Raw genomic sequence first — 72,089 nt, forward strand, 5'->3', positions numbered from 1 at the left:
TGGACAACATACACTTCCATTTCCTGATAATACTATACCTTCTTCTCTTCCTTTTCAACTTGTTCACATTGATATTTGGGGCCCTTACAACACTCAAACTTACAATGGCTTTAGGTATTTTTTAGCTCTAGTTAATGATTTCACTAGAGTTACATGGACTCATCTCCTTTCCTGCAAGAGCAATGCTCTTTCAATTCTCGAAGCTTTCATCCCAGTGGTAAGAGTACAGTTTCAATCTTCTGTCAAATGTTTTTGGTCTGATAATGCCTATGAACTAGGGGGTAGTTCTGAACTCCAACAATTCTTTGCTGACAATGGTATACTTCACCATACTACTGTCCCTCACACTCCTCAACAAAATGGTATTGTTGAAAGAAAACAGAAACACCTCTTAGAAATTTCTAGGGGTTCTTTATTCTAATCCAAACTCTCTCTTAAGTACTTGGGTGAATGTGTTCTCACTACTATACATCTCATCAATAGAATTTCCTCCATAGTTTTACACAACATCTCACCTTTTGAGAAACTGCATGGTCATGCTTCTTCTTAAGATCACTTGAAGTCCTTTGGTTGCCTTTGTCATGCAGCCAGTCCTAAGCTTGATAAGGATAAGTTTCAACCTAGGTCGATCTCTATTATTTTCTTGGGGTACCCTTGTGGGAAAAAAGGGTACAAATTACTTAACTTGTCATCCTTTTCTATCTTTTTCTCTAGAGATGTTGTCTTTTATGAACACATCTTCCCTTATCACTCTCCTTCTCCTTCTCCTTCTCTAACTTTCCCTCCTTATTCGGATTATGTTAAGGTCTCTCCTTCTCCTGTACCTTCTGCTGCACCTTCCGCCTCTCCTGCTTCTGCTTCCATCCCTCCTCCTCATCCTCCTCTTGTTTTAATTCCTGAACTTAGGAGGTCTGGCAGGCCTGTTCAGGTTCCTAAGTACATTAAAGATTTTGTTTGTAATTCTGTTGTTCCTTCTTCCTTTTCTGCTTCTGTGTCTCCTCACGTACCTAGTGTTAAACTACACATGCATGAGCCTCAATTTTACCAACATGTTATTTCTAATCCTGCTTGGTAAGAGGCCATGCTAAAGGAATTTCAAGAACTAGAAGCTAACCACACTTTGGACATTGTTCCCCTTACTTCTCATAAGAAGGCCATTCTATGCAAATGGGTGTATAAGATTAAACAAAAATTTGATGGTTCTATTGAGAGATACAAGGCTAGACTTGTCATAAGAGGGGACACGCAGAGGGAAGGTATTGATTATATAGAGACCTTTTCCCATGTTGTTAAACTCACTACCATCAGATGCCTTCTTACTCTAGCTATGAAGAGAGGTTTGACTATTTTCCAATCGGATGTCAACAATACTTTTTTGCATGGTGACCTCCATGAGGAAGTTAAAGATTCCCCCTTATTTGAAAGTGTCTCCATCTTCTTTTACCTCTCATCCTTTGGTGTGCAAGCTTTAGAAGTCACTCTATGGTCTTAAGCAAGTATTCAGACAATGGTTTGTAAAGCTGTCTGAATCCTTGTTGTCCAGAGGCTACATATCTAGCAAAAATGACTATTTCTCTATTTATCAGATCCTCTGGCGTTTCTTTGGTGGTTATGGCTGTCTATGTAGATGACATTTTATTAGCTGGTGATAATCATGATGAGTTGAATGCTTTGAAAGCTTTCCTGGATGCTCAATTCAAAATTAAGGACTTGGGATCTGTCCATTACTTTCTAGGTTTGGAAGTTACTCCTCATGACCCTGGTTATCTTATGACTCAACACAAGTACACTTCTGACTTACTTTCTGAGTTTCATTGTGACTACTTCTCCCCTATTACCACCCCTTTGGATCTTAGTGTGAAGCTGGTTTCTGACATGCATGCCCTCTTGCCTGATCGTACTATATTTATGAGGTTAGTTGGCAAGCTCAACTTCCTACAACACACAAGGCATGGTATATCTTTTTCAGTGAAATACCTCATTCAATTTTTACAATCCCCACATGTTCCCCATATGCTGGCAGCTTTACATGTCCTTAGGTATCTAATGAATGCCCCTGCTCAGGGTATTCTCCTTTCTGCTAACTCAGATCTTTCTCTTCTAGCATATTCAGACTCTATTGGGCTGCATATTCACGAAGGTTTGTGATTGGGTTTTACATTACTCTTGGGGGTAACCGAGTTTCTTGTAAGAGTAAGAAGCAATCCATTGTTTCTCTTTCTTCAGCTGAGGCTGAATATAAAGCATTGAGGATGGTTGTGGCTGAGGTTTCTTGGTTGGTTTGTTTGCTTGGTGATCTGGGCCTTCACATTTCTGCTCCTGTTTCTTTATTTTGTGATAGGCAGGCAGCTTTGTAGATTGCCAAGTACCCAGTGCTCCATGAACGCACCAAACATATTGAAGTTGATTGTCACAATGTTCAAGACAACCTGCATTCTGGTTTGATATCCCTTCGGTTTGTTTCCAGCTTTGCTCAGCTTGCTAATATGCTGACCAAAGCTCTGCCTAGCCCTTTTCATCATCAATATTTAGGCAAGCTTGGAGTGTCTACACCCTCCAGCTTGAGGGGAGGTATTATTGGGCCTCATTATTTTCTACTTAGTCTGGGCCTCCTTGTATATCCGTCCCAGTTTGCTTTTAGTCATTCATTAATTTCTATATACACTGATGATGAAACATTTCAGACATAATAAGAAATAAGAATTCATTTTCTCTCTCAGATGTTTGTTCTTCTCGTTTCTCTCTCTCTTCTCTTTATTAGCGTTTCAATCCTAAATCAATTTCTACGATTACACTAAGAACTAATGAACTAATATTACTCAATTCGTATACTAAGTGGTTCAATGACATTTTTCAACCAATCAAATAAGGTCCTATCACATTACGCAAAAAGATCCAATTTGATTGGTTAATAAATCAAATGAGTCGATCAAATTTAGCTAAGGACCTTATTTACCGCACTACTGGCTTTTCTACAACTGTGTATATATATATATATATATAGGTTGTTTTCTAGATCAAAGACACCAGGACATCTTTTCGATTTGAAGTGAGATTAAACGGGATCAATCTAAGCGCTCTAGCAAGGGTCAACAAACAACAACAACAACAACCCAGTAGAATCTCACTAGTGGGGTCTGAGGAGGGTAGTGTGTACAGACCTTACCTCTACCCTGGAGTAGAGAGGCTGTTTCCGATAGACCCTCGGCTCCCTCCCTCCAAGAACTCCCCACCTCGTTCTTGGGGTGACTCGAACTCACAACCTCTTGGTTGGAAGTGAAGGGTGCTTACCACTAGAGCAACCCCTCTCAAGAGAGAACATATTAATAGAACTTTTTTCTCAAGATCAAACTTAAGCATTGTTGGAATCTATTTCCTTGAAGATCAAATATCACATGACAGTTTGTATCATCATCTATTCGATGATTATATTAGTTTAGCCCTCAAATCAAAGGAGACAGGAATGAGATATCTAGATAAGAGCTTCAAAGTAAGTCTAAAGTGCTATCAAACTTTTCTTGATGACCGATTACACCATTAGGAAATCGTCGTCATTCTTCATTCGATAAATATGATACTTTTGCCATCAAATGAAAAAAAAGAAGATAATTATATTAAAGACAAGATCAATGGATACTCACAGTTGTACACTCATATTTATTAAGGAAGTAATTGCCTACATATGTTTCGTAATTCCAATTATTTTCTTCACGCGAAATTTGTTGTGTATATATAAACATGTAAATTGTTGTTAAGTTAATTAGAGTGTGTTTGGTATGGCGTAAGCCACTTCCCACGATACGTGCTTTTGGATGTTTGATTGGTAAGTGAAATATATTAGAGATAAATAATATTATTAGTAAATCCGAGCGTGTTATGATGCATTTTTTTAATATTATAGCCTAATGATAAAATATACTATGTATTAGTAGAAGCAAATAATATAAAAGGCCAAGATAGTTTGACGGAAACTAACATCTATACATAATTGAAGAAAGTCATTTTTCCCATTTTGATGGTAATCAAACATAAACAAAACAACTTCTTAATTAATAGTCCTTTGGACTTTTATATTTTTTACATTTTTCATTGGAATGGGCTCCTACCCTATCTTCTATGTAATAAATTATCAAAAAAAGAAGAAAAAGAGTACTATTAGTAAAACTTGTCCCGTGTCAATGATAGATCAAATAGCAACTCACTTTGACTCATATTAACAACATCACAGCACAAAATGTTAACCATAACAACAATAATAAACGCAATAACAAAGAAGTAATAGGAAAAAATCTCCTTTGACCCCCAACTCTTTATTCAGTCAATATGTTACACAAATAAAAATGAAATTTTACTAAAAGCAGTAACCACTTTTTTGCAAATGTAACTACAAAATTACCATCATAATCGCGAATATTATATTTTTGTACAAAATTGTACAAATACAAAGGGGATAATAAATAAATTTTAGTTAATTATAACCTCTAAGAGTCTTATTATGGAGGATACCTTTGTAAAGAGCTTGCCAATTCAAAGGCATGGATTCCAAGCTCTCATCATCAGATGATTCTCCATAATTAATCATATGCTTCCTTGAAATATGATCATCACCTTCTTCTTTATTATTTTCAGAGCCCAATTCCACAACTTTATTGGAGAAGATTACCTTCTTCTTTGTTTGATATTTATCTGATCACACAAGGTAATTATCACCAAATAAAATGTTAGTACTATTATTTTTTCTACATCGTGAATCCTTATTTAAATAGATTTTGTTTCGTGGGAGTTGAGGGCTAGCTAACTTGGTGAACTTCTAATCCTCCGCAGTTGGAGGTTCAAACCTCATCAGTAATATAACATTCCCTTTTCCTTTCTGGCAGAGACGGATCCATGATTTAAATTCTATGGGTTCAACTTTTAATATATATATATATATATATATATATATATTTCCCCCCTTCTTTTAAGCAAGAAAGTAATTCGAGTTCATAACTAGACATAAATGATCAAAAGTCAAATCTATCAAAACCTTAGATAAGAGGTATGAACACATGGAATATGGACAAATAAAAATAAGAACAAAAAGATACCATAAATATTTGCACCATCTAAAAGTCAACTTCTTTATACATAGCTAGATCTGCGAATTCATTTGACAAAAACTTTTTTTTGATGACTTACATTTCGTAGAACTGATCTAATAAGGTAAGTAGTAAAATATTCAAGAAATGGGTAGGCAAATAGTAGGGAAAACGTATCCACATTCATTGGGGGTAAATACTTTTAGTGTAAGTAAGTTTGCTTTATACAATCGGATAAAAGATTCTAGCGGTTTTAGCTTATATATAGGAGGGAGAAAAGCCTTATATTTATATATGAGGGATAATAAAGATTGTTTTTATAACAAATCCAAATTGGAAAAAAATTAAAGTTGGCAACTTTCTCAAAATTTTCAAATTTGATTATCACAAGCTCCAAAATATAAGGAGAGATGTCAAAATACCTATTTCAAGTTCCTGCAGCTTGTTCATGAAATCAGAAAGAAGGTGTTTATGCACTCTCATTGCAAGAAGGACAACACTTCCTGAAACTGCAAAAACAGCCACAAATGCAGATCCCAAAGATTTCTCCATTGATCTTTTTTTTCCTTTCAAATTTCCTCTATATCAATGGTTTTCTTTCCTTTTTTTTTTTTTTTTTCTAATTGGATATTTTTGGGGGGGAAAAATTAAAGGAAACTTTTATGAAAAACTACAAATGAAAACATTTTCTTGAGTTGGAAAATGAGAACATAATGAGAGAAGTTCATGGAATTAGATGGAACAATGGAACAGTTAACTTGCATTTAAATGGAATGGATCTGTCAAATAGACAATGAATTGTCAAAAAGTCTTTATTTTCATTTTCTGTCGAATGCCATCAGCACATATATCTGTGGCATTTGACTATTCTTGAAATTACCTAATCAGACAATATAGGTAGCCCTTTTATTTTATTTGGGATTCTGTACCTCCTAAATGTTAGTTGTATCTTAGAAAAATGAGGGGCCGTATAAATCGTAAATTCACACGGTAAAATTAATTATCAAAAATAAGAAAAATAAAAGGTTAGGTAAAAGTGGAAAATCAGAGAAAGAGAGAAAGGGAGTCAACTGTGTGGAGCTGCTTATAGTTATATACTTGCATGTGTTTGGTGTGGCGTATAATTATGGGAAATATATTTGGCACTTGTTTGGAGAACGGATCTCGTTATTTAATAATAAGGAATTCAAAATAATAATAATAATAAAGAATTCATATACCGGTAATTATATTTCAGATGTTAAAAAAAATTATATTTATTTGAATTGGAAAGTCAAGTTTAATCATCTTTACGTGTAATGGTTGCGTATTGATACCTTTAACAGTGTAAATGTGCAATGAATATTTATAGTAATAGTAATAGTATAGTATATATAGAAATTAGATCTACTCTCAAGTTGTCTTGTTCATAGTAGATTATATTGTACACCTGCCCCCATTTCAAAAAACTTAATTTGATCCGCAAAATGTGTTTAAAAAAACCACGCACAATGGTAACTGTTGGTTAAGAAGGAGGAGAAGCGGAAGTTTGCCCTATTCAACCTAAACTTTATATATTGTTTACCCGAAAACAGATATAGTTAAATTTGTACGTAGTTCTAAGGGTACGTGGTATAACTTGACACAAATCGTAAGAGTAAATAGGAATATCGAATATTGACTATAAAGAATGAAAATACAAACAAAGTTTAAGGGAGGATAATTTATGAACAAGCAAAATGAAATAATGTCTAAAGCTCAAAAATAATAATCTCTCAATGTGGGAGTGTATCAACAATATCTGAGTTATAGTATATTACTGCCTTCATGGATCATGCTTTACGGAGATAATAGCCACCTCTCTTATAATGGAGGATCCTACTTTAAATATAATTAAAAATACATAGTGGGAAACCTTGATAAATCAGCTTTTTCCTCTTTTTTCTGCCGAGATTCTCTCTCTTAGTGCGACCGTAACAGCTCTTGTCTATAGGCTCGATATTGACTCGAGCTCAGTACTGAATCGAGCTCGATATTGATTCGAGCTCGATTTTGACTCGGGGCCCGGTATTGATTCGGGCTCAGCTTTGGTCGGTCTTTGGCTCTCAAGCTCGATAAAGACTTCGAGTTTGGTAACCCGGCTTCGGATCTTATCCCGAAATTATGAAAACGCTTTTCGATTTATTATGTTCCCATCTCGACCAGTCGTACAAAGGTCGAAATCGATTTCGATATCGATATATTTTAAGTAGCACATATTATAGCGAATACCTAATGTAAATTTCAAGCTATTTACACTGCCTAAAATTTTAATGAGCAGAATTTGGGCTAGAAAAGTTGAAGTCGCATCGCAAATTTTTTTTGCAAAATATGACATTATTATAAGGCGTCTTGAATTCTTATAGGGAGAAATTCAAAAATAGCCAGATTTACAAGTGATAATTGAAAAATAGCCACAGTTTCAAAAGTAATCGAAATTAGCCACTTTTCATGTAAAGGTAAATATGAAGAAAACACTGTTCAAAATCCGAAAAATATTCCAGCATAATATACTGGAGTTCCAGTATAATATACCGATCCAGCATAATATGCTGGAAGTTCATACACAGGTGCTCCAATTTCCTCCCGTATATTATGCTGGAACTTTTCGTGTATTGGAGTTTCTGCATAATATGCTGAAAGTTCATACACAGGTGCATCAATCTCCAGTATATTATACTGGAGTGGTCCGTGTTGCAGCAAAATAGTGATTATTTTTTAATGGCTTTCCAAACAGTGACTATTTTTAAATTACTAGTCCGAAAACTGACTAACTCGTGCTATTTTTACATTTTTATCCCGCAGCCCCCTCCATATGGGGCAAGCGCGATCAAAAGCTCAAGACCACCTACTTCTAAGGTCATCTTATGCACGTTGCACATGGATGAACACAAATGATTTATCTTCTTTTTTTATTGATGAGATAAAGTTTGGTTTTACTTAACATTAATCAACCAATCAATTATGTTCCTAATCTTAAATTATTCAGGATCGATTGTACGAAAAATGCCTATAAGTTCTACTATATTTGGATTAATTTCATTTTAAAACTAGTAAAATTCCTTGCAATTTAAGCGCTCAAGAGAGTGACCTACCCAAACACAATGTCCTTATTTCACAATGTTTAACATTGTTAGAGTTTAACATTGTTAGGTTTACTCACAAAGTAGTCACCATATTGTTTCCCCTTTTACCTAAAAACAATCTCTATTCTAATATATGGTCAAAAGTCGTTAAGAATTTAAGATGTAAGTATTTTTCACATGGATTTGGATAAACTCATAAACTAGCATCATCGTCATGTTAGGAATAAGTTTTACCTTTTCCTTTTTCCAGTGGCAAACAATTTATAGTACTACAGACCTTTTCTAATCTCTTAATCTCTTTTTCTAGAGGAGCTTTTGTTTTCTTCACTGGTCCACATTATTCTCCAGTTGACATCAACTAACAGAAATTAATCATTGTTCATTATTATTAAGATGTCTTACAACTTTTCTGATCCATTATCTGATCTTGTTTACTAAATTAAATTGTAAAATTCTTTTTAAAACAAGTATAAATTCTATTTAACTCCTCTAATATTTTGAAGGAAACAATGTCATTCATTTTTAGCATGAAATAGAAAACTCATCTTCCCATGAAAAAAAAGCTGATCTGAGTTAATATTTTCCAGTGATGCTCAAACTTTTGAGATATATAGAATTATGATCATATCATTATAAACTATATTAACATTCAGCATTTTACTTTTCATTTTTATGAAATTATAAGGTGATAACTAATTCCCCATGTTTACCCGTAAAATGGTACAGTTGAATTTATACGTGGTTTCTAGACAAGTAAACTAATTTGATCCTGAAATAATACAATAATTGAATAAATATACAATACTTAGCCTTAAAATGTAGATAAACACCAGATATGACAGTTCCGGGAATAAGATTTCTGGTCACAACAATGATGAGATCAAAAAGCGGAAAAGTAAGATTGTATTAAGTTTTGTATAGAATGTAGTATAAGTTTAGCCATAAAATTCGTGTCCTTTACAATGATAACTGAGCTCACTATATATAGCTGTGTCTAGGGAAGGAGGTCTTAGGATCGTGTCCTCCTTTAATGTCAATTATGAGGGTCATTGATGAAGATGTAACGATGAACATAAATGCCAAATTCTCTGTAACGGGTCGTCGCTCTTAATGCTGCAGAATATTCCTTATTAAATGCTACCGGGCGCAAAGCATCTAATACACCTTTATGAACATTATCTCTTTCGGTGACAAGCGGAATGACTGCGTTCGGTCTTCGGTCATCCCCGTCTTGGGTTCCACGTGTCTTTCCCTTAGATGACCACGAGTCATATCATATTTCATCCTATACAGATAGTCCCTCTGCTTTTCGGTGACATAACTTTATGTTACCGGGAAGTTGGTAGAAACACATTTTTGGCGGGAATTACTATAACTCCCTCTGAAGACTTCTGATGGTTGATTAGACGCACGTCTCTCCGCATTTAATATCCCGAACACGCGTCATCCCACGATTCCGCATAATTTTTGCCGATTATCGAGGTAATCATAGCCATGAATTTAGCCGCCAAAATTTTACTTATACGCATCATTCTTTTCCTTTGCACTTCATAATTTCTCGAGCTTCTGATTTGCATCTTTGTTCTCCATCCTTTCTCTAATTCTCTTCAAACAAAAACCTTTTCCTTCTTATAATTCAATGGCTCTTCCTCCAAGCGTGTCGGTTCTTCAAAGAACAAGAACAAAGCCGAGGACTCTGTTAATCCAACGATGGGTTCCATCTTCCCAAGAAGACTCAATATTGTTTACCCGTAAAATGATACAGTTGAATTTGTACGTGATTTCTAGACAAGTGAACTAATTTGATCATGAAATAATGCAATAGTTGAAGAAATATACAATACGTAGCCTTAAAATATAGATGAAACAACAGAGATGACAGTTTTGGGAACAAGGTTTCCGGGCACAACAATGATGAGATCAAAAAGTAGAAAAGTAAGATTGTATTAATCTTTGTATAGAATGTAGTGGAAGTTTAGCCAGAAAATTTATGTCCTTTACAATAATAACTGGGCTCACTATTTATAGTTGTGTCTAGGGAAGGAGGTCCTAGGATCGTGTCCTCCTTTAATGTCAATCATGAGGATCATTGATGAAGATGTAACGGTGAACATAAATGCCAAATTCTCTGTAACGGGCCATCGTTCTTAATGCTGCAGAATATTCCTTATTAAATGCTACCGGCGCAGAGCATTTAATGCACCTTTATGAATGTTTTCCCTTTCGGTGACAAATGAAATGGATGCGTTCGGTCTTCAACCATCCCCGTCTTGGGTTCCACATGTGTTTCCTTTAGATGATCACGTGTCATATATCATATTTCACCATATACAGATAGTTCCCCTGCTTTCCGGTGACATAACTTTGTATTACCAGGAAGTTGGTAGAAATACTCTCTTGGCGGGAATTACTATAACTCCCTCTGAAGGCTTCTAATGTTTGATTAGATGCACATCTCTCCACATTTAATGCCCCGAACACGCGTCATCCCACGATTCAGCACAACTTTTGTCGATTATCGAGGTAATCATGGCCATGAATTTAGCCACCAAAATTTTACTTATACGCATCATTCTTTTCCTTTGCACTTCATAATTTCTTGAGCTTCTGATTTGCATCTTTGTTCTCCATCGTTTCTCTAATTCTCTTTAAAAAAAACCTTTTCCTTCTTCTTATTTAATGGATTCCTCCTCCAAGCGTGCCAGTTATTCAAAGAACAAGAATAAAGCCGAGGACTCTGCTCCTCCAACGGTGGGTTCCATCATCCCTAGAAGTCTTATTACCATAAAAGACTTTGAAGAGAAATTCTCTACTGCTAATTTTCGTACATGGGCCATTAGCAGGTATCCTTCTTCCATGCGTCCTTCGAGCATTCCTATTGTGAAGGAAGCCTGTCACTGCCATGACTTAGAAATTATCACTCCCGATATGTTGGAGCGAGTCACCCTTCCCAAGGAGGGTTTTACATATGCTTACACGTATCCCTTTACTTTTGGTGCATTTTCTTTAAGCAGGGAACTTGATTCCGTGATTACGAAGTTTTGCCTCCACTACCAAATGTGTTTGGCACAAGTAAGTTCTTCTGTGTGGAGGACGGTTGCTTTCCTTCGGCATTTGTTCTAGAAAACTGGAGATGAGCTAACCTTAGCTCATATGATGAATCTCTATTCTCCCAAAATATTCCACGGGGGAGAGATAAACCTCTGCAAGAGTGGCCACCATGCTTTACTTTCTAGCATGGATAATGACAACGACCGTGGGTGGATGGAATGATTCGTTGTAGTCACTACCAACGACATCATTCCAACAATGGCTTCATCCTTTTTGGCCGCTTGGAACCGCATTCATAAGCTCTTTGTTTAGTATTTATTTTTACTAAATATTTTTATATAGTCGTATTGATCCTCCATACTTCATTTCTATCAGCAACTCGATTGTTCCCACCGGTGAACGAAGGTTTGGAATGGTGGGTACAAAAGATCTTGGACGTTACGAGGTCCGAGACTCGCTTGTGTAAAGAACTGGCCCTTAAATATGGGTGGAAGGCCAAGAATCATGGTAAGTCAAACTCGCCTTGTTTGAATTTTTCATGTAAAGAACTTGATTGATCTCTTCTAACGTGTCTACAAAATTAGGTCTACCCGCATGCTCTATTGCCGTTACCTAGGAGGATGTCTTGGCTGATCCTGCTGATATAGCGAGGCTGCTTCAGGAGGCGCTTACTCAAACAGGTGGATCCGGGCCTGCTTCAAGAACAAATGCTTCTTTACGGAGTCCCCGGCTGGAGGACAAACAACCAAAGAGAAGACGCTCCTCTTCAGCCGGGGAAAAGAATAAGAGAAAGAGGATTGATTCCCCCGAGTCATCTCCGGTAGCAATGGTGATTGGCCCTCCTTCTGGGCCGGTCATAGACACTATGACGATTGACGATGATGAAGAAGCTAGTGATGAGGGAGCTTCTTTACATAGAAGACAACGATCCTCATCATCTCAACAGGATGCTCGACTTGTTGAGAGAGTTACACCAACCGAGGACGATGCCTTGGCACTTTGAGGAGAGTATGACTTGGTAGATAATGTCAACTCCCATTTTCAGGCTCCAATTGCTGTGTCCGATACTGCGGGGCTGAGTACCGGATCCTTGCCGTCTTTGGTTGGCGAGCATCCATCCACCAGCACTGCATTTGATGCAACTGCTTCTCACCCTTCGACTCCATCAACTTCATCTCCACCTTCACCAACACCAGGAATTGTTACATCATTTCTACCTTCATCCACTCTTCCACCATCAACTACTATATCATCTCCGCCGGCTGCACCTAACCATGGCGAGGGTGTTCCTCTTCCCCAGTCCCCAGTTCATGAATTTGGGGCAAATTTATGCTGCCCCTTCTGAAGATCCACAACGGAGGAGGAACATTACTCTTTTGGTCTCTACTTGATGCAACTTGATATCCCGGCCGATGGAGCTTGCTAATTATCTAAAGCCTTTGGCTTCAGAGAAAGATTGAGAAAAAATTCAAGCATTCTCGGGGGAGTGTTTGTTGAACAATGCCATGCACAATACCGCAGCAGTGCGTTCCTTTCTTATTTCTTCTACTTTTGTATGAATGTATTCAAAGTTTTACTTCTTCTTGTTTTTTAGTCCAACTTCTTTCTTCTGAGGGCCTTCAGAGGTTGATTTGTAAGAAGGAAGAACTTACTTCTGAACGGAATCAACTTTGGTGGAACGGGACAAAATTGTTCTCCGCCTCTCGGAACTGGAAACCAAAGCAATTGAGGTCGTTGTTTTGGAGGCTCGTTTGTAGAAAAACGAGCAAGAAGTGGTAACCCTTAGCAAAAATATTGGCCCGCTGAGGGTTATATTAGATGAAGCCAAGGCCAAATGGGATGAAGTCCAGGACGCCGTTCTTGCTGCAACCGAGCGCGAGGCTGCTACTGCCAAAACAATGACTGACTTAGAAGCAGCCTTGAACTCCAAAATAGAAGAGCTTTCTAGTGTGAGGGGGAAATATACCCAGGTTGAAGAGAAGTATAGGAAAACTATCGAGCATAATAGGCTCATTAGTTCAATTGTCTGCGACCTTGATGTCAGCCTTAAATCTGCTAGGTCCTCCCGGGAAAACCTTTCTGCCAAGGTAACCCAACTCAAAGAAGAACTCAAGTGCCGAGAAGCTTCCCTCGTTGTTGAAAAAACTTACTCCATGTACAACATAAGGAGAAAAACCTTGGAAGAAGTCGAAGATGGTGTCATTGATTTTGATGTCGAAATTGCTAAGGCACGCGAGCTTGGGTTAGCTGCTAAAAGTGGACTCCCATCGAGGTCTGATGTACATGGCCCTTCTGATTCTGGTTCCGAGTTTTTGGGAACTGAAGAAGAATAGGAAGATGATGATGTCGAAGGCCAAACTGATGAAACTGTTGAGACATCGGTAGACCCACCTACTTCTCCTGGGGATGCAAACACTTCTCTTCCTCCTGGTTCCGAAGACACTGCAATTTATCTTTCTTTTCTTTTTCCCATTTTGTATTTTTACCGTTTTGGAACGTTCATGTAAATAAAGACATATTTTTGCTCAAGTATTGTTTGAGTCTTACTTTCGTTTGAATATCCAAGAAACTCTTTAACCTTCGCATTTGCTTAAGAATTCTGCGCACGTTTTTCTATTCGCGCTTTACTATGTGTAGCCTCGGATGCATTTTCCTAAAAGCACTTTGGTTCCGAGCATTATCCCTTTTACGTGAGGGTTTCTATAAGTATTTTTGCAAGTTTACTTTTTGCGTCCTTTCGTCTATGTCTTCGGGTGCATTTATCCTCGAAGGCATTTTGATTCCGGGCACATATTCTTTCGAAACCAACCCTTCAATGTGAGAATTTGCTATCGAACTAAAAATTATCTAACCGTCCCTGAGTGGAAGCTTATTTGTTTTCCTTGCTATCAAAGGTCTTATTACTGATGTCTTCGTAGTATGCTTTCTATCGCTGCCTCATTAAAAACCTTGCTAGAAAAACCCAATTGGGACAAAACCTAAATGAAGGGAAAAAGAGTGTAGCACATACTTTCCGCTTGAATAATGTTCATCAGCAATAATATCTTTTGAGGTGTGCCACGTTCCAGTTGCTAGGCAACTTGTCTCCATTCAGGTTCTCCAACTTGTATAAACCTTTACCAGTGATAGCTGAAATCCTGTAGGGACCTTCCCACGTTAGACCTAGCTTCCCCGTGTTGAGCTCCCGGGTATTTTGGGTTACTTTTCTCAGAACCAAATCTCCTACTTTGAAATAAAGAAGATCGATTCTTCGATTATAATATCGCTCAATTCTCTGCTTTTTATCTGTCATTCTTACACGCGCCAAATCCCTGCATTCCTAGAGCAATTCCAAGTTGATTAACATTGCTTCGTTGTTCGATTTTTCATCTACCCAAAAATAGCTCAAAGTGGGTTCACCCTCTTCCACCAGGATTAGGGCTTCAGTATCGTACACATGGTAAAAATGAGTTTCTCATGTGCTCGATTTGAATAATCACTTTGTTTGTTGACTCTGGTTGACTATTTGCGCTCGAATTATAAGGAGAAGATGTGATCCTCTTTATCTTCAAATATTCGAGGAACTTTGTAACTTTTGCACCGATAAACTGTGGTATGTTGTTGCATGCTATCTCTTTTGGTATTCCGAACCTGAAAATTATGTTTTCTCACAGGAAATCGACTACTTCACGCTCTCTGATCTTCTGATAAGGAGCTACTTCCACCAATTTAGAAAACTAATCAATCAGAATTAAAAGAAACCTTACCTTTTTGGGAGCCGGTGGCAGCGGTCCGACGATGTCTATCTCTCATTTCATGAACGACCATAGGGATATAACCGAATGTAAGGGTTCTACCAGTTGGTGTACTAGTAATGCATAGCGTTGGGACTTATCACATTTTTGTACGAAGTCTTTGGCATCTTGTTCCATGCGAGGCCACTAATATCCTGCCCGTACCAACTTTAGCACTAAAGAATCTGTGCCCGAGTGATTGCCGCATATCCCTTCGTGGACTTCTTTCATGACATAATTAGCTTCTGACGCTCCTAAGCTCCGGTCCAGCGGGCCTTGGAAAGTTTTTCTATACAATTGGCCTCTCTTGAAGCTATAACGTGCAGCTTTGGCGCGTAACGCCCGTGATGCTTTGGGGTCTTCAGGCAACTTCCCGTGATCGAGATAGTCGATTGTTTCATTTCTCCAGTCCCAGACCAGACTAAATGAATTTACCTTATAATATCCATTCATATCTAGGACTGAGTTCATCAGTTGCACTACCGTCCCGGACTCCGATCCCTTTATTTCCATCGATGATCCTAAGTTTGCTGCATATGTTGCATATGTTCTTCTTTGGTTGCATATCGATGATCCCTTTATTTCCATCGGTCCCGCAATAATGCCAAAAGAGCCTGGCCTTTACCACATATTGTTGCATATGTTCTTCTTTGGTATCAAAGATCTCGTAGACCTGATTTACCACCCGCTTCGAGTCACATTTTGATAACCTTGGAATCGAGTCCCAGGGCCAATTCGAGCCCTGCAATCAAAGCTTCATACTCTGCTTCATTGTTAGTTTAAGAGATCGTTCTGATGGCTTGCCTCAAGATTTTCCCCGTAGGCGTGATTAAGACTATTCCGAGTCTGGAGCCTTTTACGTTAGAAGCTCCATCCGTAAATAAGGTTCAAACCCCCGATGTCAATTCCGACACCATTACTGCCTCCTTAGTTGCTAGAGGCAGTAGTCCCAGACTGAAATCGGCCACGAAGTCACCCAAGACTTGCGAATTAATTGCAGTCCTTGGTTTATATTCTATGTCGAACTCACTCATTTTGATGGCCCATTTGGCTAATCTTCTCGAGAGCTCGGGTTTATGGAGGATGTTACGCAAAGGGAAAGTAGTCACTATCAGGTGGCATTGAAAGTAGGGCCTCAATTTCCAAGCGGCGACTACGAGAGCTAAGGCCAGTTTTTTTAAAAGTGGGTAGCGAGTTTCTACTCCTATTAAAATTTTGCTAACATAATAAATGGGAAATTGCGTACCTTCATCCTCCCGGACTAAAACCGCACTTACCACAACTTCTGAAATCGCGAGATAGACTAGAAATGTTTCACCTTCGTTTGGTTTTAAGAGCAATGGAGGGCTTGATAAGTACTTTTTTAGGTCCCTCATAACCTGCTGGCACTCCGGTGTCTATTCGAAATTATTTTTCTTTTTGAGCAGTACGAAGAAGCGATGATATTTTGCTGATGATAGGAAAATAAACCTGCTCAAAGCTGCTAATCTTCTCGTGAGCCATTGGACTTCCTTTATGTTCGACAATTGATATAATATATCCTCGATGGCCTTGATTTTGTATGGGTTTACCTCAATTCCCCTTTCTGAGACTAGAAATTCTAGAAACTTACCAGAACTGACCCCGAACGCGCACTTCTCGGGATTAAGTTTCATGTTATGCTTCCTCAGGACGTCGAATGTTTCTTGCAAATGCTTAAGGTGGTCACCTGCATTCAAAGACTTAACAAGCATATCGTCTAATAAACTTCCATAGTCTTTCGTATTTGATTTTCAAACTTCTAATTTACGAGTTGTTGATAAGTGGCTCCGGTATTTTTCAACCCGAAGGGCATCATATTGTAACAATATGTACTGAAATTTATTATGAACGAAGTCTTTTCCTAATCTTCCGGGTTCATCTTGATTTGGTTGTACCTGAAATAAGCATCGAGGAAACTCATTAACTCTTATCTGGCCGTAGCATCAATCATTTGATCGATATTTGACAGTGGGAACGAGTCTTTCGGGCACGCCTTATTAATGTCTTTATAGTCTACACACATGCAAAAAATTTTGTTCTTCTTCGGAACTACTACTACATTGGCTAGCCAGTCCGGATATCTTACCTCTCGGATCAAACCGATATTAAGCAAGTGACTTACCTCTTATTTAACAAATTTATTCCTGGCCTCGGAAATAGGGCGTTTCTTTTGTCTTACCGGAGGTATGTTGGGATCCAAGCTCAGCTTGTACATGACTACTTCCGTCGGGATACCTATCATATCCTCGTGCGACCATGCAAAACAATCGACATTAAATTTAAGGAATTCAATAAAATCAGACCTAAGCTCCGGGTGCAGTCTTGTCCCCAAATGGAATTTTCTTTCTAGGAATTCTTCGAACAATGTAACTTGCTCTAGTTCCTCCACCATGGACTTCATTGCGTCCGTCTCTTCTCTAACTTGGAAATATCTCGTCACCTGATATTGTTCTGACGACTCTACTCCCGGGCTAACTTTCTCTAGCTCGGGAGTAGGTGCCAGTTCCTGTAATTGCTATTCTGTATGATCCTTCCCTTTACTACTGGAAACCGAAATTGCATTCATCTCCCTTGCTGCCAGTTGATCACCTCTTATCTACTTGATTCCTTCGGGAGTTGGAAACTTTTGTAATTGGTGATATGTTGAGGTTACAACTTTCATCTTGTGTAACCATGGCCTTCCCAGGATGATATTGTATCCCATGTCACCATCTACTACCTCGAAGAGCGTTGTTTTCATTACTCCTTCAGCATTCGTGAGCAGCAAAATCTCTCCCCCGGTCGTCACGCTCACAAGGTTGAATTTAGCGAGGAGCTTTGTTGCCGGAATAATGTTTCTTGCGAGTCTAGCTTGCCCCAATACTCTCGATTGTATGATATTAGCCGAACTTCCTGGATCCACTTGAACACGTTTAATCTTAAAATGCAACACATTTAAAGAAATTACCAGTGCATTATTGTGTGGTAACATCAATCTATCTGTGTCCTCCTCCGTAAAAGTGATATCGTCTTCTCGGAGTATTTTACTATGAGTTATTGATAGTTTTGTCTTCTTATCAGCCAAAAAGGTGATCCCGTTAATCTCATTCCCTCCGAAGATTATATTAATCGTTTGGCGTGGGGGTTCTTCTCCTGCTTTCGAAATTTTCGCGTTGTTTCTGTTATGACCATAATTGTTCTTAGCTCGGTCACTCAAGAATTCTCTATGGTGACCATTCTTCAATAGTGTTGCCATTTCTTCCCGGAGGTGTCGGCAGTCCCTTGTTCGGTGGCCGTTCATCCCATGGTATTCACACTATAAGTTGGGATTCCTCTGGATGGAATCAAATCTCATAGGTCTAGGGAATCATGCCTCTTTAATGTTTCTCATGGCCGACACCAACTCCACTATACTGACGTAGAAGTTATATTCCGATAACTTGGGGGTTTGAAGGATCCCGGGAGCCCGACGTCTCTATATCCTGAAGTTATCTATTGTTTCGACCACGATTGGTCCCTCTGTAAACGGTGAACTTGTTTGCTTCCTGGAAGTTTCTGACACGGCCTTCGGTGTAAGGCCCCGAAATATTTAGCTAAGGAATCAAGGTTCTGTGGTGCGGGGTAGGCTAATTTATGGTAGTTTTGGACTTTTTGGGTTGAGCAGTGTGTTGGGTAGTTGAATCGTTTCGACCTTACAAAGCCAGGTTTGTAGCACATTAGACCATGCTATAGAGCTCGCGACGCAAGGTCTATAGCGCACTAGACCATGATATAGAGCTCGCGACGCAAGGTCTATAGCGCACTAGACCATGCTATAGAGCTCGCGACGCAAGGCTTATAGCACACTAGACCGTGCTATAGAGCTCGCAGTGCAAAGGACCATTTTTGAAGGGATTATTTGATATTTTTAGAGAGAGGAAGTGCCCTAGAGTGAGAGGAGAAATACCTAAGCTAAGTTTTCATCAAAATCTTGCTCAAGCCTTGAAATTCAACAAGAAACCTCACAAGTTCTTCATCTAAGAGGTAAGGTTCCATACCCTAGTTTTCAATTTCAAATTTGGATAGAAGATGATTGATTGGGAGTATGATTCTTGGGTGTAAGAGTATTATTTATACATGCATGTACCAATAAGGTTTGTGGAAAGATTGTTGAGCTCAAATAAGTAAAGATTGGGTTGTGTAATGAGGAAAATCTTGTAGAAGGACCTTGCAGTAAAATTCGCACACCTAGTGTTTGATAAAATGCTCAAATGAGCTGAAACCATGAATATCTTCCTAATTTGTGTTCAATTTTGTTATATCTCAAAATAGATTGAGATTTCTTGGATTTTCGGAACGTTGTAGTAATATAAGGAAAGCTCAAGCAAGGTATGTTGGCTAAACTTCTCTCTTAGAATTGAATCCCACGATATTCTTGTAAGTCCCGAGTTGTTCATTATAAAGTGACTATTCCGAACAAGCTTTGTGCCGAAAAAGATATGTTCAATATGTGTTCTGAATGCTCTTATCATATTATGTTATCCTTCGGGAATGTGTTCAAAGTATGAGTTATGTATTAAAATATTATGGCTTTGAGTTGTGTTTCAAATGAAAGTTATGATGCCAAATTGTGTGAGAAAAACTCGATGTTCTTAAGACTCTTAATTTTTCATATATGTATCGAAGGTCTTGATTAGAAATTCCTTGTTGTTGATAACCCATAAAGATGATGGAAAGTTCAAGAAGTGGGTTGGAGATGTAAAGTGTGGCTACCGTGCCAATAATGAAAGTTATATTTGTGGCCAATGGTGCTAATGAAATGAAATGATGCGAAAAAGGTTATGAAATAAGCCTTGATTCAACTGTTCCAAATTTACTTTGAAAATAGATTTTCCTAAAAGCTTATGTACTCAAGTCGTGCCCAAATGTGGTTGTTTCAACTAATGCTATGTTTTGTAAGTATTCCCAACGTGTTTTGAGCTCTTATATATTCATGAGTTTAAATTGTGTATTGTCCTTTTAGGGAAAAGTATTTCAAGAATAAATGATGTGTTACTCGTTTATGATTTTAACTTGTGCTTCGAATTGCCAATTATTTTACTCCATTTCTTGGAAAGAAATCTGTTATGTTTAAAGCCTTCATTACTAATGAACCTAAAGTTCTGATTTTTGGAATATTCTATATGTTGATATTTATGATGATGATCAATGAAAGGAAAGATATAAAAATGTGGAATATGATATACGACCACAATGCCATGATTGAAGAATAATATGTATGGCCAAGGGAGCTAATGAAATAATAATGTTATAAGTAGTTGAAAGTACTAATGAAGTGATATATGGTGTGAAAGGTTATGAGATGAACGTATTCGTACTTATGTTTCCAATGTGCTATAAGCTACTACTCCCTCATGAGGAGAGGCTACGATGTTCCTAAATGTTTTAAATATTTTTAATGTCTTATGATCACCCATGGCAAGTACAAGTAAGTGATAGTATGAACATGAAATGCGGCCGTTTGCCAAAATGAGAAAAATGAGGCATTGTATGTCCCAATGGTTTCAATCATAGTATGTATGTGTAAGGCCCCGTAAAATATTTCCTAAAAATCTGGATTTCCATGATGTCTAAGGCACCGTAAAATTGAACAGTGCGCTGGGGAGTTGAAGAAAAATGTTGGGCAGAAGTAAGCATTTCTACGGTCCGTTCTGCGACCGTAGAACTACTCTGCGGACCGCAGAATGGCCGCAGAGTAGAGCCGTCTTCTGGGCCAATTTAATGTCATTTTGCGGCCCATTATGCGACCGCATAACCATTTTGCGGGCTGCACTCTTGTCGCATATCCCGCCTTGGGATTTTTCGGAGGGAGGTTATTCGGTGCACCATGCGACCGCAGAACCATTTTGCAGTGCATTATGCGACCGCGAAACAGGTCTGCGGGCCGCATAGCGACCGCAGACCTGGTCAGTTCCTCTCTAGTTTTGGCACCCCAATTTTTCGGACCGCTTAACCATTATGCGACCGCTGATCCTATTTCGGAACTTTATTTTTGGGTTTTTAAAACCCGACCCTACTTCATTAAAATAGATGTAAGGGGCCATTGTTTATCAAAATCTGATACTTTGTTGTGAGTGAGAGAGTCCTAGAGGGAGAAAGTGATCTTCATCAAGTTAATCTTCAATTCTTGCTTAAATCTTTCAAGATTATCAAGAGAAGCACCCTAGGTCTTAATCCAAAGAGGTAAGATTCTATCATCAAGCTCTTGATTTCGAAATATAACTAGAATGGGCAATTAGTAAAGAAGTTCATGGGGATGGGAGTGCTTACCTTGCATGCATGTATTCTTAAGGTACGTGGGGAGATTGTGAGTTAAAGATAGAAACGAATGGGTATGGGATGGTGAAATCTTTCATAAAAGGGCCATGGAACCTTAATACACACATAGTGTTTGATAAAATGCTCAAGTGAGCTAGAATCATGATCGGTTTCCTAATTTTTGGTTGAATTTTGCTATATTGCTAAAGTAGATTGAAGTTGCTAATATTCTGGAATATCTTAGAGTTTTAAGAAGCTCAATTGAGGTATGTTGGATAAACCCCCTCTTCTTAGAATTGAACCCCATGGTAATCATGAAATCGATGCAAGTCCCAAAATGAACATAATAGAAATTACTATCCCGAATGTGCTTGTTTTGAAAATATATGTGTAATATGTATTCCCATGCTTTCATCATATTATCTCGTCATCTGAGGAAATGTTCAAAACCTTTAATATATGCTAAAAATGCCTGAGCTTCAAGTCAAAGACTGCTATGTCAAATTGTGTGAAAAGCCTCTATGTGCCTTAGATTCTAAATTGCACACATGTGAAATCATAAGTCTTGAATGGAAAAAAACGTGTTGTTATTGATGCTTGCAATAATGTTGGAATGTGAAAAAAAACTTGAATCATGAAATACGGCCAAGCGCCAAGAATAACTTTATAATTGGGGCCACCCGTGCCATTGTATTGAAAAAATGAGAGAGAAATATGAATTGAGATGACTGATTGAAAAGGGGTGATGTCTCAAATAATATGACCTAGCCGATCGGGCCAAGATCGGACTCCGTGTAAAAATACGGTGGTATTATGGATGAAATTGTGAAAATGGTTGATGGCTGAAATGCGATGGCCTAGCCGATCGGGTCGAGATCGGACTCCGTGTAAGACGACAGTGGTATTGTGGATGAAATTGTGAAAATGTTTGATGTCTCAAATGAGATGGCCTAGCCGATCGGGCCGAGATCGGACTCCGTATAAGAACACGGTAGTATTGTGGATTGTGGCATATTGGCACTAAAAACCATCCTACCTAATAATGTGGGAATTGACTTAAAAACCTATGTGATCCTTAACTTGATGTTTTAATATTATTTGAAGCTCTTATTGAATTCTTGATTGTTTTTCTTGTATCATTATTCATTCTATTGAGATGATGTTAAGCTATACATACTAGTGCTATTCGATGATACTAACGTCCCTTTTGTCGGGGGGCGCTGCATCTTTAAATAGTTGCAGGTGGTTACATAGCAGACAATGTTGATCACAGATAGTGTTGCATCCTCTTCTCAGCAGACTCGGTGAGACCCATTTCATTCCGGGGTCATGTATTGTACCTTTTGTTTATATTGTGGTCACTTTTTGAGGTATAGTCAGGGCCTTGTTGCTGGCACCATCTTTACTTTCCTTTATATCTTTAGAGTCTCCGTAGACACTATGTGGGTTGTATATGGGTGTTGGAAATGTTAAGCGAGTTATGTTGCGTTTGATCACTTGTTCCATTCAGACTATAAGAATATGTGTGTTTTGAGACTGAAAGGCGAAATAGCTAATGAAACACTTTAGTATTGCGTGAATCCCGTCTTTAATTAAATCCCGTCTTTTCTAGATCATGGGTGAGTTGGGTAGAAAGTATCTAACAGGCTTGCTCGGTCGGGTTCACTCGGTTGAGCGCCAGTCGCGCTTCTTGAGGTTGGGGAGTGGAAAACTTGGTATCATAGCCTAAGTTTTTAAAGTGTCCTAGGGTGTCTCGGAGCCGTGTCTGGTAGAGTCCTACTTATCGGTGTGTTGTCGACCACATCTATGAGTTGGAGGCTACTTGGACATTTAGGAACAATACCCTTCTTTGATATTCTGGATCGTGTGATGAAACTAATTGTGCAATTGTTCCTCTTCTAACTCGTGCATTCCTTTACCATTCAGTATATGGCACCTAAGAAGAGAGCAAGAACTGGCCAAGGGACCAATACTGCGTTAGGAGTGGCAGTTGAGCCTCTATTTGATGATGGGGGTGAATGCTCGAGGGGTGAGGATAATCCCCCGATTGCTTCACTGCATGATTCCACTACACCTGGCCAGGCCACACCAGTCCCTACACCTACTGAGGGTGCGATGGTTCCTCCACCTGATATTCTGGTTCCACCTCCAGACCCAGCTTCCGATTCTGGTATTTCTGATAGGGGATCTTAGGGGAGATATTCAGATGTTGACTCAGATAGTGGCTTCTCAGGCCCAAAGGTCGAATGTTGCATCCCACACCTTCTAGCCCACAAAGGGATTCTACTAGTTCTAGGTTGAACAGGTTTCTGCAATTGGATCCTCTAGTGTTCATGGGTGCTAATCCCGAGGAGGACCCACAGGACTTCATTGATGAGATGCATAAGACTCTCCGGGTTATGCACGCTACTGAGACGGAGGGAGTGGAATTGGCCTCCTACCGCCTGAAAGGGGTGGCCTATTTTGGTTTGAGCTGTGGGAGGACTCTCGGGAGGAGGGGAGCCCTCCAGCGAGGTAGAGTGAGTTTGCTGATGCCTTTATAGACCATTTCTTTCCTACCGAGACTAGGGTAGCCCGTGCCGCAGAGTTTGAGAATCTTAAGCAAGGGAGTAAAAGTGTGTGGGAGTATCACATGGAGTTCGCGCGCCTGTCAAAATATGCTATTCACATGAACCCCATTATGGAGGCCAGAGTGCGTCGGTTTGTGCAGGGCCTTAGACCTTTGGTTATTAATGAGGCTTCCACAACTGCCTTAAATTATGATATGAACAATGTGAAAATGGTAGCATTTTCTCAAGCTACAGAAAACCGTAAGTTGAAGAACAGGACGGAGCGAGAGAGTAGCAGCAAGGCCCGATCCGCGGGCAACCCTGGGGATTCATTTGGTGGTGGAAGATCAGTTTTTATGGGAGAGTCATCAGGGCCATCCCAGTCTTTTGCTCAGTCTTCAGCCAGTGTACCGCCAGCATGGCCCAGTCAACAGTAGGGGAGTCATTTAAGGTCCAATCAGGGCAGCATGGGACTACATCAGCAGGGCCGATCAGGAGGGAGATTCCCGCAGCAGCAGAGGCCCCCATGCCTTAGGTGTGGGTAGATGCACTCGGGGATCTACTACATGGACTTACCTATATGTTACGGGTGTGTATTGAGGGGTCATATTCAGAGGGAGTGTCGTTTATCCTGCCAGGGTACGGGTAGGGGCACAACACAACCATCCGGTTATGTAGTTGCTACATTTTTAGCACCTCGTCCAGCTCAAGGCCCCCCGGCACCAGCAGGGCGTGGTGCAACTAGGGGTGGTGCGTAGGGTTCAGGAGGACCCAACCGTTTCTATGCTATGAGTGGTCTCCATAGTGCAGAGGCTTCTCCAGATGTTGTCACAGGTATATTGACTATCCAAACTCATGATGTATATGCTCTTATTGATCCCGGTTCCACCTTGTCTTATGTTACCCCTTATGTTGCTATGAAATTTGGGATAGAACCAGAATAGCTTCACGAGCCGTTCTTTGTATCTACTCCAGTTGGCGAGTCTATAATGGCCGCACGGGTTTATAGAGGTTGTATTGTCACGGTACATGGTCGGGACACCGTTGTCGATCTCATTGAATTGGGGATGGTCGATTTTGATGTTATTATGGGAATGGATTGGCTTTATTCATGTTTTTCTAAGCTCGACTACCGAACTAGAACCGTGAGGTTTGAATTTTCAAATGAGCAAGTTGTTGAGCGGAAGGGGGATAATGTGGTGCCGAAGGGTAGGTTTATTTGTTACCTTAAGGTCACGAAGAGGATTAACAAAGGGTGTATCTATCACTTGGTACGGGTTACGGACACCAATGCTGAGGCACTTACACTCGAGTTTGTGCCAGTTGTGAATGAAATTCCAGGGGTCTTTCCTGATGAAGTCCATGGGATTCTGCCAGATAGGGAGATTGATTTTGTGATTGATGTGATGCTAGGCATGCAACCTATATCTATTCCACCCTATATGATGGCACCAACAGAATTGAAGGAACTAAAGGAGCAATTGAAGGATTTGTTAGAAAAGGGTTTCACTCGACCGCGTGTGTCACCATGGGGCACACCGGTCCTCTTTGTGAGGAAGAAAGATGGGTCACTGAGGATGTGTATTGACTACCGGCAGCTCAACAAAGTCACAATAAAAAATAAGTACTTGTTACCAAGAATAGATGATTTATTTGATCAGTTACAGGGTGCTAGATACTTCTCCAAAATTGATTTACGATACGGGTATCACCAATTGAAGATCAAGGAACATGATATTCCGAAAATAGCTTTCAGAACCCGGTATGTACACTTTGAATTTCTGGTAATGTCTTTTGGGCTAACAAATGCCCAATCGGCTTTCATGGATCTTATGAATCGGGTTTTCAAGCCTTTCCCCGACTCCTTTTTTATAGTATTCATTGACGATATTCTTGTGTATTCACGAAGTCGAGAGGACTATGCCGATCATCTCAGGGCAGTTTTGCAGACTTTTCATCAGCACCAATTGTATGCGAAGTTTTCAAAGTGTGAATTTTGGCTCGAATCTGTCACATTCTTGGGTCATGTTGTCTCTAGAGAAGGAATTAAGGTTGATCCTCAAAAGCTTTCAGCAGTAAAGAATTGGCCTAGACCTACAACGCCAACCGAGATTCGCAGTTTCTTGGGCTTAGCGTGGTATTACAGGAAGTTTGTAAAGGGGTTCTCTACTCTTGCCTCTCCGTTGACTAAATTGACTCAGAAAGCAGTTAAGTTCCAATGTTCTGATGCTTGTGAAAGGAGCTTCCAGGAGTTGAAATCGAGATTGACTACAACGCCGGTGTTGACTGCCAAATGGTACAGATGGATTTGTGGTATATTATGATACTTCAAGAATTGGGCTTGGGTGTGTATTAATGCAACATGGCAAGGTTATAGCTTATGCTTCTAGGAAACTCAAGAATCATGAAACGAACTATCCAACTCATGACTTAGAACTTGCGGCGATGGTTTTTGCATTGAAAATTTGGCGTCATTATTTTTATGGGGTCCATGTGGATGTATTCACGGATCACAAGAGTCTTTAATATATTTTCAAACAAAAGGAGCTGAATCTGAGGCAGAGAAGATGGCTTGAGTTACTCAAGGATTACGACATCGATATTCTATATCACTCGGGGAAAGCCAATATGGTGGCGGATGCTCTTAGCCGGAAATCTATGGGTAGTTTGGCTCACTTGGAGGCATGTCAAAGGCCCTTGGCCAGGGAGGTTCACCAACTAGCCAGTTTGGCAGTTCGTCTTGCGGACTCTAGTGAAGGAAAGGTAATTGTGCAAAATAGGGTTGAATCTTCGCTTATTGTGGAAGTCAAAGAGAAACAATACAACGATCCATTTTTGGTGCAGTTGAAGGAGGGGATTCAAAAATATAAGACTATAGCTCTTGCTCTTGTCATGGATGATGGTACTCTAAGGTACCAAGGGCGACTATGTGTTCCGAATGTAGATGGTCTCCGGGAAAGAATCATGATTGAGGCTCACGCTTCTAGGTATTTCATGCATCTAGGTTCTACAAAGATGTATCACGATCTCAAGGAAGTCTATTGATGGAATGACATGAAAAGGAATGTGCCAGACTTTGTGGCAAGGTATCCGAATTGTCAGCAAGTGAAGGCCGAACATAAACGACCTGGTGGGTTGGCACAAAACATAGAAATTCCAATGTGGAAGTGGGAAATGATTAATATGGACTTCGTGGTAGGGTTACCGCGCACTCCACGCAAGTTTGACTCAATTTGGGTGATCGTGGACCGACTCACAAAATCAGCACATTTCTTGCCAGCTAAATCTACCGATACAGCTGAACAATATGCTCATTTGTATATCAAGGAAATAGTCAGGCTGTATGGCACTCCAGTTTCTATCATCTCCGATCGAGGGGCTCAGTTCATGGCCAATGTTTGGAAGAAATTTCAGCAAGGTTTGGGTATTCAGGTAAATCTTAGTATATCCTTCCATCCAAAGACCGACAGGCAGGAAGAGCGGACTATTCATACGCTCGAGGACATGTTGTGTGCTTGTGTTTTTGACTTCAAGGGTAGCTGGGATGATCATTTGCCACTCATAGAGTTTGCTTATAACATCAACTTTCATGCTAGTATTCAGATGGCACCATTTGAGGCATTATATGGTAGGAGATGTAGATCATCCATTGGGTGATTCGAAATTATAGAAGCGGAGTTGATAGGGCCAGACCTCGTGCATCGGTCTATGGAAAAAGTTAAAATCATTAAGAAGCGGTTGAGAACTGCTCAGAGTTGTCAAAAATCCTATTCGGATGTTCGTCACAGAGACTTAGAGTTCAAAGAATATGATTGGGTATTTCTGAAGGTTTCCCCCATGAAGGGTATGATGTGGTTCGGAAAGAAAAGGAAATTAAGTCCGAGGTATGTTAGGCCGTACAAAACCATCCAAAGGATCGGTCAGGTGGCGTACAAGCTTGATCTACCACCTGAGATGTCATTAGTGCACCCGGTATTATATGTGTCCATGTTGAAGAAGGTAGTTGGAGATCTGTCCGCTGTTGTGCCGATTGAGACCATTGAGGTTAATGAAGAATTGTCATATGAAGAAATTTCAGTTGCCATTCTTGATAGACAAGTCTAAAAGTTGAGAAATAAAGAAATTGCCTCCGTGAAAATGTTATGGAGAAACCAGCAGGTTGAGGAGGCCACTTGGGAGGCCGAGGAAGAGATGAAGAAGAAGTATCCTTACTTGTTTGAATAGCTGTGTAATCCTTTTTATGAACTTGTCACCTATGAATTTTGTATCACTTGTTCAGTTAATGTAAAGGTGTTCCTTTTGATTATATGTTGTTTACATGAGGCGACGGTTGGTATTGTTATGAATTATGTTATATCGTTGGATTGTGTACATGTTTTCAGGATGTGATTCTGGGGCCCTCTAACAGGTGGATAGGCCTAGTTACAAAAGAAACTCTGGCGAAATTTTTGAAAATTTGGGGAGTTAGTTAAATTTGGGGCTACTAGTGTGGGGTATGGAAAAACATAGTTGTATAAGGTGGTAATAATGGACCCTGATCCTCATTCGAGCAGGAATGATCTTAAGTGGGGGAAGATGTAAGGCCCCGTAAACTTTTTCCTAAAAACCCGGATTGTCGTGATGCCGAAGTAGGCGTAGAGGTTAATAATAGTAGAAATTCTTCGCTGTGAGCTTGCGAGCCGCAGTTCATGCTTTTTGGATTGAACAGTGCGCTTGGGAATTGAAGAAAAATCTTGGGCAGAAGTAAGCATTTCTGCGGTTCGTTCTGCGACCGCATAACCACTTTGCGGACCGCAGAATGGCTGCATAATGGAGCAGTCTTCTATGCCAATTTAATATCATTTTGCGGCCCATTATGCGACCACATAACCATTTCGCGGGCCGCACTCTTGTCACATATCCCGCCTTGGGATTTTTCAGAGGAAGGTTCTGCGTTGCACTATGCGACAGCAGAACCATTCTGTGGTGCATTATGCGATCGCAGAATAGGTCTACGGGCCGCATAGTGACTGCAGACCTGGTTAGTTCCTCTCCAGTTTTAGCACCCCAATTTCGCGGACCGCTTAACCATTATGCGGTCACATATGCAACCGATGATCCTGTTCCGAAGCTTCATTTTTGGGTTTTTAAAACCCGACCCTACTTCACTAAAATAGATGTAAGGGGCCATTTTTTAGCAAAATCTGATACTCTGGAGTGAGAGAGAGAGTCCTAGAGGGAGAAAGTGATCTTCATCAAGTTACTCTTCAATTCTTGCTTATACCTTTGAAGATTATCAAGAGAAGCACCCTAGGTCTTTATCCTAAGAGGTAAGATTCTATCACCAAGCTCTTGATTTCGAAATATAACTAGAATGAGCAATTATTAAGGAAGTTCATGGGGATAGGAGTGCTTACCTTGCATGCATGTATTCTTAAGGTACGTGGGGAGATTGTGAGTTAAAGATATAAAAGAATGGGGTGTGGGATGGTGAAGTCTTTCATAAAAGGGCCATGGAACCTTAATACATACATAGTGTTTGATAAAATGCTCAAGTGAGCTAGAATCATGATCGTTTTCCTAATTTTTGGTTGAATTTTGCTATATTGCTAAAATAGATTGAAGTTGCTAATATTCTGGAATATCTTAGAGTTTTAAGAAGCTCAATTGAGGTATGTTGGATAAACCCCCTCTTCTTAGAATTGAACCCCATGGTAATCATGAAATCGATGCAAGTCCCAAAATGAACATAAAAGAAATTACTATCCCGAATGTGCTTGTTTTGAAAATATATGTGTAATATATATTCCCATTCTTTCATCATATTATCTCGTCATCTGAGGAAATGTTCAAAACTTTCAATATGCGCTAAAAATGCCTTGGTTTCCAGTCAAATTCGATTAAAGACTACTATGTCAAATTGTGTAAAAAGCCTCTATGTGCCTTAGATTCTAAATTGATCACATGTGAAATCATAAGTCTTGAATGAAAAAAAAATGTGTTGTTATTGATGCTTGCAATAATGTTGGAATGTGAAAAAGAACTTGAATCATGAAATACGGCCAAGCGCCGAGAATAACTTTATAATTGGGGCCACCCGTGCCATTGTATTGAAAAGATGGGAGAGAAATATGAATTGAGAAGACTGATTGAAAATGAGTGATGTCTCAAATGAGATGGCCTAGCCGATCGGGCCGATATCAGACTCCGTGTAAGAATATGGTGGTATTGTGGATGAAATTGTAAAAATAGTTGATGTCTCAAATGATACGGCCTAGCCGATCGAGCCGAGATCGGACTCCGTGTAAGAATACAGTGGTATTTGTGGATGAAATTGTGAAAATGGTTGATGTCTCAAATGAGATAGCCTAGCTAAGATCGGACTCCGTGTAAGAACACGATAGTATTGTGGATTGTGGCATATTGGCACTAAAAACCATCCTACCTAATAATGCGGGAATTGACTTAAAAACCTATGTGATCCTTAACTTGATGTTTTAATATTATTTGAAGCTCTTATTGAATTCTTGATTGTTCGTCTTGTCTTATTATTCATTCTATTGAGATGATGTTTAGCTATACATACTAGTGCTATTCGACGGTACTAACGTCCCTTTTTCCGGGGGTGCTACATCTTTAAATAGTTGCAGGTGGTTACATAGCAGGCAATGTTGATCACAGGTAGTGTTGCATCCTCTTCTCAGCAGACTCGGTGAGACCCATTTCATTTCGGGGTCATGTATTGTACCTTTTGTTTATATTGTGGTCACTTTTTGAGGTATAGTCGGGGCCTTATTGCTGGCACCATCTTTACTTTCCTTTGTATCTTTAGAGGCTCCGTAGACACTATGTGGGTTGTATATAGGTGTTGGGAATATTAAGCGAGTTATGTGTGTTTGATCACATGTTCTATTCAGACTACAAGAATATGTGTGTTTTGAGACTCAAAGGCGAAATAGCTAATGAAACAATTTAGTATTGCATGAATGAGCTTCCTACTGTACAATTAATGAAATCACATCTTTTCTAGATCATGAGTGAGTTGGGTAGAAAGTATCTAACATGCTTGCTCGGCCGGGTTCACTCGGTTGGGGCGTGACAGTATGCTTCTAAAATAACAATGCAAATGACTTCGATGATAAGTCCACAAGAATCATGAACTTAGCTAATGACCTTAAGTTGACAAGAGGATTTATAATGAGGTGGAAGAGAGATGTCCCATGCTAAATGATGATGAACCTTAAGAAAAGAAATTAGGCTCATATGACATTGAAATCGACTTATTGATTCACCATGCATGTGCTAATGTAATGAGTTATGTTTCTCCATGATGATCATGAACATGAAGTGTTCCAATGATCCGAGAACTTACACCTTAAATGTAATGTTAATCATGTCGCTTTGACTTTAATGAACCCTATGGGCGTGCTATGAAATACATATGTGTATAATATGTGAACCCTATGGACGGTATATTAAATGCATAGGTGTATAATATGAATGAATCCTATGGACGGGCTATGAAACACATAGGTATATAATAAAATATAAATGAATCCTATGGACGGTCTATGAAACACATAGGTGTATTGTATATGGAATTCTATGGACGGTCTATGAAATGCATAGGTGTATTGTGTATGGAACCCTATGGACGGTCTATGAAACACATAGGTGTATTGTGTATGGAACCCTATGGACAACCTATGAAACACATAGGTGTATTTTGTATGGAATCCTATGACGGTCTATGAAACACATAAGTGTATTGTGTATGCAATGTATAGGTGTACGGTATGAATAAACACTATGGATGGTCTATGAGATGCATAGGTGTATAATATGATATGTGAACACTATGGACGGTCTTTGAGACGCATAGGTGTATAATATGATATATGAACACTAAGGACGACCTATGAAATGTATAGGTGCAAAATAAGAGAGGGACATGGACGGTCTAGTGAGACGCATTGTTAACGCAGACAACAGGTGCCACTTTAATTGGCCTTGTTCCTACATGTTGTTTCAATTATATTATATTATATATTCCATGTATAGTTCATATGGCTCAGTTGATCCTAAAAGAAGTTTAGAATGATGCAGGTTTAATAAGACTTGTAATGTGATTCTATGGTATGTTTCATAGTTTCTTGATGTACTTCACTTGACTATTATTTACGTTACCATAACTTCATATGTTGTTCTGTTTGCTTTACATACGAGTACTATTCCACATGTACTCATGTCCTTTTTGCCGGGGGCGCTGCATCTTTTAATGGATGCAGGTATACTTCTACCGGATGATAGGGATTTTCTTCACTACTCAGCTTATGGTGAGTCCGCTACAGTTCTAGTAGGTGTTTGGATCTAGTTCATTTTATGTATTTAGGTATCTATTTTCATAGAATCTCCATGTACACTGTGGTTTATGTGCTTAAAGTTTTGATTTTTGTCATGTATCTATGTTCACAGTATTTACAGTTATTTATAAAGCTATGTATCCATCATGAGGAAAATTTTGGGCCATTGATCCAATGTATTGAATTTTATAGTCAAGATCTAATTATGTTATGGTAATCATGCATGAGTAATGATGAGAGGTTAATGTAAATTAGCCTTGCTCGACTGGTATACTCGGTTGAGCATCGATCGCACTCCTCGAGGTCGGGGCGTAGCAAACTTGGTATCAGAGAACGGTTTAAGAGTCCTAAGGTGTTATGGAGCTATGTCAGTAGAGTCCCTCTTATTGGTGTGTTTCCGGTCACACTTATAATAGGGAGGCTATAATGACATTTAGGAAATGTTTCTCTTCTTCTATCCTCGGTCGTGCGTTAAGGTTCCGATTTAGTCTCGGAGTTCCCTTGTTAACATCAAGGAATGTTTGCACATCGTGCTACATAATGAGAAAGAACTAAGGATTAAAGGAATAACGCACATAGCAGGCATAATGTGTGAGGTGCCTAATTGTCCTCGTAATAAAGGAAGGAATAGTCAAGGATACGACCAAGGTAAGCACGGTCATAGAGTTGGCCTCGAGAGTCATGGTTGTTGTTGTTTTCATGTATATGGTACAATGTGGTGTTATCTATATATTTTTTAGGATTGATTTCTATGATTTTATGGCAGATGGATGGGCCCCATTTACAGGGGAAACTCTGCTGATTTTTTTGAAAAATTTGGGAGTTAGTTAAATTTGGGAGCTTAAGATGTGTGGAAAAAGAAACGAGCTATGTTAAGTGTTTGGGGACGAACTCTACTCCTCATTCGAGGATGGATGATCCTATGTGGGGGAGAATGTAAGGCCCCGAAAAATTTAGCTAAGGAGTTTAAGGTTCCGTGGTGCCAAGGTAGGCTAATTTAATATATTTTCGGACTTTTTAGGTTGAACAGTGTGTTGGGGAGTTGAATCGTTTCGACCTCGCGAAGCCTGGTCTGTAGCACGCTAGACCGTGCTTTATACCTCGTGAAGCAAGGTCTGTAGCGCGCTAGACCGTACTATAGAGCTCGCGGCGCAAGGTCTGTAGCGTGCTAGATCGTGCTATAGAGCTCGCGGCACAAGGTCTGTAGCGCGCTAGAACGTGCTACAGAGCCCACAAAGCCTGGTCTGTAGCCCAGTCCAGATTTCGGAGGGTCTATTTTTCTATCCTTATAACCCGACCCTATCTCGATAAATAGACGTAAGGGATCATTTTTGAAGGGAATATATGATATATTTAGAGAAAGGAAGTGCCCTAGAGTGAGAGGAGAAATCCCTAAGCTAATTGTTAATAAAAACTTGCTCAAGCCTTGAAATTTAATAAGAAACCTCACAAGTTCTTCATCTAAGAGGTAAGGTTCCATACCCTAATTTTCAATTTCAAATTTCGGTAGAAGATGATTGATTGGGAGTATGATTCTTGGGTGTAAGAGTATTATTTATATAAGCATGTACCAATATGGTTTGTGGAAAGATTGCTGAGCTCAAATAAGTAAAGATTGGGTTGTGGAATGAAGGAAATCATGTAGAAGAACCTTGTAGTCAAATTTCCACACCTAGTATTTGATAAAATGCTCAAATGAGCCGAAACCATGAATATCTTCCTAATTTGTATTCAATTTTGTTATGTCTCAAAATAGATTGGGATTTCTAGGATTTTCTGAACGTTGTAGTAATCTAAGAAAAGTTCAAGCAAGGTATGTTGGCTAAACTTCCCTCTTAGAATTGAATTCCACGATATTCTTGTAAGTCCCGAGTTGTTCATTATAAATTGACTATTCCGAATAAGCTTTGTGCCGAAAGAGATATGTTAAATATGTGTTCTGAATGCTCTTATCATGTTATGTTATCCTTCGGAAATGTGTTCAAAGTATGGTTTGTGTATTAAAATGTTATGGCTTTGAGTCGTGTTTCAAATGAAAGTTATGATGCCAAATTGTGTGAGAAAAACTCGATGTGCTTAAGACTCTTAATGGTTCATATGTGTACCTAAGGTCTTGAATAAAGATGATGGAAATTAAAGAAGTGGGTTGGAGATGTAAAGTGTGACTACCGTGCCAATAATGAAAGTTATATTTGTGGCCAATTATGCCAATGAAATGAAATGATACAAGAAAGGTTATGAAATGAGCCTTGATTCAGCTGTTCCAAATTGACTTTGAAAATAGATTTGCCTAAAAGCTTATGTACTCAAGTCGTGCTATGTTTTGTAAGTATTCCCAACATGTATTGAGCTCTTCTATATTCATGAATTTAAATTGTGTATTGCCTTTTTGGGGAAAAGTATTTCAAGAATAAATGATGTTTTACTCGTTTATGATTTTAACTTGTGTTTCGAATGCCAATCATTTTACTCCATTTCTTGAAAAGAAATCTATTGTGTTTAAAGCCTTCATTACTAATGAACCTAAAATTGTAATTTTTGGAATATTCTATATGTTGATATTTATGATGATGATCCATGAAAGAAAAGATATAAATGTGTGAAATATGATATACGACCACAATGCCATGACTGAAGAATAATTTGTATGGCCAATGAAGCCAATAAAATAATAATGTTGTAAGTAGTTTAAAGTACTAATGAAGTGATATATGGTGTGAAAGGTTATGAGATGAACGTATTCGTACTTATGTTTCCAATGTGCTATAAGCTCATACGCCCTCATGAGGAGAGGCTATGGTGTACCTAAATATTTTAAATGTTCTTAATGTCCTATGATCACCAATGGCAAGTACAAGTAAGTGATAGTATGAACATGAAATGCGGCCGTTTGCCAAAATGAGAATAATGAGGCGTTGTATGTCCCAATGGTTTCAATCAAAGTATGTATGCTTCTAAAATAATAATGCAAATGATTTCGATGTTAAGTTCCCAAGAATCATGAATTTAGCTAATGACCTTAAGTTGACAAAAGGATATATAATGAGGTGGAAGAGAGATGTCCCATGCTAAATGATGATGAACCTTAAGAAAAGAAACTGGGCCATGTGCCATTGAAATCGATTTATTGATTCACCATGCATGTGCTAATGTAATGAGCTATGTTTCTCCATGATGAGCATGAACATGAAGTGTTCCAATGATCCGGGAACTTACGACCTTAAATGTAATGTTAATCATGTCACTTTGACTTATATATGGTTATGTGCATAATGATGTGTTATGAATCCTATGGACGGGCTATGAAACGCATAAGTGTTTAATATGCGAACCCTATGGACGGTCTATGAAATACATAGGTGTATAATACGAATGAATCCTATGGATGGGCTATGGAATGCATAGGTGTATAATATAATATGAATGAATCATATGGACGGTCTATGAAATGCATAAGTGTATTGTATATAGAATCCTATGGATGGTCTATGAAACGCATAGGTGTATTGTGCATGGAACCCCATGGACGGTCTATGAAATGCATATGTGTATTGTGTATGGAACCCTATGGACGGTCTATGAAATGCATAGGTGTATTGTGTATGGAATCCTATGGACGGTCTATGAAATGCATAAGTGTATTGTGTATGAAATGTATAGGTGTAAGGTATGAATAAACACTATGGACGGTCTATGAGACGCATAGGTGTATAATATAATATGTGAACACTATGGACGGTCTATGAGACGCATAGGTGTATAATATGATATGTGAACACTAAGGACGGTCTATGAAATGTATAGGTGTAAAATAAGAGAGGGACATGTACGGTCTAGTGAGACACATTGTTAACGCAGACAATAGGTGCCACTTTCATTGGCCTTGTTTGTACATGTTGTTTCAAATACATTATATTATGTATTCCACGTATAGTTCATATGGCTAAGTTGATCCTAAAAGAAGTTTAGAATGATGCAAGTATAATAAGACTTGAAATGTGATTCTATGGGATGTTTCGTAGTTTCTTGATGTACTTCACTTGCCTCTTATTTAAGTTACCATAACTTCATATGTTGTTCTGTTTGCTTTACATACGAGTACTATTCCACACGTACTCATGTCCCTTTTGCCGGGGGCGCTGCATCTTTTAATGGATGCAGGTATACTTCTACAGGATGATATGGATCTTTGATAGGAATCTTATTCACTACTCAGCTTATGGTGAGTCCGCTACAGTTCTAGTGGGTGTTTGTGTCTAGTTCATTTTATGTATTTAGGTATTTATTGTCATAGAAGCTCTATGTACAATGTGGGTTATGTGCTTAAAGTTTTGAGTTTTGTCATGTATCTATGTTCACAGAATTTATAGTTATTTATAATGCTATGTATCCATCATAAGGAAAATTTCAGGCAAGAGCTAATATATTCAATTTGAAAGTCAAGATCTAATTATGTTATGGTAAATCATGCATGAGTAATGATGAGAGGTTAATGTAAATTAGGCTTTCACGACTGGGCTTACTCGATTGAGCGCCATTCGCGCTCCTCAAGGTTGGGGCGTGACATTCGGTCCGCTCGTAAGGCAAAAACTGACCCCTCAAAGTCTGTCTGTCCGCGTCGTAGTCATCTTTTGATTTTTCTCTGCTCTTCTCCCGTCCTTTGACCGATGATGTAGAACCGAATTGATCATCTTCGATCCTTATCTTTGACGTGTACTGATTGTGAACATCTGCCCAAGTTGTTGCCTGAAAGTCAAGCAGACTCTCTTTTAGCTTCCGGAAAATATCTGAGCTTCTCAGATTCAATCCTGTGGTGAATGCTTCAGCTTCCCATTCATCCGGTATAACCGATAGTAACATTCTTTCTTTTTGGAATTGAGTAACGAATTCTCGTAATAATTCGGATTCTCCCTTTGCGATCCTCAATATGTCGGCATTCCGGGCTTGTACTTTTCTGGCCCCGGTATGATTCTTGATGAAAGAATCCGCGAGCATCTCAAAGGAATCTATGGAATGCTCCGGTAATAATGAATACCAGGTTAGAGCTCCACTCGTGACAGTTTCTCCAAATTTCTTTAGCAACACATATTCAATTTCCTGAGGAGCTAAATTAATTTCTTTTATCGTCGTTGTGTAGCTGGTAATATGCTCCGGTGGGTCAAAAGTCCCGTCATACTTTGGCACTTCAGGCATTTTGAACCGCTTCGGGATTAGTTCTGCTACCGCACTCGGCTTGTACGACAATTGGGTATACTTTTTGAAAACCGTAAAAGTTCATTCTTAAACGGGTCATTCTCGTTGTTGAGACCGGATCCACTCTCCCCCAGCCCCGTCGGAGCCAACTTCACACCTGGGAGTATTGTTGTCGACTCTCTACGTTGTTTGGTTTGCGGGAACACCGGGAGAAATTGAATCTCGTTTGTTTGCATTATTCAAAACCCCCGATAGCGCCTACTTCAGCTCCGTCATAACCTTATCCTGTCGCGTGAGATGGCCTAGAATGATTGCATGTTGCTCTTGTAGGACCCTCACCGCATCCATGACATGCTCCCCATCAGCATCATCGGGAGTTGTCTCCCCAACTTGTTGAGGGTTCTTCCTGCCATGTACCGGCGTGGTGTCATTTTCCTCATTTCGGGTGTCACTAATTGAATCCTCGAAATGAGGTTGATCCCCTTGAATTTCAGGGTTGTACGTGTGTGTTAACAGTGTTATCTGCCTTTTTGTGATTTTTTCTGAGACAAAATAATCAAATCACGTTAGTAAAAAAAGGCAAGGATCAATTTAATTGCACGACTGTCTAGGCCCCACGGTGGAAGCAAAACTATTTACCCGTAAAACGGTACAGTTGAATTTATACATGGTTTATAGACGAGTGACCTAATTTGATCATGAAATAATGCAATAATTGAAGAAATATACAATACTTAGCCTTAAAATATAGATGAAACAACAGAGATGATAATTCCGGGAACAAGGTTTCCGGGCACATGACTTATGAGATCAAAAAGCAGAAAAGTAAGATTGTATTAAGCTTTGCATAGAATGTAGTATAAGTTTAGCCAGAAAATTCGTGTCCTTTACAATGATAACTAGGCTCACTATTTATAGTTATGTCTAGGGAAGGAGGTCCTACGATCATGCCCTCCTTTAATATTAATTATGAGGGTCATTGATGAAGATGTAATGGTGAACATAAATGCCAAATTCTCTGTAACGAGTTGTTGCTCTTAATGCTACAGAATATTCTTTATTAAATGCTACCCGGCGCAAAGCATCTAATACACATTTATGAACGTTATCCCTTCCGGTGACAAACGGAATGACTGCGTTCGGTTTTCGGTCATCCCCGTCTTGGGTTCCACGTGTCTTTCCCTTAAATGACCACGTGTCATATCATATTTCATCATATACACCCCCTTCAACTTTATTTTAAAAAATTAAGCTCTCCATCTAACTTTAAATAATAGGCATTCTTCCAAACCAACTCTATAACTTATCAATATTATTTTTAAAAGAATTATCTACACATGGTATCATGAAGAATATAAATACAAGACATTTACTATGCATAATTTTTTTTTATCACTTAATTATATATATTTAATTTTATAATTGCATTACTTGATTTGATCTAAATACTGTGCGCGAATAACTATTTTCCCTCCTTGATTTACGTCTAACCCTCAAATTTTTGAGAGAGGGAGAAAGAGGAGAGCGGGAGGGCACTAATACAAAGTTAGCCAAAATCCTAAATATACCAACAACAACCCAAAAAGAATGCCAAAATCCAAATTTTAGTTCACGATCTTATGTCCCCTATTGTATAATCTCAAAATATACCCTTATCTTGTCCTACCTCTGTCACTCCTATTTAACTCCCTCACGTATCCGTGTTCCCCTAACCTCAAACTCACACTCGCAATTTAAGGGCCTTCATATTTTTCTATTATACTTCCTACTTATTACTCGAAAATAACATATTTAATGTGATCTCGTTAGTCAAGTCTCGATAGTGAAGTCGGAAGAGTATATGATAAACGCAAACTTTACCTCTATCTCTTTTGATATTAAAAAATTATTTCTAATAAATCCTCAAAAAAATATTTTTAAAACAGATTTAATTATTAGTCGTCTATTCGTTAAAAAAAATTATCCCCCTTAAATTTAAGCCAAAAGTACCCCTTAATATCTTCTTTAAAACTCATCCCTACTTCCCCGGACCCCTATAGGACAAACCTTCTTTTTCTCCGTTCCACTATATTATCACACCTCAAACACCATTTTCAGCATTTACCCTAAACCATTAGTATATTTTCTTGGATCAATCAAAACCAAAGAAAAAACAAATATCAAAACAGATAAGCACCAATAAACCTTTTTATAACCCAAAATTCACCAATCTCCAAAAATAAATAATCATTATATTCCTATCTCTTTAGTCAAAAACAATCTCCGACCATTTCGGAGAGGGGGCATATTTCCCTTAGATCCAAAAAAAACTTCTTTCCCCCTCCGAAACCTCTGCCTTTTGAAATCATCTCAATTTGTTACAACTCAAAAAGTTGTACAAAAAATTGAGAAAATTAAAATCTCTTCTTTGTCTTCTTCAATTTTAATGCATGATATGACGAGACCAATTACTATACGTTCACCACCATCATTATCCCTAGATAAAAGACAACCTCTTTTATCTAGCCAAGATTCCTCGTCATCACGCGGCGGCGGTGTCCGAAAGGCTCGGTTTGCGGAGGTTGCCGGCGGTGCGACGGCGGAATGTGCGGCGGTGGCTTGTTGTTGTCCTTGTGGGATTGTGAATTTGTTGATTTTGGCTGTATATAAGGTACCAGCTGGACTTTGTCGTAAGGCTTTGAGGAAAAACCGTAGAAATCGGTTAACGAAAAAAGGACTTTTGCCGTCGAAAGGACACTGCAGCTGTGATGAAATTGAGCTAATTCATAGTTATCCTATTTCTAGCCCCATTGCGGTGGTCGGCGGCGGAAACCTAGAATCTGATAAGGATGCGCTGGAATTGGAGAAGGAAATGTGGGACAAGTTTTATGGTGCTGGCTTTTGGAGAAGCCCCTCTCAACGAGCTGAAATATAACGGTAAATTACAAAAAGAATTATTTTGTTTGAGTTAATTTGTGACACCTCGATTATCTCATAAAATAACTCTTATTTTTTAGTGGTTTAATTATTTTTATTTGGTAGTCAAAAAAGTATATAAAATTTGTTTAAATCTTGTATATAACCTACAGATTATATATATGTATATTTTTGACAATGTCATTTTTCCTATTTTTTATCCATCAAAGTTGAAACTGATCAAAGAAATCTCCTAATATTTTAACATTGAGAGCAAACAAAGATAGTTGCAATTAATTTACTTGATTTGGTTTAAACGCTGTGTCCGAATAGCCTACAAAAATTTATTTATTCTTTTTCTTAACGGAATTTGAGTTCTATCTTTTATGATTTGTACTCATTTCATTGCCAACCTGACTACATTTTTAATTATATTGTCGGTCATTCATTTTTTTTATAATTAGCATCCTTTAATTTAATAGTCAATAATTTAAATTAAAAAATTCAAACAAGAAGGATTAAAATAAAAAATTCAATATATTTTAATATTATTTACTGGTGATCTTTTAATTTCTTAATCGTGTGGTCGTGAGAGATTGATACATGTTTTTTCAATTTTCAGTCTTCAGATGAATCAGTGGCAGATGTGGTGATGTCCAGTGGTTAAATGAAACAATCAGAAATATTAAGCCAGTGAAAAAAAAGGAGAAAATGTTCTACTTTATTTTCTCTCTGGCTCTCTTTCTCTCTCCCTCTCTGTAATTAAAGATGATTCACTCTTGTATCACCCAAGAAATCTTTGTATTATATTTTTCTATTTGATTGTCGTATTTTCGTTTCAAGAATCAAATGAAATTTATTGTTCAATTGCAATTTTGTTTTGTTTTTTGATATTTTGTTCATCATATTTACTCCACTTTCGAGTGTCTAATGGGATATTTTTATGAATCATATTTATATGCAAACTCTTTACTCTTCCATGGGATTTATGATTTTTGGTAATGTTATGAATCTTTGTATTCTTAAGCTACAAAGGCACAAGTTAATTAATATTCTACTCGTTTCGAGAATTCACTTAATTTGGCCTTTTCCTCGTGCTCTTATTTCTCGACCTAGGGAATTTGGGTGTGATAGTGGTGGCAAAATAGATAAAAAAATAATTATTCTTTCATATTATTCACTAAAAATGAGTTGAATTGTGAACTTTTTAAAAATGAGTCAAATATGGATAATATCCATTTAAAAAATAGATAACAAAGGACTCGTTTGGTCATAGATTTTGCCAAAATAAACTTGGGTTTTATTTGGCAAACACATGTCTGGCATAGATTTTGCCTACATTTTGGCCAAATCCCAAATCTCAAATGCCAAATCCCAATATCACTATTATATTTTTTAAAAATTACCCCAAACTTTTATATTTTATAAAAGAGCCCACCATTTATTATTTTGTAACGATGTTGCTTCGTCTTCTCGGTCATCTGATAGTGTATCATGTAGTTCATTATAAAAATGATAATTTTGTATCAAATTTATTTACGTTCAGGACTATGGTTTGCGATAATATAATGAATGTTATTGATAATGGTATTGTTGGGTATTTGTGATAGTTTTTAGAACTTGTGGGTATAAGTCATGTTTTATGTTTTTCCAAACCAAACTTCACCCAAATCAGATTTTTCAGAATAAATTTAAGAATCTATGGCCAAACGCTAGCTAATAGATAGCAAATGAGTTTAATTTTTACATTGCAAAGACTCAAATAGGGGTTTTCAAGTTTAGGAGACTAGAAATTCTCTAAAAAGCGATCATATTCAAGAAGCCATAGATAATATGGATATCCATATTATATATCCGCTAGTTAACTCATTTTCTATCTGTATTAAATATGGATCGGATCGAATAATTTATTCTTTTTTTTTACATTACCCATTTTTAAATTTTCATATTCGACCCGACATGCCAGTTTGGCACCACTAATCATAACACAAGCTGATATAAACACCATAATTATTAATAAATAAAAAATCCTCGTACCGTTATGGAGTTATTAGTCGTTAATTATCTTCCTACCATTTTGTTTAACCTCTCTTCAATCCCATTCCACTTGAATTTCGACTAATACAACGCATAATTTCTAGCTATACTTTTAATTTTTCTTCTTTTATTTCAATGATGACAAGATAAGCAAATGGTAGCGTTTACGTGGAGAATGAAGAAGTTTCAGAGGGACCGCATTAATTTTAACAACGATTTTAGAAGCTGATTAAGCATGTTTTTAAGTTTTAATTATACGCAATGATCTTCTTTCTATTAGCTGCGATACTAATCATTGCCGTTTGACTATATGCTTCTTTGAACTCAACTTTTCCGGGAAAATATCAAATAAATTTTGATAAATTGAAGTGGAGAGTCCACTTTTTCTTATTGTACTTTGGGTTATAGAAACTTTTCAACGGGAATTGGAATAAAAGAAGTCATTGTTTTTCTAAAAAAAAAAGCACATAAATGGTAAATAAATTATAATGTACTAACTAAGAGCACGTTTGGACATAAGAAATTTTTCCTGCTTTTTCAAAAAAAAATATTTTGTTCGAAATCATCGTTTGTTCATAAAATTTTCAGTTTTCACTTGAAAATACATTTTGGAAATTTTCGAAAATTTGAAAAACCGCAAAAAATTATTTTTCAAAATTTTCACTCAAATCACTTACAAAACTTCAAAAACAACCCAAAATTATATTCATGTCCAAATACAACTCTAAATTTCAAATATTATTTTCGATTAAAAAACGTTTTTCACTCTATTTTGGAATTTTACAATTCATGTTCAAACGCCCTCTAAGTGACTGTAAAGTCTGAAAAAAGGGGAAACAGGTTATACTCTTAATTTTCTTTCAAAAAGTTTCAATACTCTCTTAATAAATTTTAGCAGTTGGTTTGATGATAAAATAAACAAAAGCTTAAAAAATGAAACCTCCCATTCCCACTCTTTATTTTTTATGTTTTGGGCAACATGATAATGATCTCTATGCATATTGGCAACCTTATTCCGATATATAGGTATTGTGATAATTTGGATTAGTACCGAATATGTTGTAAGAGAAAAAATATTTTTTATTTGACGATATTTTCTTTCTTAAAAGTTTGAATTTGAAATCTTTAATTAAGGATAAGCAATTTATCATTGCATTGCATCACATCCTCGAAAGCAAAAGAAAAAAATACTATGAGTTGATACCGAAAAATACGACTCGAATTGCTGTTATAGTAATAAATTTGTGATCATTACTCAAGTACAGAAGTAACTCTTTCCTAAAAACATAGAAAGAGCAAACTACAGCCAATCTAGTATAGTTTATATAAATTAGAGCGGAGGGAATAATAATATAATAGAGTAAAGAATCATGCTTCTACGTATTCACATACCTCCCCCACAAAAAGAAAAAAGTGAAAAAGAAACCTCCATAAAATTACTTTATTCCTATCGTTTTCATTAGAAATTTGATAAATGCCAAAAGAAATTGAATATACTAAACCTATGATGGTAAGATACTGTTCTTTTCCACAAAGACCAAAGTACAATAATTATTTTGAGGGTCCAAACACCTGTGGCTTGTCATTGGTGTAAATTACTAGTACTTCCTATTCATCAGTCTCTATCGAAAGTTGCACATCTTATAACTCCAGGGAAGTTTCACTGTTTCAGAACCCACCACCTACCTTTTTTTATTTCCTTTTAGTGTCTATATATATATATATATATATAGCCAAAAATTTCTTCGAGAATATTCAAATTTAAAGAAGTCAATAAATTATTTTTATGGGATAAATGGGTGCACCGAGAATTTTACTTCAAACTATATGACATTTAGCTAAATCATAAAAACATATATAATGGAACAACAATTTATAAAATAAAACTAACATAGAATAAGGCAACAATAGATACATATTTCAAGTAAGCATAAAACCAAAGGAAAGAAAGAGTCGGAAGGGTTTGTAATATGTAGATAGCTTTTTGTTAAAAATTTTTTGTAGAGATTGACTTTTAAGTTATAAAATCTATTTAAGAAATAAATTTTAATTAAAAAACTATTTTTAAGATTAGTTGTTTATTTTAGAGAATTTTCAGAAAACAACATCGCTAATATTTCTTCTCTTTTCTACATTTGTGTTGTGTACCGAAACTTTAGAAACTTCAACAACAATTACTCTTTTTGTAGATTTTGCACCGTTAACTTGTTTCATGGGGTCATTGCGTAGTTTGGTTCGCCTCTACGCTTCCATGGCATAAACAAAGCCTTCAAATACATCTTCTCTTGAGTGATGCGCAAATTAAAAGATGGTCCATCAAAATTGAGGGCAACAGTGGGTATACCTCGTATAACCCTATTCAGAGTGCTTAAATTAGCCATTAAAGCCTAAAATTAAACTTTCTTCGCAAAACCCAAAAAATGGCTGAATAGAATTACTAGTAATGAGAAATAAAAGATTGACAGTGAACTAAGAAATAAATACCCAAAACCTTTACCTATTTGTATGGGAGCACTTTTTAGGAACAAAATTGGGGTTGTATTCGTGGAGAGAAATTTGTGAGCTTGATCAGGGATTTGAGAATCTTATTGAGAGAGAGAAAGCGTATGAAATCGTGGAGGAGAAAAAGAGACAAAGATATCTGGCATATTTCACGCCTTAATGGTATAATATATAATAAATATGTGTTTTGCTATAAAATATAAAATGTGACTATTAGTCAGGATCACTAGCTAATACTAATCTAATATAATATTCTAATATATCTAATATAATAGAAAATACTAATATAATAGAAAAGAACTGTCTTTTCTGTATACTTTCCCCGATTCCATTGCTACCTCGGGCTTTACGTAATCGATCGGATTAGATAGATATCCCTTCAACATAGGCCGAAGGATCTCGGAGACCCAACAAAGTACGAAAGTCAGGATCTTTCAGAAAACGGATTCCTATTCAAATAGTGCATAACCGCATGGATAAGAATAACAATATTTTTAAAGTATTTTGATTTATAATAAATAGGGTGTAATATTTAGCTATAGCATGTAAAATATTCTTTATTTTACACAATAATTAATGTTTAGACAAGGATTTGAACCTATGAACAATATCTAACTTTGAACACCATGAGCCGCTAGGTTACCTCAATCAATTGTGCCAAGGATGTTCAAAATGTAACATATATATATATATATATATATATATATATATATATATATATATATATATATATATATATATATATATATGTATATATATATATATAATGATAGTCGGCCTATATAGATAACATAATTTTCCGGCGAAAGGTGTTTGCTTGACCACTCTTGAAGTAGTGTAGCTACGCCATTGTATATATTGGGGCACCGATTAATCCGCATTTGTATTGCGTAAGGCCCCTTAAAGAGGAAAATAATCTCTAATAAAAAACAATTCTATTTTCAAAGGTCGAACACGAGACCAAGGATGAATAAATCTATCCATCTCTGAATAATCCTTAATGGCAGACATTACCTACCATATCCCTACACAAACCACCCTTCACAATTTTTCATGTTTCTTTTTTTTGTGATAACCCAAAATATCATCTTTAAATTTAATAATTAATTATATATTCTAAGACCTCTAAAAGTACTATTTATCATTTTTCGACTTGCGTGTATAGTCCGTAAAAATTTCTGGAAAATATTTATGTGAAAAATGGATTAAAATGTAGATTAGAGCTTTAAAACTCAATTGAGTTGACTTTGGTCAACATTTTGAGCAAACAGACTCGGATCAGTATTTTGACAGTTTTGGTAGGTCCGTATCGTAATTTGGGACTTGGGCGTATGTCAGGAATCAAATTCCGAGGTTCCTAGCACGAGATATGGAATTTTGATGAAACATTAAAATGTTTAAGTTCAAATAGTGATCGGATGTCTAATTATGTGAAAACAACCCCGGAATTAAATTTTGATGATCCAACAGCTCTGTATGGTAATTTTGGATTTAGGTGCATGTTTAAAATTTTATTTGGAAGTCCGTAGTTAAATTAGGCTTTAAATGGCTAAAAACAAGAATTTAAGTTTGAAAGTTTGACCGAGGAGTTGACTTTTTAATATCGGGGTCGGAAACCAGTTCTGAAAATTTTTATAGCTCTGTTATATCATTTATGACTTGTGTGCAAAATTTGAGGTCAATCGGACTTGATTTGATAGGTTCCGGCATCGAATGTAGAAGTTAAAAATTCTTAGTTTCTTTAAGCTTGAATTGGTGTATGATTCGTGGTTTTAGCGTTGTTTGATGTGATTTAGAGGTACGACTAAGTTCGTATGATATTTTAGGACTTGTTGGTATATTTGGTTGAGGTCTTGAGGGCCTCGGGTGATTTCGGATGGTTAACGGATCAAAAATTGGACTTAAACAGCTGCTGCAATTTGTTTTCTCTTTTGCTGGAAATTCTGGGCTGTGATCGAGCTCAAGATCGAGGCCCAAGATCGAGGTCCCGAGATCGAGCTCCCAAGATCGAGGTCCCGAGATCGAGCTCCCGAGATCAAGCTCCTCTGATCGAGCTCCCTAATCGAGCTCCCTGATCGAATTGGGCAGGTATGTAAGTTATAAAAACAGAGGCATTCGACCCATTTGCCATTTTTGACAAACTTGAGCTTGAGCAGAGACGAATTTTGACAAATTTTCAAGGAAAGACATTTGGGGTAAGTGATTCTAACTCGGATTTGGTCTATATATACAAATATATCATTGTTTTCACCATTTAATTAATGTTTTGAGATTGAAATTTGAAAAATTTTAGAAATCTCATAGAAATGAATTTTTGAGATTTCGGTATCGATACTGAGTCGGATTTGAGTGAAACTGGTATGGTTGGACTCGTAATTGAATGGGTTATCGGATTTCATAATTTTTGCCGGATTCCGAAATGTGGGCCCCACTGACGAATTTTTAATTAATTTCGGGATTTTTATTAAAAATTTAGTATTTTCTTATAGAATTGATTCCTATAATTTTTAGTTATTGTATCAAATTATTTTGGCTAGATTCGAGCCAGACAGAGTTGGATAATCGTGGAAAAAGCCTTATAGTGGATTAAATTGGAGCAAGATGAGGTAAGTCTCTTGTCTAATCTTGTGAGGGGGAAATTACCTCATAGATGATTAAAATTAAATAATTATTGTTAATTGTGGGGGCTACGTACGCACGAGGTGACGAGAGTCCGTGCGTAGCTACTATTAATTCTAAAGTTCGGGTACTTTAGAACTCAAAGCAGGAATTACTTGTGTAAATTGTATTCTTTGTTTAATTAATATTATTTGATATATACATATATTGTGAATTGTTAGATAAAAATATTAAATGATGAAAATATCATATACTTGATTTTCTGTTTAAATTAATTAATTGTTAAGAGAAATTATTCTTCCTCCCGAATTTATCTTATGATAAATATACTCTCCTTCCGGAGGTACATAAGAAAATGTCCTCCTTTCTTGTGGAGCGGGCCGAACACCTCGGCAGGATAGATGCATCTATGGATCGCGCCACACGTTCCTCAGCAGTGTACACGACACTCTGGATTGGGCCGTACGTCCTCGGCAGAAATCGTACTTAATAATAATAATCACACGATACCTTAATAGCTTATTTCATCTTGCGAAGCTAATTGATAAAATTGAAAATCCTTGGAATTTAATGAATTATTATGCCTGATTGTTAAGGAATTAATTGTTATTCCTGTAAATGATATTTAATTAATATATTGAGAATTGTTGCGATTGAAGGAATTTGATTATTTTCGCTGGTTAAATGATTTATTGTAAATTCTGTAAATCATGCTGATTTAAATATTTTAGTCGTATTTCTATTATTATTATTATTGACCCATAGTGAGTGTCAAAGTCGGCCATCTCGTCTCTACCACTTTGAGATTAGGCTTGATACTTACTGGGTATACGTTATTTACGTACTCATACTACACTTGCTGTACTTTTTGTGCTGGACCTGAGGCAAGTTCTAGTGGGGGACCTATCGTCTTACACCCACGCTATCCAGGGGCATAGTGCTGAGCTGCCTTTCTGAGCCGTTCTACAGCTACTAGTGTCTTTCCTTGCATCTTTTTATTCTGTCTATTTTATTTCAGACAGTATTGAGGTTTTGTATAATCTACTAGATGCTCATACACTTGTGACACCAGGTCTTGGCACACACATTGGTAGAATTTGGGATTTATTATTTTTTTTGGTTTTAAATTTTGTCAATATATGCTTAATTTATTAACTGGGCTTGTCTAGCTGTAGTGTTGGGCGCCATCATGACCTATAGGTGAAATTGGGTCGTGACAACTTGGTATCAAAGCACTAGGTTCACGTAGGTCTCACAAGTTATGAGCAGGCCTAATAGAGTCTTGGGGATCGGTACAGAGACGTCTGTACTTATCTTCGAGAGGTTATAGGGTGTTAGGAAATTACCTTTCTTCATATTCCATCGTGCAATTGATGTAGTTCTAAATGTCCTTTTCTTATTCTCTCACAGATGGTGAGAACGCGCTTTAATAAGGTCCAGACCAGGGAAGAGCTACTCCCCTAGTTGCTAGAGGTCGAGGCAGAGGCCGAGGGAGAGCTCCAGCCCGTGGTAGAGGGCGAGGACGTCCCAAGACTGTTCCAGTTATGCCGCCAGTGGGTCCAGCAGAGAATCCCATTATTGAGGAACAGGGTGAGGTGCGTGTGGCAGAGCCAGCTCCGGTGGATTTCACATCTGCACCAAGATTTTAGGATGTTATGGGTCGTATGCTGCGGTTCATGGATAATATGACTCATGCCGGTTTATTTTCGGCTGACCCAGCCATATCTCAGGCGGGCGGGGGAGCACAAACCCTTACCGCACAGGCTCATGGACAGGCAGTTGCTATATATCAGACCCAGGGTGCACTACCCGTGGGTGGAGCCCAGCCAGTGGCAGCAGCTATACCTGAGCCCAGGCCAGCTGTAGCCGCCGATCCTCAGAAACTATTTGACAGATGGACTAGACTACATCCTTCTGTCTTTGGGGGTGAGCGACATGAGGATCCACAAGACTTCATTCATCATTGCAGGGACAGACTGCACAACATGAGGATATTGGAATCCCATGGCATTGATTTCGCTACTTTTCAGCTAGAGGGCAGAGCCTGTAGATGGTGGTAGTCTTATGCTCTTGGTAGACCAACAGATTCTCCTCCCATGACTTGGGACAGGTTCACCAGTATCTTCCTGGACAAGTATATTCTACCCTCCAAGAGAGGAGTTGCGCTTTCAGTTTGAGCAGCTCCAGCAGGGTCAGATGTCAGTGACTGATTATGAGGCGAGGTTTTTTGAATTATTTCGCCATGCACTTATGATACTCCCTACTGAGCCGGAGAGAGTGCAGAGATTTGTAGCCGGTTTACATACTGGTATTCAAGCCACTATGGCTCGAGATGTTGAGATGGGTACTTCTTATGAGCGAGTTGTGGAGATAGCCTGGAGGATTGAGGGTGTGCGTCAGCGGAGCCGAGAGTAGATTATGAGAGATAAGCGGTTCAGGTACTCTGGGGAGTTCAGAGGTGCTTCGTCTGGGGGCAGAGGTTGGTTCGTGAGGGGGCAGTCCAGTAGACCCCCATATCCAGCACCACCACCTCCTCGAGGTGCTCCAGTGCGACCTTATCTCAATGCTATACCAGAGAGTTCCTACCGCCCACCAGCTATTCGGGGTCCTCCCAATGGGTAGTCAGCATCCCAGGGCACCGAAGAGTTGTTACGAGTGCGGGGATCCTAGTCACATGCGTAGGTTTTCCCCAGGCTTCGGGGTAGACCAGTACAACAGGGTCAACGGCCTATGCTTACCGGACCAGTTGCTCCACCAGTAGTCCGACCACCAAGAGGTGGAGGACAGGTGGGTAAGGGCCGTCCTAGAGGTGGAGGTCAGCCAGGCGGAGGCCAGCCAGTTGGCGCTCCAGCTCAGTTCTATGCTTTTCCGGCTAGACCAAATGCAGAGGCCTCAGATGCCTTGATTACAGGTATTATTTTTGTTTAGGGCAAAGATGCCTCAGTATTATTTGATCCAGGATCTACGTATTCATATGTGTCATCTCTATTTTCTCCATTCCTGGGTGTTTCTCGCGAGTCCTTGAGTACTCATGTTTATGTGTCCATTCTTGTGGGTGATTTTGTTGTTGTGAACCGGATCTACCGGTCCTGTATTATTACATTCAGTGGTTATGAAACTTGAGAAGATCTCTTATTGCTTGAGATGACCGATTTTGAAATTATTCTGGCATGGACTGGTTATCTCCATATCATGCTATTCTAGATTGTCCTGCCAAGACTGTTACCTTGGCTATTCCAGCATTGCCTAAGCTGGAGTGGAAGGGTTTGCATGTTAGTTCATTTAATCGAGTTATTTCTTTTATAAAGGCTCAACACATGGTTGAGAAGGGTTGTTTGGCTTATCTAGCCTATGTTCGGGATACTACTGCAGAGAATCCGGCTATTGATTTAGTGCATGTAGTTCGAGAGTTCTCCGATGTATTTCCTTCAAATCTTTCAGGTATGCCACTTGATCGTGATATTGATTTCTGTATTGACTTGGCTCCAGATACTCAGCCTATATCTATTCCACCGTATCGCATGGCTCCAAAAGAATTGAAAAAGTTAAAAGAACAGCTTGAAGAGTTACTAGCCAAAGGGTTCGTCAGACCGAGTGTGTCGCCTTGGGGTGCACCGGTATTATTTGTGAAAAAGAAGGATGGAACAATGCAGATGTGTATTGATTATCGCCAATTGAACAAAGTCACTATTAAGAACAAGTACCCGTTGCCGCGTATTGATGATCTATTTGACCAGTTGCAGGGTTCTAGGGTATTCTCTAAGATCGACTTGAGGTCGGGGTACCATCAGTTGAAGATTCGAGATTCGGATGTTCCGAAGACTGCTTTCCGGACAAGATATGGTCATTATGAGTTTCTGGTGATGTCCTTCGGTTTAACTAATGCCCTGGCAGCATTTATGGATCTGATGAACAGGGTATTCAGGCCATATATTGATTCGTTTGTCATTGTCTTCATTGATGACATATTGATCTACTCACGCAGTAAGGAGGAACTTGAGCAGCATATGAGAGTAGTGCTTCATACATTGCGGGAACAAAAGCTATATGCTAAGTTCTCTAAATGTATATTTTGGCTAGAGTTTTAGTATTTTTGGGACATATTGTATCGTGTGAAGGTATAAAAGTTGATCCCAAAAATATTGAGGCGATTCAGAATTGGCATCGTTCCACTTCGGCGACTGAGATCAGGAGTTTTCTGGGTTTATCAGGTTATTTTCGTCGATTCGTGGAAGGTTTTTCATATATTGCAGCACCTTTGACCAAATTAATCCAGAAGGGTGTTTAGTTCCGATGGTCCGATGATTGTGAGTCAAGCTTTCAGAAACTCAAGACAATATGGACTACAACACCCGTGTTAGTGTTACCTTCTGGTTCAGGAATATATACAGTGTATTGCGATGCTTCACGCATTGGCTTGGGTTGTGTATTGATGCAGGAAGGACGAGTTATTGCTTATGCTTCACTTTAGCTGAATCCCCACGAGAAGAATTATCTGGTACATGATTTGGAGTTAGCTGCGATTGTTCATGCTCTTAAAATTTGGAGGCATTATCTTTATGGGGTGTTTTGTGAAGTTTACACTGATCATCGCAGTTTGCAGCATTTGTTCAAGTAGAGAGACCTAAATTTGAGGCAGCGCAGATGGCTGGAGTTACTAAAAGATTATGATATTACTATCTTATATCATCCGGGCAAAGAAAATGTGGTTGCACATGCCTTGAGCAGAAAGGCCGAGAGTATGGGTAGTTTGGCTTTCATTTCAGCAGAGGAAAGGCCATTAGCCTCGGATATTCAGTCCTTGGCTAACAGACTAGTGAGGCTGGATATTTCAGAGCCCAGCCGAGTTTTTGCATGTGTTGTGGCCCAATCTTCACTATTTGAGCAGATCAAGGCTCGCTAGTATGATGACCCACACTTGATGGTTCTTCTTGAAACGGTACTATGAGGTGGTGCCAAGGAAGTTACTATTGGTGCGAATGGTGTTCTGCGACTCCAGGGTCGTCTATTTGTTTCTAATGTGGATGGACTGAGGAAACATATCCTAGAGGAGGCACACAATTCTCGGTATTCTATTCATCCAGGTGCTACTAAGAAGTATCGTGACTTGAGGCAGCATTATTGGTGGCAACGAATGAAAAATGACATAGTTGAGTATGTATCTAGGTGTCTAAATTACCAGCAAGTTAAATATGTGTACCAGAGGCCAGGTGGCCTACTTCAGCAGATGACTATACTAGAGTGGAAATGGGAACGAATTACTATGGACTTTGTAGTTAGGTTGCCGCGGACCTTGAGGAAGTTTGATGCAGTTTGGGTGATTGTTGATAGGTTGACCAAGTCGGCACATTTTATTCCTGTTGTGACTACGTATACTTCAGAGAGGTTGGCCCAGATTTATATTCAGGAGATAGTTCGGTTGCACGGTGTGCTAATTTCTATCATATAAGATAGAGGCCCTCAGTTTACTTCACATTTCTAGAGAGCAGTACAGAGTGAGTTGGGGACCCGTGTAGAGCTCAGCACAGCCTTTCATCCGCAGACTGACGGGCAGTCAGAGCGGACATTTCAAATTTTGGAGGATATGCTCAGGGCATGTGTGATTGACTTTGGAGGTCAGTGGGATCGTTTCCTGCCTTTGGCCGAGTTTGCTTATAATAACAGTTACCAATCCAGCATCGAGATGGCTCTATTTGAGGCTTTATATGTCCGTCGATGCAGTTCACCTATAGGATGGTTTGAGCCCAGTGAGGCTAAGTTATATGGTACTGATTTGGTAAGAGATGCCTTGGAAAAGGTAAAGTTGATTCAGGAGTGACTTCGTCCAGCACAGTCCAGACAGAAGAGTTACGCGGATCAGAAAGCTCGTGATATATCATTTATGGTAGATGAAATAGTTATCTTGAAGGTTTTGCTGATGAAGGGAATTATGAGATTCGGGAAGAAGGGCAAGTTGAGCCCAAGGTTTATAGGCCCATTTGAGGTGTTGAGACGAGTTGGGGAGGTTGCTTATGAGCTTGCATTGCCTCCCATCCTATCGGGAGTTCATCCGATTTTCTATGTATCTATGCTCCGGAAATATCATGTTGACCTATAACATGTGTTAGACTTCAGCACAATTCAGCTAGACAATAGCTTGGGTTATGAAGAGGAGCCAATTGCCATTATTGATAAACATGTTTGCCAGTTGAGGTCCAAGAGGATTTATCCAGTTAAAGTCCAGTGGAGGGGCCAACCAGTCGAAGAAGCGACTTGGGAGGTCGAACAAAACATGCGGAGCAGATATCCACACTTATTCAGCACTTCAGGTATAATTCTAAACCCGTTCGAGGACGAACGTTTGTTTAAGAGGTGGAGAATGTGATGACCCAAAATATCATCTTTAAATTTAATAATTAATTATATGTTCTAAGACCTCGAAAAGTAATATTTATCATTCCTCGACTTGAGTGCGCAGTCCATAAAATTTTCTGGAAATGTTTATGTGAAAAATGGATTAAAATGTGGATTAGAGCTTTAAAACTCAATTGAGTTGACTTTGGTCAACATTTTGAGAAAACGAACTTGGATCAGTGTTTTTACAGATCCGGTAGGTCCGTATCGTGATTTGGGACTTGGGCATATGCCCGGAATCAAATTCCGAGGTCCCTAGCCCGAGATATGGAATTTTGTTGAAAAATTAAAATGTTTAAGTTCAAATAGTGACGGGATGTCTAATTATGTGAAAACAACCCCGGAATAGAATTTTGATGATTCCAACAGCTCCGTATGGTGATTTTGAACTTAAAAGCGTGTTGGAAATTTTATTTGGAAGTCTGTAGTTAAATTAGGCTTGAAATGGCTAAAAACAAGAATTTAAGTTTGGAAGTTTAACCGAGGAGTTGACTTTTTGATATCGGGGTCGGAATCCAGTTCTGAAAATTTTCACAGCTCTGTTATGTCATTTATGACTTGTGTGCAAAATTTGAGATCAATCGAACTTGATTTGATAGGTTCCGGCATCAAATATAGAAGTTGAAAATTCTTAGTTTCATTAAGCTTGAATTGGGGTATGATTCGTGGTTTTAGCATTGTTTGATGTGATTTAGAGGTACGAATAAGTTCGTATGATGTTTTAGGACTTGTCGGTATATTTGGTTGAGGTCCTGAGGGCCTCGGGTGAGTTTCGGATGGTTAACGAATCAAAAATTGGACTTAAACAGCTGCTGCAACTTGTTTTCTCTTTTGCTGGAAATTCTGGCCCAAGATCGAGGCCCAAGATCGAGTTCCCGAGATCGAGCTCCTAAGATCGAGCTCCCGAGATCGAGCTCCCCTGATCGAGCTCCCCTGATCGAGCTCTCCTGATCGAGCTCCCTGATCGGACTGGGCATGTCTGTAAGTTATAAAAACAGAGGCATTCGACCCATTTGCCATTTTTGACAAACTTGAGCTTGAGCAGAGGCGAATTTTGATAGATTTTCAAGGAAAGACATTTGGGGTAAGTGATTCCAACTCGGATTTGGTCTATATATACAAATATATTATTGTTTTCACCATTTAATTAGTGTTTTGAGATTGAAATTTGGAAAATTTTAGAAATCTCATAGAAACGAATTTTTGAGATTTCGGTATCGATTCGGAGTCGAATTTGAGTGAAACTGGTATGGTTGGACTCGTAATTGAATGGGTTATCAGATTTCATAACTTTCCCCGGATTCCGAAACGTGGGCCTCACTGACGAATTTTTAATTAATTTCGGGATTTTTATTAAAATGTAGTATTTTCTTATAGAATTGATTCCTATAATTTTTAGTGATTGTATCGAATTATTTTGGCTAGATTCGAGCCAGACAGAATTTGATAATCGTGGAAAAGGCCTTATAGTGGATTAAATTGGAGCAAGACGAGGTAAGTCTCTTGTCTAATCTTGTGAGGGGGAAATTACCTCATAGATAATTAAAATTAAATAATTATTGCTAATTGTGGGAGCTACGTACGCACGAGGTGACGAGAGTCCGTGCGTAGCTACTATTAATTCTAAAGTTCGGGTAGTTTAGAACTCAAAGCAGGAATTACTTGTATAAATTGTATTCTTTGTTTAATTAATATTATTTGATATATAAATATATTGTGAATTGTTAGATAAAAATATTAAAGGATGAAAATCTCATATACTTGATTTTCTGTTTAAATTAATTAATTGTTAAGAGAAATTTTTCTTCCTCCCGAATTTATCTTATGATAAATATACTCTCCTTCTGGAGGTACATAAGAAAATGTCCTCCTTTCTTGTGGAGCGGGCCGAACGCCTCGGCAGGATAGATGCATCTATGGATCGCGCCGCACGTCCCTCAGCAGTGTACACGACACTCTGGATCGGGCCGTACGTCCTTGGCAGAAATCGTGCTTAATAATATTAATCACATGATACCTTAATAGCTTATTTCAGCTTGCGAAGCTAATTGATAAAATTAAGAATCCTTGGAATTTAATGAATTATTATGCCTGCTTGTTAAGGAATTAATTGTTATTCCTGTAAATGATATTTAATTAATATATTGAGAATTGTTACAATTGAAGGAATTTGATTATTTTTGCTGGTTAAATGATTTATTGTAAATTCTGTGAATCATGCTGATTTAAATATTTTAGTCGTATTTCCATTATTATTATTGACCCATAATGAGTGTCAAAGTCGGTCATCTCGTCTCTACCACTTTGAGATTAGGCTTGATACTTACTGGGTACACGTTGTTTACGTACTCATACTACACTTGTTGTACTTTTTGTGCAGGACCTGAGGTAAGTTCTAGTAGGGGACCTGTCGTCTTACACCCACGCTATCCAGGGGTATAGTGCTGAGCTGTCTTTCTGAGCCGTTCTGCAGCTACTAGTGTCTCTCCTTGTATCTTTTTATTCTGTCTATTTTATTTTAGACAGTATTGAGGTTTTGTATAATCTACTAGATGCTCATACACGTGTGACACCAGGTCTTGGCACACACATTGATAGAATTTGGGCTTTATTATTTTTTTTTGGTTTTAAATTTTGTCAATATATGCTTAATTTATTAACTGGGCTTGCCTAGCTGTAGTGTTGGGCGCCATCACGACCTATAGGTGAAATTGGGTCGTGACATTTCTTCTGTATTAGGCATCCTATATAATCATAACACCAACTCAATTAACCAAGATTTTCATTAGAGATAAAATGCTATCTATTTAATAGTATTTGTTTTTTAAGACTTGAATTAGAGGGATGGAGGAATTCCGATCAACAACAATAATATATTAAGTATAATCCTATAAGTAAGATCTGGGAAAGACAAGTGTGTATGAAGACATTACCTTTACCTTGTTATATAGGATAAAATATGCTATGCTACGTGGCCGTCCAAAAAGAGGAACACATGGAACCTAAGACGGGAGATAGCTAAAATCGAAGGCGATTGTCTCGCCTTTCACCGGAAAGAATAATGCTCAAAAAGATACAATAAATACCCTCCGCCCGGTAGCATTTAATGGAGATTATTCCATAGTATTTAGTGTGTTGCCCGTTATAGAGAATTTATGCTCACTGTTATACCTTCTTCAATGGCCCTCATAATTGACATTAAAGAAAAGCATGATCCTAGGACCTTGTTCCCTAGGTGCAACTATAAATAGTAAGCTCTATTATCATTGTAAAGGACACGATTTTCCTGGAAAACTTATGCTATAATCACTAAAAAGATTTACACAATTTTACTTTCTTGTTCCTTGGTTTCATCATTGTTGTGCCCGGAAGCTCTGCTCCCGAATTATCTTCATTTCAAGGCTAAGTATTGTGCATCTCTTTAATTATTTTATTATTTCAGGATCAAATTAATTCACTTGCCTAGAAATCACGTATAAATTTAATTGTACCATTTTACGGGCAAACAGTTTGGTGCCTACCGTGGGGCCTAGATAGTTGTATAATTAAGTTGATCCATGCCTTTTTTACTAACATGTTTTGGCTATTTATCTTAGCAAAAATCATAAGAAATGACAGATCATGGTGTTAACAACACACACAATCCTGAGGTTCGAGGGGATCAACCTCATTTCGAGGACTCAATCAGTGACACCCACAACGAGGGGAATGGTGCCACGTCGGTGCATGACAGGCAATATCCTCGACATGTTCGGGAGACAACTCCCGATGATGATGAGAAGGAACATGTCGTTGACGCGGTAAGGGTACTACAAGAACAACATACAATCATTCTAGGCCACCATACGTGACATGATAAGGTTATGACGGAGTTGAAGCAGGCACTGTTGGGGGCTTCAAATAACGCGAATAGACGAGATTCGGTTCCTCCCGGCACTCCTGTGAATCAAACAACACAGAGGATCGACAACAACACCCCGAGGGGAGAAGTTGGCTCCGATGGGGCTGGGGGGGAGTAGATCTGTCCCCAACAACAAAAATGATCCCTTCAAGAATGAACTCTTACGGTTTATGAGGGAAGTGAATGCCCACATGGATCAAATCTCGGGTGCACCACCAGTGCTGAAAGATCCGTACTCAAAAAAGTATACTCAGTTGCCGTACAAACCAAACGTCACACCAGAATTAATCCCGAAGCGGTTTAAAATGCCTGATGTGCTAAAGTATGATGGAACTTCAGACCCCCAGAATCATATTACCACCTATACGACGGAGGTGAATGGGAATGATTTAGCTCCTTACGAGATTGAAACTGTTTTGCTGAAAACATTTGGAGTGACTTTCATGAGGGGAGCTCGGACGTGCTATTTGTTGTTACCCGAGCATTCCATAGATTCCTTTGAGATGCTCGCAGATTCTTTTATTAAGGCTCACGTCGGGGCCAGAAAAGTGCAGGCCCAAAAGGCTCACATATTCAGAATTGCACAAGGAGAATCCGAGTTGCTGCAAGAGTTCATTACCCGGTTCCAAAATGATAGAATGTTTTACCCGGTTGTTCCGGATGAATGGGCGGCGGAAGCATTCACCAAGGGTAAGAATCCGAGAAGTTCAGACGCTTTCCGAAAACTAAAGGAAATCTTGCTTGAATTTCAAGCAACAACTTGGGCGGTTGTTCACGACCGGTACAAGTCAAAGATAAGGATCAAAGATGATCAGGTTGACTTCCCGTCATTGGCAAAAGGACGAGAGAAGAACAGAAAAAAATCAAAAGATGATTTTTGACACGAACAGACTGTCTTCGAGGGGCTGATTGTTTCCCTACGAACGGGTCGAAGGCCGTTGTAGAGGCTTTCGGTCAACGGACAGGATCGCCACCGATAGAAGGACTGATTACAGTCAGAACAATAGATCATTGCAGAAAAAAGAAGCGTCAGGTACGTGGGATCCTTCCTACCCAGACTGTCAGAATACAATTTCAATGTCAGTGTAGTAGCGTTGGTGTCAGCCATGAGAAACATCAAAGAAGCACGGTTCCTAAAACCTACGAGAACTAATCCCAGCCAAAAGGATCCCAATTTATGGTGTGAATACCATGGGACGAATGGCCACCGGACTGGGGACTGCCGACATCTCTAGGAAGAAGTGGCGACACTATCTCAGAGAATTCTTAAGTGACCAGGCCAAGAACAACTACGGTCGCAATCGGGATAACACGCAACCCTCGAAAGCAGGAGAAGATCCTCTGCGCCAGACAATCAACATGATCTTTGGGGGGAATGAAATTAACGGGGTCACCTTCTCAGTCTCAAGAGAGACAAAAGTATCGATAACCCATAATAAGAGACTGGGAAGTTGCTGAAGATGACATCACTTTCACGGAGGAAGATGCAGATGGATTGTTGCTACCGCACAATGACACATTCGTAATTTCTTTAAATGTGCTAGACTTTAAAATCAAACGTGTTATAGTGGATCCAGGAAGTTCGGCCAATATCATACAATGGAGAGTATTGGAGTCGGAAACATCATTCCGGCCACAAAACTCCTTGTCGGATTCAACCTCGCGAGTGTGACAATCCGAGGAGAGATTTTACTGCCCACGAACGTTGAAGAGATGGTGACATAGGATATAATATTATTCTGGGAAGACCATGGTTGCACGAGATGAGAGTTGTACCGTCAACATATCATCAGCTGCTGAAATTTCCAATGCCTGAAGGAATTAAACAGGTAAGGGGCGACCAACCGGTGGTAAGGGAGATGAATGCGATTTCGATCTCCAGTAGCAAAGGGAAGGAACACGCGGCATATCAAATATAGGAATCGGCGCCCGCTCCCGAATCGAATGAAGTTAGCCCTTTGGAAGAGGCGTGAATCTTATCAGGTGCTAAGGTATTTGCATGTACCAAAAGAGACAGATGCAACAAAATTCACAGCGGAATAGATCGAGCAAGTTGCATTGTTTGAAGTGTTCTTAGAAAGGAAATTCCACTTGGGGATCGGACTGCACCCCGAGCTCAGGTTTGGCTTTATTAAATTTCTTAAATTTAATGCTGATTGTTTTTCTTGGTCGCATGAAAACATGACAGGTATCCCAACGGAGTTGGCCGTACACAAGTAAAGTTTGGATCCCAACATCCCTCCGGTAAGATAAAAGAAACGCCCTATTGCGGAGGCCAGGAACAAATTTGTCAAAGAAGAGGTAACTCCCTTACTCAAATTCGGTTCGATCCGAGAGGTAAAGTATCTAGACTGGCTAGCTAATGTAGTAGTAGTTCCTAAGAAGAACCATAATTTTTGCATGTGTGTAGATTATAAAGACTTGAATAAGGCGTTCCTGAAAGACTCATTCCAACTGCCAAACATTGGTCAAATGATTGATACTATGACCAGGAACGAGCTAATGAGTTTCCTCGATGCTTATTCCGGGTACAATCAAATTAAGATGAACCCGGAGGATCAGGAAAAGACTTTGTTTATTACAAATTTTGTAACATATTGTTATAATGTGATGCCCTTTGGGTTGAAAAACGGCGGAGCCACTTATCAGCGTTTAGTAAACAAGATGTTTGAAAAACAAATAGGGAAAACTATGGAAGTTTTTATAGACGATATGCTCGTTAAGTCATTGAATGTAGGTGATCACCTTAAGCATTTACAAGAAACTTTTGACATCCTAAGGAAGCATAACATGAAGCTTAACCCCGAGAAATGCGCGTTCGGGGTCAGCTCCGGTAAGTTCCTAATATTTCTGGTATCACAAAGGGGGATCGAGTTAAACCCCGATAAGATCAAGGCCATCGAAGACATTCTGGATTAACTGTCAAGCATAAAAGAAGTCCAAAGGCTCACGGGGAGATTGACCGCTTTGAGTAGATTCATTTTTCGTCCATCAGAGAAATGCCACCATTTCTTCACATTGCTCAAAAAGAAAAACAACTTCGAATGGACCCCAGAATTCCAGCAGGCTTTGAGAAATTTAAAAAGGTGCTTGTCAAGCCCTCCATTACTTTCTAAACCAAAGGAAGGTGAAACACTGTTGGTTTACCTCGCAATATCGAAAGTAGCGGTAAGTATAGTTTTGGTCCGAGAGGATGAAGATACGCAATCTCCCATTTATTACATTAGTAAAATTTTAATGGGAGCAGAAACTCGCTACCCACACTTGGAGAAACTAGCCTTAACTCTCGTAGTCACTGCTCAGAAGCTAAGGCCCTACTTCCAATGTCACCTGATAGCTGTGATGACCATATTTCCCCTATGAAATATCCTTCACAAAACCGAACTCTCACGTAGTCTGGCCAAATAGGTCATCGAAATGAGTGAATTTGACATAGAATATAAACCAAGGACTGCGATTAAGTCACAAGTCTTGGCTGACTTTGTGGCCGATTTCAGTTCGGGATTGCTGCCTCTAAAAACCAAAGAGGCAATCATGGTGTCGGAATTGACATCAGGAGTTTGGACCTTATTCAAGGATGGAGCCTCTAACGTAAAAGGGTCCGGGATTGGCATAGTATTAGTCACGCCTTCGGGAGAAACCCAAAGGTAAGCCATCAGAACAGTCACTTTAACTACCAATGAAGCAGAGTACGAGGCTTTGATTATAGGATTCGAACTAGATGAGGGACTAGATTCTGAGGTCTTAGAAATCAAGTGCGACTCACAACTAGTGGTAAATCAGGTCTACAGTATCTTTGAAACCAAAGAAGAGCGCATGCAACAATACGTGGTAAAGGTCTAGGCTCTACTGGCTCGATTTCGGGAGTGGTCGATTACTCATATCCCAAGGGAGGAAAATGCAGAAGCAGATGCACTGGCTAACCTCAGCGCATCAACGGAAATGAAGGGATCAGAATCCGGGATGGTAGTACAACTGATGCACTCAGTCCTGGATGCAGATAGCTATTACGAGGTAAATACTACTAATTTGGTCTGGGACTGGAGGAATGAGATCATCGATTATATCGAGCATGGTGAATTTCCAAAAGATCTCAAGGGCGTCTCAGGCGCTGTGTGTCAAAGAAACACAATATAGCATTAAAGGAGGACAATTGTACAGAACATCTTTCCAAGGCACGCTGGCCCGATGTTTGGGAGCATCCGAAGCAAATTATATTATGCAAGAGGTCCGCGAAGGGATATACGGAAACCATTCTAGCGTAGATTCCTTAATGTTAAAACTGGTATGGGCAGGATATTATTGGCCCCGCATGGAACAAGACGCCAATGCTTTCGTACAAAAATGCGATAAATGCCAATGCTACGCACCGCTAGTACATCAACCAGAGGAACCACTACATTCAGTCATGTCTCCGTGGCCGTTCATGAAGTGGGGGATGGACATCGTCGGACCGCTGCCGCCGGCTCCCGGTAAGGTAAGATTTCTTTTAATTTTAATTGATTATTATTCTAAGTGGGTGAAAGCAGGTCCTTAACAGAAGAACGGTGAACGCAAAGTGGTGGATTTCTTATGGGAAAATATAATATGCAGGTTCAGAATATCAAAAGAGATAGCATGCGACAATGGGTTGCAATTTATCGGCGCAAAGATCACAAATCTCCTTGAAGATTTGAAAATAAAGAGGATCACATCTTCACCCTATCATCCGAGCGCAAATGGTCAAGCAGAGTCAACCAAAGTGATCATACAATACCTCAAGAAAAGGTTGGAAGAGGCTAAAGGTAAATGGCCTGAAGAACTACCCGGAGTTTTATGCCCGAAAAAAAAATGCTTTCTTCTGCCCGGAATCAAAATGCTTTCGGGGAAAATACACCCAAGGCTTCACATAATAAGATGCAAACAGTAAAACTTGCACAAAACACTTAAGCAAAAAGAAGAGAATGAAAAGATTTAAACTTGCATAAATGTTCAAATGAAAGAAAGACTCAAACAATACTTGAGCAAAAGGATGTTTTTATTTACAATAACATACTAAAATGGCACAGATACAAATGTTGGAAAAAGAAAAGAAAAGCTAAACTGCTGCATCTCTAGAATCCGGAGGAAGAGAAGTGTTTGCTCCCCCAGGGGGAGTGGGTAGATCCACTGATGGCTCAACATTTTGGCCCTCGCCAGTTTGGCCTTCAACATCTTTGCCTTCCGCTTCCTATTCAGTTCCCGAAGTTTCTGAACCGGAACCGGAAGAACTGGAAGCATCAGGCTCCACAGGGAGACCACTTTTAGAAGTTAACTCAAGCATACGGGCCTTAGAAATTTTAGCATCGAAGTCAATGATACTAGCTTTGGCCTCTTCTAAGGTTTTTCTCCTTATGTTGTACATAACGTAAGTTTTCTCAACAATGAGGAAAGTCGCTCGGTGCTTAAGTTCTTCTTTTTGTTGGATTATCTCGGCAGAAAGATTTTCCCGGGCGGATCTAACGGATCTAAGGCTAACATCAAGGTCACAGATAGTTGAACTAAAGAGCCTATTATTCTCAAGAGTTTTCCTATACTTCTCCTCCAACTGGTCATGTTTCACCCCCACAACAACAAGCTCTTTATTTTTGGATTTCAAGGTTGCTTCTAAGTTGGTTAATATTTCAGCGAAGGCAGCCTCGTGGTTAGTTACAGCAAGAACGACATTATGGACTTCAGCCCATTTGACCCTGGCTTCGTAAAATTTAACCCTCAGCGGGCCAATCTCTTGGATCAGGGTTATCACTTCTTGCTAGCTTTGCTGCAAACGAGCCTCCAATACAACGGTCTCAGTAGCTTTGACTTCCAATTCTAAGAGGCGAGTGGCAGTTTGCTCCCGCTCGTCCAAACGTTGATCTCATACTAAAGTAAGTTCTTCCTTTTCCCGAATCAAACATTGGAGGCCCTCGGAAGCAATAAATTTGGCCTACAAAGTAAGAAAGACAAACTTAGGATATTTTCTGGCAAAAGCAAAAAGATTAACAAAGAAAGTAAGGAATGTACCGCTGCGGCGTTGTGCATGACATGGAATTGTTCAACAAGCACTCGAGAGAGAGAGCTTGTATCTTTTCCCAATCTTTCTTTGAAGCCAAAGGCTTCAGATAGTTAGCAAGTTCCATCGGCTGGGATAGCAAATTCCATCCGGTGGAGACCGAGAAAGTAACGCTCATCCTCCTTTGTGTATCTTCTGGGGGGGAGCATAGTTTTGCCCCAGATTCCTATGAACTAGGGACTATGGGAGAAGTACACCCTCTTCATAGGTAGATGCGAGCGATGGATATAATATAGTAGTTGCTGGTGGAAGAGTTGATGAAGGTAGAAATGATGTAGCACTTGCTGGTGTTGGTAAAATGGAGATGAAGATGAAAGAGTTGAAGAGTGAGAAGCAGTTGCAACCAACGTTGTGTTGGTTGTTGGTTGCTAGTCAGTCGAGGATGGAAGGGACCCGGTACTCATCCCGAAAACACCGGGCGCATCGACTGGGACACGGAACTGGGAGTTGACATTTTGCACCATTTCATACTCCCTCTAGAGAGCTGAGACATCGTCCTCGGTTGGTGTAACTAACTTGATAGGTTGAGCATTCTGTTGAGTTGATGAGGATCATTGCCTTCTATGTAGAGAAGCTTCCCCATCACTAGCTTCTCTATTGTCATCGATCATCACAGTGTCTACGACCGGCCCGGGAGGACGGCTAGTCACCACAATTACCGAAGACAACTCGGGGGAAACAGTATTCGCTCTTTTATTCTTTTCCCCGGCAATGGAGAAGTGTCTTCTTTTTGGTTGTTTGTCCACGGAGTAGGGGACTCCGTGAAGAAATACTTATGCCCAAAGCAGGCCCAGAGACACCTTTTCGACTAAGCGCCTCCTGAAGCAGCCTCGCCACGTCAGTAGGATCAGCCAAAATATCCTACTCGGGGATGGTAACCGAGCTCACAGGTAGACCTGATTTCAGGAAAAAGGGAGAAAGAGTCAATCAATTTCCTAGTGTAAAAAGCAAAAAAGATATGAGTTTTAGTTACTGAGGTTTTTGGCCTGCCACCCGTATTTAAGGGTCAGTTCTTTCCATGTGCGGGTCTCGGGTGAAGTAACGTCCAAGATTTTATGGACCCTCCGAGCCAAGCCTTCAATCCTAGGTAGAACTGACTGAGTTGCTGAAACGGGGGAAAGGAGGAGGATCAGTACAAATATGAAGGAATTTCTAGTAAAAGGGGTATTAAACAAGGAGCTTATGATGGAAATTCCATGATTCTGGAAAGGATGAAGTCATTGCCGGAATGATATCATTGTTGGCAACAACAATGAATCATTCCATCCACCCGCGATCATTGTCATCATCCATGCTAGATAGTAGAGCATGGTGGCCGCATTTACTGAAGTTTATCATTCCCTCACGGAAGATTTTGGGGGAATAGATTTTCATCATATGAGCTAAGGATAGCTCATCTACCGTCTCTTGGCACAAACGCCAAAGGTAAGCAATCGTCCTTCACACCGAAGGACTTACTTGTGCCAAACACACTTGGTAGCGAAGGCAGAACTCCGTTATAACCGAGTCAAGTTCTCCACTCAAGGAAAACACATCCAAAGTAAAGGGATACAAGTAAAAGTATGTAAAACCCTCCATACTTAAGGATACCCGCTCTGTCAGATCAGGAGCGAAAATGGTTAGGTCCTGGCAACGACAGTCTTCCTTCACAACAGGAATGCTATAAGGACGGATAAAAGAAAGATACCTACTAATGGCCCATGTATGAGAGCTAGCAGAAGGAGATTTCTCTTCGAAGTCTTTTGTTGTAACATGACTTCTAGGGATAATGGTGCCAACTGATGGAGGAGCAAAGTCCTCGGCTTTGTTCTTGTTCTTTGAAGAACTGTTATTCTTTGAAAAAGAAGCCATTATATAGACGAAGAAAAAGCTTTTTCGTTTGAAGAGAGTTGGAGAAAGGTTGAAGACGGGATGCAAGTCGAATAAAGAGAGTTTGGAGAGTTATAGAGTATGAATGAAAGAGGATGATGCGTATAAGTAAAGGTTTAGGAGGCTAAATCAGTGGCCATGATTACCTCGATAACCGGTAAAGGTTATGCCGAATCATGGGATGGCACGTGTTCGGGACATTAAATGCGGAGAGACGTGTGTCCAATCAACCGCCAGAAGCTTTTCAAAAGGAATCATAGTAGTTCCCTCCAAAAAGAGTGCTTCTACCAACTTCCCGGTGACACAAAGTTATGTCACCGGAAAGTAGGGGGGCTATCTGTATAAGATAAAATATGCGATGCTACGTGGCCGACCAAAAAGAGGAACACATAGAACCTATGACGGGGGATAGCTAAAACCGAAGGCGATTGTCCCATCTGTCACCGGAAAGAATAATGCTCATAAAGATGCAATAAATACCCTCAGGACGGTATCATTTAATAGAGAATATTCCACGGTATTTAGTGCGATGTCCGTTACAGAGAACTTATGCTCACCGTTACACTCTCTTCAATAGCCCTCATAATTGATATTAAAGAAGAGCATGATCCTAGGACCTTGTTCCCTAGGTGCAACTATAAATAGTGAGCTCTGTTATCATTGTAAAGGACACGATTTTCCTGGCAAACTTACGCTATAGTCAATAAAAAGCTTTACACAATTTCACTTTCTTGTTCCTTGGTTTCATCACTATTGTGCCCGAAAGCTCTGCTTCCGAATCATTATTTTCAAGATTTTATCTTCTTTCCATGTGCGAGTTTCAGGCATAGTAACATCCAAGATCTTCTGGACCCACTGGTCTAAGCCTTCAACCATCGATGGGACCCATCGAGTTGCTGAAACAGGAGAAAGATGAAGGATCAATATGGGTATAGAAGAATACCTAATAAAAGAAATATTAAACAAGGCGCTTACGAGTGAGGTTCCATGCTTTCAGAAATGATAAAGTCGTTGCCGGAATGATGTCGCTGATGGCAACCACAACGAACCATTCCATCTACCCACGGTCCTTGTCATCATTCATGCTAGATAATAGAGCATGGTGGCCACATTTGCTGAAATTTATCATTCCCCCGCGGAAGATTTTGGGGAAAGAAATATTCATCACATGAGCTAAAGATATCTCCTCTCCTGTCTCTTGGCAGAAGCGCCGGAGACAGGCAATCGTATTCCACACAGAAAGACTTACTTGTGCCAAACATACATGATAGCGGAGGCAGAATTCCGAAATAATGGAGTCAAACTCTCCACTCAAAGAGAACGCACCCAAAGTAAAGGGATACGTGTAAAAAATGTAAAGCCATCCTTGGGTAGGGTCACTCACTCCGATAGATCAGGTGCAACAATATCTAAATCATGGCAGCGACAAGTCTTCCTTCACAACAGGAATACTGGAGGAACAGATGGAAAAATGATATCTGACAACAACCTATGTGCAAGGGAGAGCCGAAGGGAATTTCTCTTTGAAGTCTTTTGTTATAACAAGACTTCTAGGAATGATGGAATTCACCGTTAGAGGAGCATCATCTTCGGCTTTGTTCTTGACCTTTGAATAGCTAACATTCTTTGAAGAAGAACCCATTTGGATGAAAGAAAAGCTTTTTTATTTGAAGGGAGTTAAAGAAAGATTTATTAACAGCAAGAAAGATTATAAAATGCTTGGAAACTTATGGAGTATAAGGGAAGAAGGTTGATGCATATAAGTAAAAGTTTTGGCAGCTAAATTCATGGCCATGATTACCTCGATAATCGGCAAAAGCTGTGTTGAATCATGGATGACACGCGTTTGGGGCTCATAATAATTCCCACCAAAAGAGTGTTTCTACCAACTTCTTTGTATAGGGTAAAATATGATATGCTACATGGCCGTCCAAAAGAGGGACACATGAAACCTAAGACGGGGGATAGCCAAAACCAAAGGCAACGATCCTGTCTGTTACCGAAAAGAATAACGCTCATAAAAATACAATAAATACTCTTCGTCCGGTAGAATTTAATGGAGAATATTCCACAACATTAAGTACTTTCCCCGTTACAAAGAATTTGGCATTTATGTTCACCGTTACATCTTCATCAGTGGTCCTCAGAATTGATATTAAAGAAGGGCACGGTCCTAGGACCTCATTTCCTAGACGTAGCTATAAATAGTGAACTCCGTTATCATTGTAAGGACACAAATATTCTGGAAATCGTATACTACAATCTACTCAAAGCTCTAATCAATTTTACCTTCTTATTTTCTGTTCTTGTTCCTATCATTGTTGCGCCCGGAGGATTCACTACCAAAAATCTTTATTTCTGTCATTTCGTCTTCTTATCAAGGCTAAGTGTTATATATCTCTTCAATTATCTTGTTATTTCAGGATCAAATTAATTCATTTTTCTAGAAACCACGTATAAATTCAACTGTACTATTTTACGGGTAAACAGTTTGGCGCCCACCGTGGGGCCTAAACTGCCATGCAATTAAGTTGATCATTGCCTTCTTTACTAACATGTTTTGATTATTTTGTTTTAGAAAAAATGATAAGAAATGGCAGATAACGGTGTTAACAAGACACACAATACCGAGGTTCGAGGGGATCAACCTCATTTTGAGGACTCAATCAGTGACATGCAATATCCTCAACATGTTCGGGAGACAACTCCCGATGATGATAAGGAGGATCATGTCGTTGACGCGGTAAGAGTACTATAAGAACAACTGGCGATCATTCTAGGTCACCTCACGCAATATGATAAGGTTATGACAAAGTTGAAGCAGGCGTTGTCGGGGGCTTCAAGTAATGTGAATAGGCAAGATCTGGTTCCTCCCGGAGCTCCCGCGAATCAAACAACATAGAGGGTCAACAACAACACCCCGAGGGGCGAAGTTGGATCCGATAGGGCTGGGGGAGCGGATTCGGCCTCAATAACGAAAATGATCCCTTCAAGAATGAACTTTTACGGTTTATGAGGAAAGTGAACGCCCGCATGGACCAAATCCCGGGTGCACCACTGGTGCTGAAAGGTCCGGTCTCAAAGAGGTATACTCAATTACCATACAAGCCAAGTGCGGCACCAAAATTAATCCCAAAGCGGTTTAAAATGCCTGATGTGCCAATGTATGACGGAACTTTAGACCCTCGGGAGCATATTATCACCTATACAACGATGGTGAAGGGAAATAATTTAGCTCCTCGCGAAATTGAATCTGTTTTTCTGAAGAAATTTGGAGAGACTCTCACGAGGGGAGCCTTGACGTGATATTCATTTTTACCCGAGCATTCCATAGACTCCTTTGAGATTCTCGCGGACTCTTTTATCAAGGCACATGCCAGGGCCAGAAAAGTACAAGCCCGAAAGGCCGAAATATTTAAGGTTGCACAAGGAGAGTCTGAGTTGCTACCAGAGTTTGTTACCCAATTCCAGAAGGAGATAATGATGCTCCCGATTATCTTGGATGAATGGGTGGCTGAAGCATTCACCAAGGGACTGAATTCCTGGAAATTGAAGGAAAGCATGCTTGAGTTTTAAGAAACGACATGGGCGGATGTCTACAACCGATACAAATCAAAGATAAGGATCGAAGATGATCAGGTTGGCTTTCCATCGTCGACAAAAGGACTGGAGAAGAGCAGAGAAAAATCAAAAGACGATCTCGACATGGTTAGACGGTCTTCGAGGGGATGGTTTTTGCCCTACGAACGGACTAAAGATCACGACAGAGGCTTTCGATCAGCGGACAGGTTCGCCATCGATAGAAGGACTGATCGCGGTTGGAACAATAGATCATTACAGGATAAAGAAGCGTCGGGCACGCGGGATCCTTCCTACCCCAAGCTGTCAGAATACAGTTTCAACATCAGTATAGTAGAGTTGGTGTCAGCCATGAGAAATATCAAAGAAGCATTGTTTCCGAAACCAATGAGATTTGATCCTATCCAGAGGGATACCAACTTGCGGTGTGAATACCACAGGACGAATGGCCACCGGACAGGGGACTGCCAATATCTCCAGGAAGAAATGGAAACACTGTTGAAGAATAGTCATCTTAGAAAATTCTTGAGTGAACGAGTTAAGAACAATTACGGTCGTAACCGGGACAATGCAGAACCCTCGAAAGCAGGAGAAGATCCCCTGCGCCAAATGATCAACATGATCTTCGGGGAGAACGAGATCAACGGGGTCACCTTTTTGGAAGCAAAAAAGACAAAAGTATCAATAACCCATAGCAAAAGTCTCAGGGAAGTCGCCGAAGACGATATCACTTTCATGGAGAAGCACGCAGATGGATTGCTGCTACCGCACAAGGATGCATTGGTAATTTCTTTAAATGTGCTAGATTTTATGATTAAACGTGTGCTAATGGATCCCGGAAGTTCGGCCAATATCATACAATGGAGAATATTGGAGCAAGTTGTGATGACCCGATAAGTCATATTTAAATTTATCATTCAATTCTGTGCTTCGAGACCTTGAATAGCACCATTGAGCATTCCTCGACTTGCGTGCACAGTCCATATATTTTTCCGAAAAACGTTTATGTGAAAACAATTGATAAAAATGTGAAATAGTGCTTTAAAACTCACTTATGTTGACTTCGGTCAAGATTTTGGGCAAATGGACCCAGATTAGTATTTTGACGGTCCCGATGGGTCCTTATCATGATTGAGACTTGGGCGTATGCCAGAAATCAAATTTGAAAGTCCCTATTTTGAATTATCGCCATGTTGACGAAAACTAGAAACTTAAAGGCTAAAGATTTTCAAAGTTTGACCGTAGATTTGACTTTGTCGATATCAAACTCAGATTGAGATTCCGAGAGTTGGAATAGCTTCATTATGTCATTTGGGACTTACCTGCAAAATTTTAGGTTTATTCCAGATTGATTTGACATGTTTCGGCATGAGTTATAGAATTGAAAATTTCATAAACTCACAAGTCCAAATCGAGTTGTGATTTGTAGTTTCAACGTTGTTAGACGTAATTTGAGACCTCGAATAGGTCCGCATTATGTTACGGTACTGGTTGGTATAATTGAACGAGATCCCGAGTGGCTCGAGTGAGTTTCGAACGAGTTTCGGACCATTTTGGTAAAAATTGACAGGTCTAGTTTTGGTGTTTCGCACCTGCGAAGCTTGAACCCCGCTTCTGCGTGGAATTCGTCGCTTCTGTGACCTAAGCAATGGAATGATGCTCCACTTCTACGGAGTAATGTTGCGCAGATACGCAATCGCTTCTGCGAAGGGAGGACCACTTATGCGGTAGCAGACCGCTTCTGTGGTTAGCTCGTGGCTTCTGCGATGTCGCAAGTACGACACTCCTTGCGCAGGTGCGGCCACTGGCATGTCAGCATGGCATCGCAAATGCGAGCCTTGTCTCACAAATGCGAACCTTGTCTCACAAATGCGAGTCTGCAAATGCAAAAATGCTGGACAAAATGCTTAAAATCGGGAGTTTGCCATTTTTACTCATTTTTGAGTTTTTAGTCTCGGATTTAGGCGATTTCAAAGGGATTTTTAATAGGTTCGAACTGGGTAAGTGTTCTTTATCCTATATTTATTATATTTCATGACTCCATACTTACTTACATTATGAATCTGTGAATTTAATTAAAGAAAATCGGATTTTTGTAAAATCTTCCAAAACAATGTAAAATGAAGATTTGAAAGGCAATCCGATGTCGGAATTTGATAATTTTTGTATGGTTGAACTCGTATCGGAATGAGTGTTTGGATTCCGTGATTTTTCGTCGGGTTCCGAAAGCGAGCTCCACTTTGACTTTTGGTTGACTTTTCTGAAAATAACTTAAATTAAGTCTCTTTCGAATTGTGAATAATTTCTAAAGTTCAAATTGAATTATTGGTAAATAAATTGCTAGGTTTGATTGGTTTGGAGAATAATTTGAAAGGAAAAGCTGTGGTCGAGTGATCACTTGAATTGCGAAACAAGGTAAGTGTCTTGGTTAACCTTGACTTGAGGGAATAGAACTCTTGAACTATATGTTATGTGAATTTTATGTATAGCGACATATAGGCAAGGTGACAAGTGTCTATACGTCGTCAATTTGCATGTTTCCATGTTTTTAAGTATTTCATTAATTACCTTATTTCACGAATTAATTATTATATTAATTGAATCTCTTACTTTTATTGCCAGCTATCATGCCTTAATTGCTACATGCTTATGTGATTTTTGTGCCATAATTGTTATTTGATAATTAGTATTTTATATCTTAAATTGTATATCTTTTCCCTGACTCTACACTTATTTGTTACTTACTCATATTTGTTTCCTACATAATTTATAATTGTTGTATACCTTGTCGTCTAATAGTTTCTTATTAATTGTGGCATTTATTGAAGTAGTCTTAC

At 39.1% G+C, this 72,089-nt stretch overlaps 4 protein-coding genes across 4 annotated transcripts; 3 read left to right on the plus strand and 1 right to left on the minus strand.

The window, feature by feature from the left end:
• Positions 1 to 4,276: 4,276 nt before the first annotated feature.
• Positions 4,277 to 5,969, minus strand: LOC104113198 (uncharacterized). Its single transcript, XM_009623304.4, has 2 exons — positions 5,501 to 5,969; positions 4,277 to 4,686 (listed from the first exon to the last, which is right to left on the minus strand). Exons 1-2 carry the CDS (start codon positions 5,628 to 5,630, stop codon positions 4,469 to 4,471), a joined length of 348 nt encoding a protein of 115 aa, XP_009621599.1. The 5' UTR covers positions 5,631 to 5,969; the 3' UTR covers positions 4,277 to 4,468.
• An 18,872-nt stretch (positions 5,970 to 24,841) lies between these two features.
• Positions 24,842 to 27,509, plus strand: LOC138904356 (uncharacterized). Its single transcript, XM_070192858.1, has 4 exons — positions 24,842 to 25,459; positions 26,092 to 26,148; positions 26,397 to 26,754; positions 27,052 to 27,509. The coding sequence occupies exons 1-4, from the start codon at positions 24,842 to 24,844 to the stop codon at positions 27,507 to 27,509; spliced, it is 1,491 nt and encodes a 496-aa protein (XP_070048959.1).
• Positions 27,510 to 27,560: 51 nt separating this feature from the next.
• On the plus strand, positions 27,561 to 27,956 carry LOC138904357 (uncharacterized). Its single transcript, XM_070192859.1, has one exon. It carries the CDS (start codon positions 27,561 to 27,563, stop codon positions 27,954 to 27,956), a length of 396 nt encoding a protein of 131 aa, XP_070048960.1.
• Positions 27,957 to 39,665: 11,709 nt separating this feature from the next.
• On the plus strand, positions 39,666 to 40,965 carry LOC104113199 (uncharacterized). The gene is made up of 2 exons (XM_009623306.4): positions 39,666 to 40,303; positions 40,905 to 40,965. Exon 1 carries the CDS (start codon positions 39,813 to 39,815, stop codon positions 40,299 to 40,301), a length of 489 nt encoding a protein of 162 aa, XP_009621601.1. The 5' UTR covers positions 39,666 to 39,812; the 3' UTR covers positions 40,302 to 40,303; positions 40,905 to 40,965.
• The last annotated feature ends 31,124 nt before the right edge of the window (positions 40,966 to 72,089 follow it).

The sequence above is a fragment of the Nicotiana tomentosiformis genome, chromosome 2 (genome assembly GCF_000390325.3).
Source record: "Nicotiana tomentosiformis chromosome 2, ASM39032v3, whole genome shotgun sequence".
Taxonomy (NCBI): Eukaryota; Viridiplantae; Streptophyta; class Magnoliopsida; order Solanales; family Solanaceae; genus Nicotiana; species Nicotiana tomentosiformis.

What these genes read in the sequence shown, in the direction of transcription:
- LOC104113198 (XM_009623304.4), bottom strand. Translation starts at nt 5,630, where the DNA reads ATGGAGAAATCTTTGGGATCTGCATTTGTGGCTGTTTTTGCAGTTTCA. An exon ending in GCTGCAGGAACTTGAAATAG is followed by an intron (nt 4,687 to 5,500) that starts GTATTTTGACAT and finishes TTGTGTGATCAG; the next exon opens with ATAAATATCAAACAAAGAAG.
- LOC138904357 (XM_070192859.1), top strand. Translation starts at nt 27,561, where the DNA reads ATGGAAAAAGTTAAAATCATTAAGAAGCGGTTGAGAACTGCTCAGAGT.
- LOC104113199 (XM_009623306.4), top strand. Translation starts at nt 39,813, where the DNA reads ATGCATGATATGACGAGACCAATTACTATACGTTCACCACCATCATTA.
- LOC138904356 (XM_070192858.1), top strand. Translation starts at nt 24,842, where the DNA reads ATGGCCGCACGGGTTTATAGAGGTTGTATTGTCACGGTACATGGTCGG. An exon ending in ACTACCGGCAGCTCAACAAA is followed by an intron (nt 25,460 to 26,091) that starts GTCACAATAAAA and finishes TGCTTGTGAAAG; the next exon opens with GAGCTTCCAGGAGTTGAAAT. An exon ending in CCGGTGTTGACTGCCAAATG is followed by an intron (nt 26,149 to 26,396) that starts GTACAGATGGAT and finishes TTCAAACAAAAG; the next exon opens with GAGCTGAATCTGAGGCAGAG.